At 37.1% G+C, this 72,089-nt stretch overlaps 1 non-coding gene across 1 annotated transcript; it reads right to left on the bottom strand.

The window, feature by feature from the left end:
• Positions 1–47,217: 47,217 nt before the first annotated feature.
• Positions 47,218–47,289, bottom strand: TRNAQ-UUG. Its single transcript has one exon. It is a non-coding gene; the product is annotated as a tRNA-Gln (tRNA).
• Between the last annotated feature and the right edge of the window lie 24,800 nt (positions 47,290–72,089).

The following is a 72,089-nucleotide window of genomic DNA, read 5'->3' as shown; positions in this document are numbered from 1 at the left end:
AATTGTTATTGTTCTTAAAACTTACTAAAGGCTTTCCTACTAGTTACCTTTCATATACATATCATCTATCTTTTTTCCCTTGTGTCTTTTATATAGGTAACGGATAATTCTCTTTCTATTTTGTAAATATGTATTTTTGCCTAGACTTACAAAATGATAGTATCAGTAATCTGGGAGTTGTGATCAAGTGTTCTTATAACTATCTTATCATCTGAGCAAACTATCACAGAATAACCAATTCACATCCAAAAATTTGATTGAGTTTGTAAGTATATACGTGTTTAAATAGGTTGGCATTTCATAACCATCACATAAAGACAAACATGTCAGGGAGAAACTTCCAGTGTAGATCTAGCCCCATGACCACAATTTTCTACCAGTACATTATTTTTCTCTGGATGTTAGGGATAGTTATTTTTTATTTTATAGAACTAACATGCTTTTATAGTGAAGGAGATAGTGAAGTATAGGGAAGCCTAATGTGCTGCAGTCCATGGGGTCACAAAGAATTGGACATGACTGAACAACAACAAAGCATGTTTTTCTACTATATTTATGCATATTTCTCAGTATTTTGAAAGAGCATCAGTGAAATAAATTTTTATCAGTTCCAGTGAAAATTGATAGCTTCTGGTTACATCCATCTTTTAAAATGTTTGGTTCATCCCTTAGATAATGAGTTGCCCTTGATCTTGAAAAAAGTTATATAATGCTGAATTCAACATGAAAACGTTGCAATCCACTTCTGCTCTTTTACTTAATGCCCTGTATACTCTGCTGCTGCTGCTGCTGCTAAGTCGCTTCAGTCGTGTCTGACTCTGTGTGACCCCATAGACAGCAGCCCACTAGGCTCCTCTGTCCCTGGGATTCTCCAGGCAAGAACACTGGAATGGGTTGCCATTTCCTTCTCCAATGCATGAAAGTGAAAAGTGAAAGTGAAGTCGCTCAGTCGTGCCCGACTCTTAGCGACACCATGGACTGCAGCCTACCAGGCTCCTCCATCCATGGGATTTTCCAGGCAAGAGTACTGGAGTGGGGTGCCATTGCCTTCTCTGCTATATACTCTAGATGCACACAAAGGGTCAAATCATGTAATGTATCTGATAAAACATGGATAACCATGCTACGTGATATAATGATGAGATGTTATGGTGACATTAAAACTGTAACAATGACTATCCCCTCATCATTCTCTCCAACCAAGGATCCAGATTAGCACTTCTTGATATAAATTATATTCCCAGTTTTTAGATCATTCTACTTTATTTTTATTACTTTTGACATCAAACAACTTTATAGAATATTGTAGCAATGGCTTCTCAGAGGACAATAGAAATTTGAAAATGAAATAAAACTTTGCATTTCACACAAAACTTTCTGTTGACATCATAAATCTGAGAGGAACAGAAAAAATTCATTATAATGTTTGTCATCACATAGAAGTATTTTATTTATGATTTTACTATATATAACATTTTCTATATTTCCTACATTTTCATATTTCATATAAAACTATCTAGTGTATAGATTTAACCATTGAGATTATAAATCCATTTTCTAAATGTTTCATTGTTGACATGAATTTTACATTATTCAATTTCTTAAAACCCAAACAAACCTCAGGTAGTAGCTTCACTGCATGAATTAAGTGTTCTCTGGAATAAAAGACATTCTTTTTGTTTATAACACTTTTTTCCATTATCAAGAAGGCAATGTGAAAAATGCATTCGAGGGGAAAGAAATAGCATATCTTGGCACTGTGACTTAAGTAGATTTCCTATTCATTGAACAGATAAATGAAGCCAGTACAATGTGTTACAAAGAGTGTTGTTTCAACTGCTACTGTATTACTTTGTGATATCCTCCACAGGAAATAGTCTATCACTGGTACTCACTGTCAAATCCAGTTTCCAGCTGTGACGTTGTACCCCTTCCATTCATTTAAATGGCTGTCTTTTGCTTTAGGATATTAAAAATGTCATGGAAATAGTTCTCAGGTTTCCATTTCCATGCACAGCCAGTGTTTAAAAATAAATAGACAAACCAGGGAATATTATAGGATTAACATTAGGTAAACTTAAATGCAAGTCCTAATTTCAGTTTCATAGTACACAAAATATTGCATGCATTAATGGTGGAGCCTTTCTGCTCTCTATGATTTATTTTTTGATCCTAAAATATCACTTAATCATGGATTAATTCTCTATATTCCTAATATATGCCTGGTTTTAGACAGCAGCTTAAGCAATTCCTAAAGTTGTTATTCCAAATAATATTCATTTAGCTAAATCAGTTGTCCTTCATCTATTCCTCACGCTTAGCCTTCTCTGTAGAGAAAAGTGAGGCTATCATGATTGAGTCCTTTGGTTGTTATATCATAGATCTTATACCTGCTTATAAGAGCACCCATTCCTTTCTCATTCCTTCTTTTGGAGTTTTCATTTATTCTCTCTAAGGATGACATTATGACATTTCCAGGAGGTTCCTCACCCTCAATCTCTTCCAGGCCCTACCTCTATTACTGTCCATTTTCATCTGTATATTCAAATTATTTTCAGCTACTGCCTGGTTTCCAAGCCTTTCCCCTTCTCCTGAGGGTCTATATTCTCCAGAATCATCCCATTTGTCAAAATCAGGGACATTATTTCAGGGAATGAAACCTAGACCAGCAACTAAGACATAGCGCCACCTAGTGTCTAAACTAGTGGCTGAGAAATAATGGGGGTGCGGTTCTGTACAGTTGAGCTATTTAATTAGAATGAAGCAGGTACTGGGGAACTGAAGACAAAAGCAAAGCCAGTCCAGGCTATATAAGCAATAAAGTAAGACCAGGAATATGTTTAAGTTAAGAGTATTAGTGACATGACAGAGAGAAAATCAAAGGCTTAAGGAGCCACAACTGGATAAAGAGCCAGTCAGCCATAGGACAAACCAAGATTGAATAGTACAAAAATTGTAGTATGAAACCTAGTTTAAACCAGAAAAAAAGGGACTTGAACTTGTTAATCAGTAAAAAGAAAAGCTGTTTGGCAAATAAAAAATCTAATTATCTGAAACGAGATTCTCTTTTTGTGACGGCTCAGGGATAGGAATTTGCCTTAAAGTGCACTTAAAGTCTTCTCACTCTGTGGATCTGCGATTGAAAAAAGCTGAGAGCTTTTTCTAACCTTCCTTCCTCAAAAAAAAATTGCCATTTCTTCTGTGCCATTGATGTTGCAGAGGAACTCAACTTAATTCACTGGAGGGTAGAATCACTGGTACACTGAGAGGAGACAGTTAAATAGAAAGAGGCTGTCTCTACAAAAGCCTACCACACAGGTCTACTGTACATATAAAATGATCAGTCCTGGGTGGAATTATCATATGCTATTGTGTTAGATTGTATTATTCGTTCAAATTGTTCCCCGCCTCTCTGTACAAGGTCCACCACTATCTCCCTAGGGTTTGGCCTGATGGGAAGAGTATCATTCTTACTATACTGTTCTCTGGCTTATTCATGTGACTTGCTTAGGCTAACAGAATGTGAGTGGAAGGAATATATGACCCATCCAAGAAGTGATGAGACATTGAGTGGTTCTACCATTGCTCTTTTTGCTCTGCAGCAAGACATACATGCCTCAGGAAGAGGGCTGTTCCTTCAACCTGAGACTCTGAATGACAGGATCCTAGAGCAAGCCAAAATTTACCTATAAAGGAGATGTAAGGTGAGTGAGAAATGGAAATTTTTCTTTTGTGAGGCAGTGAAAATTTTAGGGTGCTTCTCATAGTTTAATATTGTTAGCTCTCTTACTCAACTACTCAGCTCTTCCACACTACCCATTACATTCCCTAGAATCATAGACTATCAAATCTAAAAGGGTCCCCCACAGGTAATTCAACTCCAAACTGAGGCATGAATTCTATTTACGGACTTCTTAGAAAGTTATGGTGTGTGTAGCATTCACCTGGGTACCTCCAGTGGCAGTGATTACAACAATTTTTTCAGTAATAATATCACTATTGAATAGCTCTGATTCTTCACATATATTTTTCTATATGGAATATGAATCTAATCACACCTCAGTCTAGAACTGTATAGATTGTTATTTTGTGTTGAGAAGTTGGAATTGTATCCTTTGCAGTACTTTGACTCTATAGTCTCACTCTGTTGAGATCTCTGAGACACAGGATCTACCAGCCAAAATACGGTATTAATTATCTGCATTAGTCTGGGTAAGATATAGTGGCTGCTATGAAAACAATCTGTTAATGACTGAGGCTTAATATACACAAAATCTTATTTCTGGCTCATGCTACAGGTGAAAACAGGTCAAATCATGCCCCTGCATAGATGTCCTCCAAGTTGTGACTCAGGAATCCCAGTTCCTCTCATCTTGTGATGCTGCCTTCTGCAAGATGTGGCTCCCATAATGCATGCCAAAGGGGAAGAGAGAGAGCATGAATGATGATGGAGAGGAGGTAGGCCCAGCATATATATACATATTCACATTTCATTGGCCAGAACCCATTCAGACACACTGAAACCAGTTTAAAGGGAAACTGAAAAATTTTGGTCTTCCTATTTATTTTCAGGAAGTGAAAATAGGATTCATGAGCATCTAGCTACTTTATAGATTTCCTAACATTTGGCTTTAAAGCAGTAGATAGTGAGCTATGGTATACCACTAGTCACCTTGACCTAATTGATATTTGATAAGAACACATACATTGTAACATAGTCAACAATTAGACTCAGTGGTAAAGAATAAACCTGCCATTGTAGGAGTCACAGAAGATGTGGGTTCAATCCCTAGGTTGGGAAGATCCCTTGGAGAAGGAAATGGTAACTCATTCCAGTATTCTTGCCTGGAGAGTCCCATGGAATAGGGGGCTTCAGTCCATGGGGTCAGAAAGAGTTGGACATGACTGAGTGACTAACATGCACACAAATATACTTATGTCCAGTTAATATTTCTATATCTAATAAATGGCAAAATGTATGAGACTCTATTGTGTAATTATTTAAACACTAACATGCTATGTCTGCAACCTTCTTCTAATCCAACAGGTTAGTAATTAAGAATAAGTAGCCCAATTCACTGATGGAAAATAACATCACAGAAAGAGTCCATATTTTGCTCCTTCATATCCTCACATACAAAAACATTAGCAGTGATACCTGTCCCCATCTTGTCAATAGATTTGCCAGCATGGGAAGACTTATACAATTGTCTTGTAAATAGGAGCTATTTTCAACTCAAATATTAATTTATTCATACAGATACTTAATAGTGCTTTCTATGTATCTGAAGTTCTAATAGTATCTGGAGAGACAAAAAAAGGCCAAGATATAGTCTCTGCTCTCTAGGGACTCATTGCACTGAAACCAAGGAAAGAGATTGAAACAAATAACTAAGATTAAATATATTCAGTCAGCAAAAGTGATGCTGTAGGATACTCGAAAACCCATCTCAACCTAAACATAGTAGCAAAAGTCTGAGAAGCAACTTCAAATTAATCAAAATTCTGAAAACTAATTTATATAAATCAGGTGAATGCTTTTAGTTCCATTCAGTCACCCAGTCATGTCCGATTCTTTGTGACCCCATGGACTACAGCACGCCAGGCTTCTCTGTCCATCAGCATATCCCACAGCTTACTCAAACTCATGTCCATCGAGTCGGTGATGCCATCCAACCATCTCATCCTCTATCGTCCCCTTCTCCTCCTGCCCCCAATCCCTCCCAGCATCACGGTCTTTTCCAACTAGTCAACTCTTCACATGAGGTGGCCAAAGTATTGGAGCTTCAGCTTCAGCATCAGTCCTTCCAATGAATATTAGGGTTGATTTCCTTTAGGATTGACTGGTTGGATCTCCTTGCAGTCCAAGGGACTCTCAAGAGTCTTCTCCAAGACCACAGTTCAAAAACATTAATTCTTCAGCATTCAGCTTTCTTTAAAGTCCATCTCTCACATCCATACATGACTACTGGAAAAACCATAGCTTTGACTAGATGGACTTTTAATGGTAAAGTAATGTCTCTCCTTTTTAATATGATGTCTAGATGGATCATGGCTTTTCTTCCAAGGGGAAAGGGTCTTTTAATTTCATGCTGAAGTACCACCTACAGTGATTTTCAGTTCAGTTCAGTTCAGTTGCTCAGTTGTGTCCGACTTTGCGACCCCATGAATCACAGCACACCAGGCCTCCCTGTCCATCACCAACTCCCGGAGTTCACTCAAACTCGTGTCCATCAAGTCAGTGATGCCATCCAGCCATCTCATCCTCTGTCAATCCCTTCGCCTCCTGCCCCCAATCCCTCCCAGCATCAGAGTCTTCTCCAATGAGTCAACTCTTCACATGAGGTGGCCAAAGTATTGGAGTTTCAGCTTCAGCATCAGTCCTTCCAATGAACACCCAGGACTAATCTCCTTTAGGAAGGACTGGATGGATGGCCTTGCAGTCCAAGGGACTCTCAAGAGTCTTCTCCAACACCACAGTTCAAAAGCATCAATTCTTCGGTGCTCAGCCTTCTTCACAGTCCAACTCTCACATCCATACATGACCACTGGAAAAACCATAGCCTTGACTAGACGAATCTTTGTTGGCAAAGTAATAGCTCTGCTTTTGAATATGCTATTTAGGTTGGTCATAACTTTTCTTCCAAGGAGTAAGCATCTTTTAATTTCATGGTTGCAATCACCATCTGCAGTGGTTTTGGAGCCCAAAAAAATAAAGTCTGACACCGTTTCCACTGTTTCCCCATCTATTTCCCATGAAGTGACGGGACCAGATGCCATGATCTTCGTTTTCTGAATGTTGAGCTTTAAGCCAACTTTTTCACTCTCCACTTTCACTTTCATGAAGAGGCTCTTTAGTTACTCTTCACTTTCTGCCATAAGGGTGGTGCCATCTGCATATCTGAGGTTATTGATATTTCTCCCGGCAATCTTGATTCCAGCTTTGGCTTCTTCCAGCCCAGCGTTTCTCATGATATATTCTGCATAGAAGTTAAATAAGCAGGGTGACAGTATACAGCCTTGACATACTCCTTTTCCTTTTTGGAACCAGTCTGTTGTTCCATGTCCAATTCTAACTGTTGCTTCCTGACCTGTATACAGATTTCTCGAGGCAGGTCAGGTGGTCTTTTATTCCCATCTCTTTGAGAACTTTTCAGAGTTTATTGTGGTCCACACAGTCAAAGGTTTTGACATAGTCAATAAAGCAGAAGTAGATGCTTTTCTGGAACTCTCTTCCTTTTTTGATGATCCAATGTATGTTGGCAATTTGATTCTGGTTCCTCTGCCTTTTCTAAATCCAACTTGAACATCTGGAAGTTCATGGTTCACGTATTGCTGAAGCCTGGCTTGGAGAATTTTGAGCATTACTTTACTGGCATATGAGATGAGTGCCATTGTGCAGTAGGTTGAGCATTTTTTGGCATTGCCTTTCTTTGGCATTGGAATGAAAACTGACCTTTACCAGTCCTGTGGCCACTGCTGAGTTTTCCAAATTTGCTGGCATATTGAATGCAGCACTTTCACAGCATCATCTTTTAGGATTTGAAAAAGCTCAACTGGAATTCTATCACCTACACTAGCTTTGTTTGTAGTGATGCTTTCTAAGGCCCACTTGACTTTGCATTCCAGAATGTCTGGCTCTAGGTGAGTGATCACACCATCATGGTTATCTGGGTCATGAAGATCTTTTTAGTATAGTTCTTTTTTTTTCTGTGTATTCTTGCCACCTCTTCTTAATATCTTCTGCTTCTGTTAGGTCCATAGAGTTTCTGTCCTTTATTGTGCCCATCTTTGCATGAAATGTTCCCTTGGTATCTTTAATTTTCTTGGACAGGTCTCTAGTCTTTCCAATTTCATTTGTTTTCCTCTATTTCTTTGCATTGATCACATAGGAAGACTTTTTTATCTCTCCTTGCTATTCTTTGGAACTCTGCATTCGAATGGGTATATCTTTCCTTTTCTCCTTTTCCTTTCGCTTGTCCTCTTTCTCAGCTATTTGTAAGGCCTCCCCAGACAACTGTTTTGCCTTTTTGCATTTCTTTTTTGGGGGGATGTTCTTGATCACTGCCTCCTGCACAATTTCATGAACGTCTGTCCATAGTTCTTCAGGCACCTGTCTGTCAGGTCTAATCCCTTGAATCTATTTGTCATTTCCACTGTATATTCATAAGGGATTTGATTTAGGTCATACCTGAAATGTCCAGTGGTTTCCCCTTCTTTCTTCACTTAAAGTCTGAATTTGGCAATAAGGAGTTCATGATCTGAGCCACAGTCAGCTCCTGGTCTTGTTTTTGCTACTGTGTAGAGCTTCTCCAACTTTGTCTACAAAGAATATAATCATTCTGGTTTCGGTATTGAGCATCTGGTGATGTCCATGAGTAGAGTCTTCTCTTGTGTTGTTGGAAAAGTGTGTTTTCTATGACCAATACTTTGTCTTGGTAAAACTCTGTTAGTTTTTGCCCTGCTTCATTCTGTACTCCAAGGCCAAACTTCCTGTTACTTCAGGTATCTCTTGATTTCCTACTTTTGCATTCCAGTCCCCTATAATGAAAAGGACATCTTTTATGGTTATTAGTTCTAGAAGGTCTTGCAGGTCATCATAGTACTGTTCAACTTCAGCTTCTTGAGCATTACTGGTTGGGGCATAGACTAGGATTACTGCACTATTGAATGGTTTGCCTTGGAAACAAACAGAGATCATTCTGTGTTTTTTGAGATTGCATCCAAGTACTGCACTTCAGACTCTAGTTTACTCTGAGGGCTTCTACATTTCTCCTAAGGGATTCTTGCCCATAGTAGTAGATATAATGGTCTTCTGAGTTAAATTCGCCCGTTCCAGTCCATTTTAGTTCGCTGATTTCTAGAATGTCGATGTTCACTCTTGCCATCTCCTGTTTGACCACTTTCAATTTACCTTGATTCATGGACCTAACACTCCAGGTTCCTATGCAATATTGTTCTTTACAGCATTGACTTTACTTCCATCACCAGTCCCATCCACAGCTGAGTGTTGTTTTTGCTTTGGCTCTATCTCTTCATTCTTTCTGGAGCAATTTCTCCACTGTTCTCCAGTAGCATATTTGGCAGCTACTGACCTCGGGAGTTCATCTTTCAGTGTCATATCCTTTTGCCTTTTCATACTGTTCATGGGGTTCTCAAGGCCAGAATACTGAAGTGGTTTGCCATTCCCTTCTCCAGTGGACCACATTTTGTCAGAACTCTCCACCATGACATGTCCCAAGATGTACGTGTGAATGCTTTAGTTGAGTTAAAAAAATAAAACCTTGAATATTTATAAGAAAGATTTACATTTCTATTTATTCTGACTGCACCCTTTTGCTCCTAGCAGCTTTGAAGACAACATCCCCCATTACCAGTTTAGATTCCTATTATCACACAGCACAAAATGGACTTTATTCTCAAAAATTTGTGGTTTCATGTTTTGACATGTCTGTAGCTCTCTCAAGGACCAAATTTTAAAACTTGCCTATCTTTTACTTAACTAAGAACCTTCCCAGGATATATGTGTTCAAGTCACTTCAGTTGTGCTTGACCCTTTGGGACCCTATGGACTGTAGTTAGTGAGGCTCCTCTGTTCATGGGATTCTCCAGGCAAGAACACTGGAGTGGGTTGCCATGCCCTCTTCCAGGGGCTCTTTCCAACCCAGGGATTGAACTCACATTTCTTATGTTTCCTGCATTGCCAGGCAGGTTCTTTATCACTAGTGCCATCTGGGAAGTCCAGGATGGAGGCAGTTATACAAGGGGCATTTGTCAAAAACATTTCAATTGCCTGAGCCACAGACACCAGTGGTAAAGTATAATGGCTGGGGCAATCAGTAAACAAACCAAAAGGCTTGGGAAAAAAGAATGTAGAATGAGATAAAAATCTAGAAGGTAACACTCATGAACATGAGGGCTGGGCACGTGCTCAGAGTAAACCTAAGAAACACCTAAGCTCTCAACTCTGGATGATCTTTAGGGTCAGTACAAGCAGGAAGTGAAGGCTAAAGCACAGGTTTCTTTTTTCAGTTTTATTAAGATAAAATTGACATATAAAACTGTGCAAATTTAAGATGTACAATGTATGTACATACTTAAATGATGGAGTTTTAAATTGCCTGATTGAGAACTGAAGCATTACTAACCATATAATGTATGGTTACATTTATATGAATTGTCCAGAAGAGGCAAATCCATAAAGATAGAATGGAGATTACAGAGGTGTGAGGAAAGGAGAATGGGGAATGAGTACTTCATGGCTACTGGATTTCTTTTTGTAAGTACAAAAAATTCTAGAATTAGGTACTGGTGATGGTTGTATAATATTGTGAGTGTACTTAAAACTACTGAAATATACATTTTAAATTGGTGAAAACAGTGAATTTTATCTCAATAGAAAGATACACTATAGTATGTAATATTCAGATATACTCACACAGTACCACAGCAGCCCAGAGAAAGCCATCTAACTCATGTTTAGTGCTTAGGAAAAGCTTCCTGGATCAGGTAATATCTAATTGAGATTGACTTGTCCAGATAGCTGCTTACTAGTCATGAAATGGTGATAACTGAGTCTGTGTATAAGGAAGAATCTCTCCACAAAATCTGAGCTTTTTATAGAAACCTATAATTATTATAATTGGAATAGTCCTATAAAATTTTCTTAAAGAACCAGATAGTAAATATTTCAGACCATATGTCTAGTAGCAACTGCTCATCTCTGTTGTTGCATTCCATAACCAGCCATAGGCAATATGTAAATAGTCATGATGCTATTCCAATAAAATTTTGTTTACAAAAACAGGGCTGAAGGCCATTGTTTCCTGACCTTTGACAAAGAAGAATAGCTATCCAGTAACTATTGAGATAATTTTCTGAACACTGGTCAGAAGTCAAATAATTATGGACAGGTTTTTATGACCATATTTTATATTTTGAAACCAAAGAGATGCTCTATCTAAAGTGATATGTCAATAGCTAGTTCTATAATTTAACTTCTTACCCCAGATATTTCCTACTCTACTTTTCCATGGTACCTGTGGTCGATGATCTCTAAGATCCTGGTGTTCCTTGCATCCAGAAATTTTCAACTTGTCAAATTTTCTTTCCTTTGATGTTGGCTGGACTAATTGAATAGCTTGTAATAAAAACCATAGGGCAGAAGCAATGAGATGTCACTTCTGAGACTGGGTTAGGAAAGGTCTATAGCTTCAGACTTCCTCTCTGTCTCTCTCTCTCTCCTTCACTGTCTCTCTCAGAAGCAAGCTGCCATGTGGTGTGGAGCTATTTAAAAACTGGTAAGGAATTGATATCTCTGGTCAACTGAGTGTAAGGACCTGAGGCCTCCCGATAGCTGTATGAGGGATCCCCTACTCCAAACACCCTGGTTGAGCTCTCAGATAATTGCAGCCACAGAAAATGCCCTGAATAAAGCTTTGTCAGGGGCCCCAAGTTGCATGAACCAGCTAAGCTATGCCTAAGTCCCCAAAAATCTGAGAGATAATAAATATTGTTTTAAGCCACTAAATTTTGGAGTATTTTTGTTATGGAGCAACATATATTGAATACAGAGTTATTTACTTACTCCTTTTTCTTATGTTGAATCTTTAACTTAAATGTGTGTTTTCAGAGTTATATTTTTATAAATAGGATTCAAATAAATTGAAGAAATGCCAGGAGTTGGTGATGGACAGGGAGGCCTGGCGTGCTGCAGTTCATGGGGTTGCAAAGAGTCAGACACGACTGAGTGACTGAACTGAACTGGACAGATAAACTCAAGTGTAAATGCATAGATTAGACAGACCATGTATATGAAAAAAAAAAAAAAAAACCCATCTTAAGCTATGACTTAAAACTTCAAATTCCAATGTTATAAATCTTTGAGTTAAGATTGTACTAGCATCATTAGGAACTTATCATGGGAATAATAATCAGTGAGTCTCTGGTCTAAAAATGTATATTCCTTCTCACTTGAAGGACATTTGTATTGTATAACAAATCAGAAAGAGACATGATTGAAAGCTATGACCTTATGCCAGGAAACAATGCAGAAATTTGCACTAATCATGCCTTTATACTCTTGGATGAAATGATGCTCTCTTCCTTTATATCTATTTTTCACTGACTCACTTTGAAGGGTTTATTTACATGATTTAAACTTTTCTCTGAATAAGATAGATATAATTTCAGGCTGACATTTGCTAAATTAAATATGCCCATCATTTGCCTTTATCTTTTTGATATATGTATAGCAAAACTCTTAAAATGTGCTCATTCAGTCATTTCTGTCAATTATTCATTGTTAATTTGTAGAGCAGTTTTTTTTATTATTTCCTCCCTTTTATCTATATAATTGTTCATAAGAGAGGATGGTAAAACTTTTGAGTTAATTTGGGGTAGCCTATGTACCTGTAGTCTTCTTTATATTTCAAACACATCAAAAGAATTTCATTATTAAGTATATTTACTGGAGATAGAGCTCTCTCTTTCTCTCTTCAGACACACACAATCACACACACACACACACACACGTACACACACACACACAATTCTTTTCTTCTGAAATGCTAGGACAGTTCTGTTTATCTAAATGAATAAATATTATGCTTACTTTTTGTATGATTTGGGTAATAAGTACCCTCATTTGGTTTAATCCTCTTTGTATGTGAGAAATGATCACAATTGAGGAAAAATATGGCCTTTATGAGTCTCTGAGGTTATACTGAGTAGGCCAAAAAGTTTGTGTTTGTGTCTTTCTATAACATCTTATGGAAAAACCTGAATGAACTTTTTGGCTAACCCAAAAGCAGATTATATATGATGGGTGTAAAACTATCTTCCACCTTAGCTGTGGTACATGAAATCAGACATAGGAAAATAAGAAGTGTGTCTTTGAGGACTACTGGATGCCTATGTACAGTCAGTATCAAATGCTGTTTAGTAGCTAAGTCATGTCCCACTTTTCTTGTCACCCCATGGACTTTAGCCCACCAGGCTCCCCTGTCCATGGAATTTTCCAAGCAAGAATACTGGAGTGGGTTGCCATGCCTTCCTTCAGGGGATCTTCCCAACCCAGTGATTGAACCCAATCTCCTACATTGGCAGGTAGATTCTTTACTGCTGAGCCACCATGGAAGCCTCTTTCAGTCTTGAATAGAGGTATCAGATTCAGGGCCTAGGTAGGGAACAAGTGTCCTGATATAATGTTGAAATGATGTAGAGATAGAAAAGTTGAATCCACTGCTGTGCAAAAAAGCAGTAAGTACTGTAGAAAACAAGTGACAAGAAGGCCTAAATAAATCTGGAGACTATATTTGAATTCCATTGTTTTTTTACACTTTCTGTCAAGTCATCAAGCTGCGTTATATTTACCTAAAGCACAAGAGAGACAGCTGTTCACTCACTTATTCATTCCTTCAGAGAAAACATGAATTCAATACCCATTATCTTCTACCCACTCTACTGGATAATGAGGATACAGATATGAATAAGAAGCTATCACTGGAAAATAATATTTATATTTTCTGATTACTTGATATAGTATTATTCTTTCAGCATAAATTCATTCAAAATTATTTATTGCACATGTATTCCATTTATTATGTCAAGAGCTACAAACACTTTGGTTAGCGAAAATGAATATGACCCCAGCTTTTATGTTTTGTATCATGAAGCAGCATATATATATATATATATATATATATACACACACATATATATATATAAAACAAACTATTATACTAATGAATGTATAAATATAAACTGGATTTGGAAACTTAGTATTAGGAAAAAATCTCATAGAAAATTATTTAATTGAGAATATAAAGCATAAGTGGAACTGAAACAGAAAATTAAAATTAAAGGTAGTTCATAACCTGTTTTTTTTCCTCATATTCATATGCAGAAGCCCTAAACTTCAAAACTTCAGGATATGAGTGGTTGGAGATGGGGCCTTTAAAGATATGATTAAATTAAAATGAGCCCTCCTCCCCAGAGTGTGCCCTAATCCAGTCCAATTGGTGTTTTTTTTTAAACTTTTTATTTTGTTGGAGTATAGCTATTTAACAATGTTTGTGATAGTTTCAGGTGAACAGTGAAGGGACTCAGCCTTACATATACATATATCCATTCTCCCCCAAACTCCCCTCCCATCCAGGCTGGCACATAACATTGAGCAGAGTTCTCTGTGCTATACAATAGGTCCTTTTTGGTTGTATGCTTAGTCCATCAGTCGAGTCTGACTCTGCGACCCCATGGACTGTAGCTTGCCAAGTTCCTCTGTCCATTGGGATTCTCCAGGCAAGAATACTGGAGTGGGTTGCCATGCCCTCCTCCAGGGGATCTTCCCAATCCAGGGGTCAAATGTAGGTCTCCCACATTGCAGGTGGATTCTTTACTATCTGAGCCACCAGGGAAGCCCAAGAATACTGCAATGGGTTGCCTATCCCTTCTCCAGGGGAACTTCCCACCCAGAAATCAAATTGGTGTCTCCTGCATTGCAGGCAGATTCTTTCCCAGCTGAGCCCCTTTAAATATGGCAGTGTATACATGGTGCTGTTCTTATAAGAAAAGGAGATTAGGAAACATGAGAGACACCAGGGAAGTGTGTTCACAAAGGAAAGACCATATGAGGACATAATGAAAAGGTAGTCATCCACAAGCCAAGGAGAAGGGTCTCAGGGAGAATCATATTTGCAGACACCTTGATTTCTTAAACCTCCGGGCTCCAGAATTGTGAGAAATAAATTTCTGTTTTTTTAAGCTACTCAGTCTGTGGTATTTTGTTATGGCAACTCAAGCAAACTAATATATACCCTATGACAGAAAACACAGAAAATGTGACAAATTAGAAGAAGACAATAAAACTTAGTCAAACAGAGTTACATAGATGAATCTGTGGAATAAATAAGTGGCTGCACTATGCAGAGCTTTACAGGCCACATTAAGGATTTTGGTTTTCCTGTCAGAGTAATTTAGAAACCACTGAGAGTTCTAAGCAAGTGTTTGTATACCTGTTAGGATGCTTTTTGGAGAAGGAAATGGCAACCCATTCCAGTATTCTTGCCTGGGAAATCCCATGGACAGAGGAGCCTGGACAGCTACTGTCAATGGGGTCACAAAAGAGTCAGACACGACTAAGTCATTAAACAAGAAAACAACAAATATTTAAGTAAATGTAATATTTAAGTGGGCTTCCCAGGTGGTGTTAGTGGTAGGGAAACCACTTGCCAATGCAGGAGATGTAAGAGAAAGATGCAGTTCCATCCCTAAGTCAGGAAGATCCCCTGGAGTAGGAAATGGCACAATCCACTCCAGTATTCTTGCCTGGAGAATCCCATGGACAGAGGAGCCTGGTGGGGTACAGTCCACAGGGTCTCAGAGAGTCAGTCACAACTGAAGCAACTTAGCACAGGATGCTTTTAGCTATAACTAGCAGGAACTCCAAGCAATGTACATTAAGCTGTAAATATATTTAGCCATAAGAAATCAAGAGATAGAGGGATTTCAGAGTTAGTTAATTCACTGATTTAAAGTAATCAAGTATAGAGAATCCTTTGGCTTTTCACCCTTCCTATGTTTGTTGCCTTATCCTCCTAGATTAAACCCTCCAATGGTCCTAAATTACTGATATAACTCTAGGTAGCATTTGATACTGTCAATATTTGAAGGAAGAACAATAACCATTCTTGTCTCAGAATCCTTTGCAAGAGTGAGTAAAACATTCTCAGAAGATGCTCAGTGTATTCATCCTCTCATATTTCATTTGCACAGAACTGCCTTGCATTTCCATTCCTAAAAGAGTTACTTAACCAGGGAAATACAACTGTGATAACTGAGTTAGTGTAATCAAGATTCATCCACTCTTTGTGAAAAGAGGCCAAGCCTTCTCTGAAGAAAATGATCTCTCATAGAAGGGTGGATGATGTTGGGATCCATCTAGGAAGGAAGAAAGAATGGCTTCTGGTTAAGTAAAATCTATCCAAGGCTTTCTATAGTGCCTGTCCAAGGATTATATGATTACATTCGTGTTTTGAAATATCTGCCTGGCAGCAGCACAGAAAATTGTTTGAAGGTGGATGGGAGGGAACAGAATAGAAAGCAATTAGACCATTTATTTAACTATTACAGTATTCTTGGCTAGAGAAGATGGTATATTGGACCAGAATGGTGGGCATGAAGGAGAGTGAATGTATAAAGTCAGTTGAATTTGATGATGGACTAAGTTTGGGATATGCCTGAATGGGAGGTATTAAGGATGATTCCTAGTTTTCTGGTCTGTACAACTGGATGGAACACTGAAAGAACAGATTTAGTGAGGAAAATAATGAGTTTTACCTTGGTCATGTTGAGTTTGAGCTTCCATTGAGCTAGTCAATTGGATGTATCAGGCAGATGATTGGATACATGAGTCTTAAGCTCATATTGGGGATATAAACCTGGAAAATATATAAAATTATTTATATATATGGATGGACAGGTGAATAAATGAGTGTTGAACTCAAATGGGAAATTGGAATTCTCTGGTATCAAATAATCAAAAAAAGATTAGGAATTTTGTAAAGGAGATTGTGAAGAAGCAGTCAAATCTATAGGAGGAAAATAGAAATAAATAAATAAAAATGGAAAGACATGATGTCAAGAAAGACAAAGGAGTTTTTTGAGACACAGGGCATAGCTGAAGAAAATATTCCAAGTTATACTAAGAATACAGAGGAATTTGATGCTTATGAAGTGCCATTTCCAAAGAGTACAGTAAAAGGTTTTTGAAAGTAGAAGAGTACAGAGCTTGGGCAGAAATGTACAGTGCATGTTAGGTATGAAAGTGCAATAGAGGATTTATTTTTTTTGGTTGATAACACATTAAACACTGAGAACAAGAAAGTGTAGCAGAAAGATTGGATGTACTGCTGCAAACTTATAAAATTTTTACCTCTTCATACACACACAAAAGAAAATTTTAGTATATTTATTTAAGAGTGAGGGGTTAAGCAGTTAGTTTTCAGTAAACAACCTCTACTGCCACAATCTAATTTCTTTCAGGTTTAGGGTTGTTCAAATAAGTGTATGTGAGTTTAAATTATGTTTTCCACTGAACAGATATAATATACAGAAGTTAGGTGTTTTATTCAGGAGATCGCTAATTGTAAATGTTAAGAAGTCTTGAATTATGTGGTTGAATTATTAAGGTGCTTAGTCATTCTTTGATTTCTGTTATGAAATAATACTTAGCCTTCGTCGAAAAACTTCAACCCAAAGAAAACTCAAGTTACACGTTGAAAACATGAAACATTGATTTGGAAAAGCTGGATTTTTTTTTTTAATTTGCTTTGCTTAAAGATAAATATTTATGTAACACATATGTACAAAAACTTCAGTTAAACTTGAAATGTGCTTCCCATTTCTGAAGTTATAGTATTCAACTATTTTACTAAGCAAATATTTATTAAGCATCTACCCTTGTGGCTCAGCTGGTAAAGAATCTGCCTGCAATGCTGGAGACTTGGGTTCCATCCCTGGTTTGGGAAGATCCCATGGAGAAGGGAAAGGCTACCTACTCCAGTATTCTGTCCTGGAGAATTCCATGGACTGTATGGAGTTGCAAAGAGTTGGACACGACTCAGTGACTTTCACTTTCACCTTCACCATATGAAAAACACTTTTCTATGATTGCAAATAAAGTCACAATATAGTCCATGTCCACAAGTAGAACATTTGAAAAGTCATATCTATACATAAACTGTTACTTATACATAGACTGTTACAAGAAGTTGTTATGATGAAATAAGATGAAATAAATTGCCCATTTACACAAACATTTATATTTTACCTCATGCCATATATAATTTGGCATGAAAACAGTGACAGAATTTATATTCTTGGGCTCCAAAATCACTGCAGATGGTGACTGCAACAATGAAATGAAAAGACGCTTGCTCCTTGAAAGAAAAGCTATGACAAACCTAGACAGCCTATTGAAAAACAGAGACGTTACTTTGCCAACAAAGGTCTGTATAGTCAAAGCTATGGTTTTTACAGTAGTCATATATGGATGTGAGACTTGTACCATAAAGATGGCTGAGTGCAGAAGAATTGATGCTTTTGAACTGTTGTGTTGGAGAAGACTTGAGAGTCCCTTGGACTGCAAGGTGATCAAACCAGTCAATCCTAAAGGAAATAAATCCTGAATATTCATTAGAAGGACTGAAGCTGAAGCTGAAGCTCCAATACTTTGGACACCTGATGTGAAGAACTGACTCATTTGAAAAGACCCTGATGCTGGGAAAGATTGAAGGCGGGAGGAGAAGGGGACAACAGAGGATGAAATGGTTGGGCAGCATCACTGACTCAATGGATATGAGTTTGAGCAAGCTCTGGAAGATGGTGAAGGACAGGGAAGTCTGGTGTGCTGCTGTTCAGGGAGTCACAAAGAGTTGGACATGACTGAGCAACTGAACAACAGCAACATATATAATTTATTTCATGGAGGGGAGAATTTGAATTTGAATTAGTCTCTGTGATAGTTTTAGTCATCAGTAGTTAGCACCAAGCTGTTTACGTATAAGTCAACAAATATGTATTAAAAAACTCTAAGTCTCTGAATCTCTTCCTCTATGCTATGCTATGCTAAGTCACTTCAGTCGTGTCCGACTCTGTGTGACCCCAGAGATGGCAGCACACCAGGCTCCCCCACCCCTGGGATTCTCCAGGCAAAAACACTGGAGTGGGTTGCCATTTCCTTCTCCAATGCATGAAAGTGAAAAGAGAAAGTGAAGTCGCTCAGTCGTGTTCGACTCCTAGCGAGCCCATGGACTGCAGCCCACCAGGCTCATCCATCCACGGGATTTTCCAGGCAAGTGTACTGGAGTGGGGTGCCATTGCCTTCTCCGAAATCTCTTCCTCTACCTTAAACCAAAGAAGGTCAGGCATTTCCAACTCACTCATAGGCCATCTTTTGATCCCGTCAAACAAACAAACAGCTAGAGCCCTTTCTAACTCCTGGAGTTGCAGCATTCAATGCTTAGTGATCCCATATCAACAAATTCAACCTGATCCAATTTATGTTCCTTCCAACCCTATCCTACATCTCCAGTGTGGGATATCCATTGCCACACATGTTCCTGGATTTCTTTCTGCAAATATTAGAAAATTCAAGTACCTCTTTTGAAGTATCACACCTCCTCAAGGGTCACACTATGTTCCTAACCATTAGGGACCTTCTGGGACTTGAGTCTAATTATAGAGCAAAGAGGGATGGTTGGGGTAGATCCTGAGGAGAACCAGTATTGTCTTGCATGAAGTCAACTGTCTTAGAAGAGGCCATTACTATTTCCCTAGGCAATGCAGGTTTAACCCTGCATTCTACTTCCTCAGAGGGAAAGGCCATACCACTGTGGGTTGGGAAGCCACTACCCCTGGGGCTGGAGATGCCACTGCCATTTTGGATTGAGAGGATAGTTTCACCAGCAAAGAAGACTCATCAGAATTTAGGGACTCAATGTCCCCAGTTCCATCAAGGTCTTCCCACATGTCCCCATTTCAATTAATAGGGTCTCATTCTTTCCCTGGAGAAGGCAATGGCACCCCACTCCAGTAGTTTTGCCTAGAAAATCCCATGGACGGAGGAGCCTGGTAGGCTGCAGTCCATGGGGTTGCACAGAGTCGGACACGACTGAAGCGACTTAGCAGCAGCATTCTTTCCCAATCAATATTTTCACCTTAACAGTAGACACTTTACAGGACTGAGTTCAGCTTGCACTTAACTCAATCACAGGATGGGTTTTTGCATTTCATCTTCAGCAATTTCAGCTCAGCAAGCTATAGAAGATAAGGGTCTTCTTCAGGGCACACACAGATGCTATTAGATCATTTATTCAGTATTTGAGCTGGGAATTAGAATCCCTGAGCTCATTCTTTTCCTTCACCACTTTGTCCAGAGACATTAGGAGCAAACAACCAATGTCATTATATTACTTGTTTTATCAAAAATATTCAAAAGTACCATTTATAGAGTCACTTAGGTCTTTGCTTTTTCATTGATTAGGAGTATCCAATGAAGATAACTTGTGAATTTATGAACAGTGCACTCCATGGACTGTCAATGTTCTCTTTTCTATTGCAAATAGACTCGTTAGTGTTTTTCAGTCTAATCAGATTAGAGATCCAATTCCAGAAACCCCAGAGACAAATCAGAAAACTCATCCTTAAAATTCTCTTCCAGAACCAGTTTTGGTACCCAAATCTGTTTTTTCAGGGTTCTCCAGAGGAACAGAAACAGTAGGATATATAATGTATACAATTGATCTTTGAACAGCAGAGCTTTGAACTGCACAGATCCAATTATACATGGATTTTTTTTCAACAGTAAATACAGTACTACCCTATCTATGGTTAATTGAATCTGTGGATGTGAAAGTGTGGCTACAGAGGGCTGACTATGGGACCTGAATATCTGTAGATTTTGATATCCATGGTTGGTCCTGGAACCAATACCCATGGAGGGGATTTATGCACGTAAACCATTATTTATATATATTAATCACGTTCAAGTCCTCAACAGATTTTGATACCAACATTCATTGTGCTCAGTGGCTCAGTTGTGTCTGACTGTTTGTGACCCCATGGACTGTAGCCTGCCAGGCTCCTCTGTCCATGGGGATTCTCCAGGCAAGAATACTGGAGTGGGCTGCCATTCCCTTTCACATTCATTGCTGAGGGCAATTTTCTTTATTCAGTCTACTGATTTAAATGCCAACTCTTCCAGAAACATCTTCATGGACACACTGAGCAGTTAAGTTCTATTAGCTTTTTAGGAATCCCTTAGTCCAGGCAAGTTGATGCATAAAATTAACTATCTTCTTCTACTCTCTGCCTGGGATCTATATCATCAGCAACCTGGTTCTTAGGCCTTTGGACTAGGACTGAATTAAACCACTGGCTTTTCTGGGTCTCCAGATTGCAGGTGACAGATTGCAGGATTTCTCAAACTCCCTAATTGTGTGAGCCAATTCCTCATAATAAATCTCCTTTGATATCTTATTGTTTCTGTTTCTCTAGAAAACCCTGACTAATATATTGATCGTTTTTCCTTTGTTACTAATGCATTTGGTGTCATATTTAAGAATCCATTGCCCAATCTGAGATCAAGAAGACTTATTGTATGTTTACATCTAAGAATTTTATAGTTTCATAATGTTTTATGAGATCAAGAAGACTTATTATATATTTTTCATCTAAGAATTTTATAGTTTCATATTGGTGTGTATGTATTTTTTCAGATAGTTTAGGTTTCATATTGTTGACTGAAAAGCACAACCCCAAAGTTGATAATTATGTTTTATTTGACAGATTTACTGAAGACTTAAGCCTGCGGTAAAGGCTGTCAGACAGCTCTGAGGGACTGTTCTGCAGAGGTAATGGAAGGGACAAGGGTATCTGTTAAAAAAAAAAAAAAAAACACACAAAAAACAGGTGGTCGGAACATCAAAGGATCACTGTTAATTAAAGAAAGCCGGACATCTCAAGTTAATGAATTTGCTGCTTTTCTAAGTATAGGAAGATGCAAAATTTGGGCTTATTAAAATTATTCCTTTGATGTGCACCTTAACTATCTAGGGCCAGCATCCTGCTTTTGTTTTGTTTTTCTATTCTGAATCCCCTTGGGGTACATGGTTGCTGATGGCTGCAGAGGTTGACTGGTGGCTGGCAACATTTTTTTGTTCATCCTGGAATTTCTCTGAGGATTCAGCATCAGGGCAGCTGCAGTGGCTGGCAGCCTGACAACCACAACATCTTTTGTTATTGAAATGGAAGACAGCCCTCTTTGTCCACAATATTTAGGTCGTCTGTTCAATTTTAGCTAAGTTTTGTAAGTGGTGTGAGGTAATGGTCCAAATTCATTCTTTACCATGTGGTCATTTGTCAAAGTACCATTTGTTGAAAATTCCACTCTTTCTGAAGAGGGAATTCATAGGGCTGGGACTCCATCGTAGGCCTGTTCATGCTGATCATGCTCGGCCACCTCTCCAATGGACTCTGAACTCTGTGTTTAGTGCCCATGGAAACAACAACAGAAGGACAAGACTCCCTCCGGACAGGGGAACCTTGAAGATCCTATCCTGGTTACTCATCACCTAAGAGAAAACATACACTAATCCCACCCCCCTCCACCTCCAGACAGGCCATAAATTTTTCTGTACCTATCGGAGTGTAACCTCGGGCTTATTGATTATTGGCCAGTTGTTTAACTGTTTGAGCACATAATACGTGAATGTTGGGGTTATTGGGATTGTATTTACCCTTCCTTTGTTTTGTAAGTCTCAAGGAATTTGGAGTTTTGTGTTCAGACACGTACACACGGGGTATAAAAGATTTTCACAAATGCTGGTCGGGGTCCTTGGCTAAGAGGAGACTCTGCCTTGGGCCCACCAGTGTAATAAACTGCACTTCACTATCTGCACTGTCCTTCTGAGTGAGTTTGTTTTCTGGAATGTGTGGCTACATTTCCCCACTGAATGGTCTTGGCACCATTATTGAAAGACAGTTGGCACAGACATGGGATTTTAATACTGGACTATCAATTATTTTCCATTAATCTATCAGTTCAGTCACTCAGTAGTGTATGACTCTTTGCAACCCCATGGCTTGCAGCATGTCAGGCTTCCTTGTCCATCACCAACTCCCAGAGCTTGCTAAAACTCATGTCCATTGAGTCAGTGATGCCATCCAACCATCTCATTCTCTATTGTCCCCTTCTCTTCCTGCCTTCAATCTTAACCAGCATCAGGATCTTTCCCAGTGAGTCAGTTCTTCTCATAATCTATATGTCTACATTTATACCATAAACATAGTCTCCTCATCAATCTCAATGTCTATGTTTATACCAGGACCACATTGTCTTGATTACTGTTTCTTTGTAGCATGTGTTGAAATTGGGTAGTGTGAGTCCTCCAAGTTTGTTCTTTTTTAGGATTGTTTTACCTATTTTGACCCCCTGCATTTCCATATGAATTTACAATAATTTTGTCAATTTTTACAAAGTTCTTTCATATTTGTGACTTGTATCAGATTTTGTTCCTTTTTATTACCATGTAGTACACCAGTGCTGGCTTCCCTAATGGCTCAGCGGTAAAGAATCTGCCTACAATGCAGGAGACATGAGAGACACGAGTTTGATCCCTCTTTTAGGAAGAACCCCTGAAAAAGGAAATGGCAATGCACTCCAGTATTCTTGCCTGAAAAATCCCATGGACAGAGGAGCCTGGCAGACTACAGTCCTGAATATTCATTGGAAGGACTGATGCTGAAGCTGAAATTCCAGTACTTGGGCTACCTGATGTGAAGAACTGACTCATTGATGGACGGGGAAGCCTGGCATACTGCCATCCATGGGGTCACAAAGAGTTGGGCACGACTGAGTGACTGAACTGAACTGAACTGACTTCATAGCTTTCTGTACTTTTTAAAGAAATTTTCTTTAGTTCTTTAGATGTACTTATAGTGGTACTTTAAAGTATTTGTTAAATCTGACATCATATTCCTCACATAGACAGTGTTTGTCACTTCTTTTCTTCCCCCTACATATGGATCACACATTCCTATTTCTTTTCATGTCTCATAATTTTTAAGAGTGGACATACAGGGTAATATGCTGTATTAATTCTGTATACTGATATCACACCCCCTCCCACCAACTGCATGTATGCTAAGTCACTTCAGTCATGTCCGACTCTTTGCTTCCCTATGGACTGTAGCCTGCCAGGCTCCTCTGTCCATGGTATTCTCCAGGCAAGAATACTTGAGTGGATTGCCATTTCCTTCTCCTGCCCACCAACTATGGATCCTTTAAAAATATATATATATTTGCTTGATTGCTTTTTTTTCCCACATGGATAGACTACTTTTGTGAAATCATTTTTTCTTCAGTATGAGGCCTTTGGTGTTGTTCCTCAGCCTTGGTTTTGTGCAGTCAAGCTGAATAACAGTGGATTTCCTAGGGCTCTCTTTGATTGTCCGTTTCTGTGACCAAACCAAGCTATTAAGGCTGGCTGATTTCACTATTGTTTTCAACAATACCCTGGGGCATAAACTGCTGAGCAGACCCATCAATTCAAATTCAATCTCTTTGGAAGTGACAATTCCTGAAGCCAGCATTTGAGATATGTTCTGACCTCAGGACGGCTCTTGACAGCTGTCTCCTAGGTTTCCTCCTGCAATCTAGTTGGCCTATATTTCCAATGCGTCTACCAACATCCTTCCAATTACCTTTCACTAAAACCCACAACTGTTTTTTGAAAATGTCCCTCAGGCTTCTCCATACTCTGTTGCAAATGAAGTCATTTCCTTCAAGAAAAGACTGGAGTTCTCTGTCTTATCTGCTTTCCCAGATAAAATCTCTTGATTGGCTCTGGAGATGAGCTTGGGGACAATGATGCTCTTCTCTCTGAGTGACACCTCCAAATTAAGAGCACTAATTGGAGAGTGACAGTAGCAGGAACTAAGTCAGGGATGATCTTGTATTCCCAGTATTCCCAGTGGTGTTGTTGAAGAGCTTCCAGTGCATAAATAGGGGCTGAGTAAAAGAAGGGAGCTCATCTCTCTCAATCACACTCACCAATTAGACTAAGCCACAGGTATCTGGGGGCAGATGAGAAATGCTGGCTTCCTACCCTTCCTGGGAAAGTAGCCCTCTGGGAATGAAGGATAGAGGCAGCCCTGTGTTCCTGGCTGCATTAATCTGGAGTGAAGTTTTCATCTCAAAGCATAGAAGATGGGGAGGAAAGGGACATTTCTCAGTTCAAATATCATAGAATACTTCCTTGGTGAGCTAAGCTTGAGGCTTACAATATGACTTGTCTTAAGCACAACTGTCTTTCTGGGAAGAAGAAAACACAGAACTTTGGGTAGTTGTAAGAGCTAGCATGACAATATAAAACCAAGATAAGAACAAAATATTAAAATATTTCATTTAAAAATATTCAGTATTCAACCACTGGGTCATTTCTGAGTGTTACAACAGCACAGGACACTAGGCGAGGCGTGTCATTGAAAAAGCAGAAGGTATCTCAAAGAGTCTTGAAGTGTTTGGAAGATAGAGTCCTGATGGAAGTAGAAGCTTGCAAAGATACATCATATGTCAGATATCACCACTGAGATTATTGAAACTGGACATGGATTGAGCCTAATTAAAGCTGGTTTCTTGTCCTTATCCAGGTCAGACCTTGATTTCATTGACATAATCTGCAACTCAGTTTTTTTTGCCTAACAAATGAAAGAGTGAACTCTCTGGGAGAGTGCCAATCTCTACAATTCTTTTATACACACAAACATAATGAAAAATTATGAGAAGTTTGAGTGCAGGAAAATGCAGCAAATACTCAAGATAAACAGTGGAAAATAAAATTTTTAAATCCTGCAGTAGATTCAGATATTGAAGTTAACAGACAATGACTAAATTAATTGCTCTTATGTCAAAGAAAATAAATGAAAGATTAACAAAATGGATGAAAATATGAACATTATCATTAGATACTGGGATCTAAAAAAAAAAGTCAAAGGGACATTTTTAGTTCAGTTCAGTTCAGTTCAGTCACTCAGTTGTTTCCGACTCCTTGTGACCCCATGAATCGCAGCACACCAGGCCTCCCTGTCCATCACCAACTCCTGAAGTTTACCCAAACTCATGTCCATGGAGTCAGTGATGCCATCCAGCCATCTTAGAAGTTAACAAAACAATATTGGTAATCTGAGCCACCAGGTAAGCCAATTAAAAACTTAGATGGTTAAATAGTAGATTGGTCAAAAATGAAAATAGAATTAGTTATCTCAAAGAAAGGTGAATAGAATGTCTCCCCAAAAAATTATATACAGAGAAACAAATAGAAAGACAGAACAGAGCATAAGAAATTGGTGGGACACCGCTAAATGGCACAATGTGCAGGTAATTAGAAGTGATAGAATGGGAGGAGAGACAGCATGGGCCAGAAGCAATATTGAGATACATACTGGTGGAAAATTTGCAAAACTCATTAAACATATCAAAACACAAATTCTAGAAACTCCATGGACCCAAAGAAAGATGAATTCATAGAAAACCACACCAAGTTTAAAGTGCTGGAAAGCACAAAAATGTTAAAAACAGGAATAAAAAAGAACAACTACCTTGATAGAAGCAATAATAGGATTGATGCCTGACTTCTGAAAAGAAACTATAGAATCAGAAAACAATGGAATTGCATATCTACATTGCTAAAAAGATTTTTGAAAATTTCAACCTAAAATTCTTTATTCATATAAAATTTTCTTGAAAAATAAGAGCAAACTAATAATACAAACAAAAACTGGAACCAGAAAAACTGCATCATATGATAGACTACAGGCAGATTTGCAGGCTGAAGAAAAATGATCTAAGTTGGAAGGAATTTTGAAAGTGATGAAAACAGCTTAAAAAGATTAAAAAAAAAGTTTTCCATCAACATCACTTCTATACAACATTGTACTGAAATTCATAGTAGTAAGGAAGACCAGGAAGAAAAATGAAGGGAGTGAAGATTAAAATGAATGGAAGAAAACTATCATTATTCATAGATACTATGATTTCATATGTACACAAATAATGAGAATTTAGAAACGGATCTAGTAAAGTTTCTGGTAAAATAATGTCTCTGCTTTTAAATATGCTGTCTAGGTTGGTCATAACTTTTCTTCCAAGGAGCAAGTGACTTTTAATTCCATGGCTGCAGTCACCATCTGCAGTGATTTTAGAGCCCCCCAAAATAAAGTCTGTCACTGTTTCCACTGTTTCCCCATCTATTTGCTATGAAGTAATGGGACTGGATGCTATGATCTTAGTTTTCTGAATATTGAATTTTAAGCCAACTTTTTCACTCTCCTCTTTCACATTCATCAAGAGGCTCTTTAGTTCTTCTTTGCTTTCTGCCATAAGGGTGGTGTCATCTGCATATCTGAGGTTATTGATATTTCTCCCTGCAGTCTTGATTCCAGCTTCATCCAGCCCAGTGTTCCTCATGATGTACTATGCATATAAGTTAAACAAGGAGGATGACAATATATAGCCCTGATGTACTCCTTTCCCTATTTGGAACCAGTCTGTTGTTCCATGTATGGAAAAACAAAAGATCTAAGCAAAACAAGAACAAAATTAGAGGTTGATTGAATGAACTCACATAATAAATATAATCTCTATTAAAGGATACTATTTTTTTTTGTTTTTCTACTTTAAGCTTACTATCAATGTGATAAAAATCAGAACACTATATACACTTCATCAAGTACTGAATATGAAGGCTCTGAGGAAACTTTTTGGAGTGCTTAGGATGTTCTATAATTTGATTTGGGTAGTTGTTTGTTTCCTGTATTTATACATATGAAAAAATAATGAAGCTTTCCTATTAAAATTAGCATTCTTTGCCTAATGTATGCTATATTTGAATAAAAATATGAAAAACAAATCTGATATCAGTTAATGCATATTCATTGGAATTTGATATTATGTTAAGTGTGTGTGTGTGTGTGTGTGTGTGTGTGTGTGTGCATGCTCAGTCACTCAGTCAAGTCTGACTCTTTGCAACCCCATGAACTATAGCCCACAGGCCCCTCTGTCCATGGGATTTTCCAGACAAGAATATGGGAGTGAGTTGCTATTTCTTTCTGCAAGGGATCTTTCCATCCAGCGATCAGACTTGCAAACCTGCATCTCCTGAATTGGTAGGCAGATTCTTTACTACAGCACCACCTGTGCTACAAATGTTATACAATAGAATTTATGTTCTAGCCTAAGTTTTTTTTATATATAATTACAAGAAAAAATTGAAAGAAAAATGCCTAAAAATTACCTGAAGTGATTCAAATTTATTATCCCTTGGGTTAAATTTACTAGAAAACACTACTTTGAATGATATATTCTTCTCTCCTAAAATTTCCCTGATTAGTACAGGAGTTTTTAACTCTCCTTAGGGAATTTAATTTCTCATTAGAAAAATCTTTAGGTTACAATGGCGTTTATAATTATTCATGAATCAAGAGCAATATTTTTTGAGAAAGTTCACCAATCATTAGCCTCTTTTTGCTAATGTCTCTACAGAACTGACTAATACAGTTCTCTAGACAAGAGAGACTAATAGTATTCTCCAGACAAGAATACTGGAGTGGGTTGCCATTTCCCACGTGCAAAAAATATTTACTGATTGCCAATCATATGCCAGATAAAACGTTAGATGTTGGGTATATAATGGTGAATAAAGGAGACCTGTGTCTTTGCCTTCATAGTGCTGATACTCTAGTAAGAAGAGGGGAGAATTAATAAGACAAGTGAATAAAATGATTGATATTCTAGAAGATACCACAGTCTAGTGGAAGAAATAGATGAACAAGTAATAATTTTCATACATTTGAGAAGTTGTTATAATTATTATATCCCCATAGTACTGCAGCAATAGGAACAACAAATAATTCTATCGTGGATGGGAGAGGTGAGAGAAGGGGATGGATATTTACTTATTTTGGTAACTTTGCCACTAGCTATACCTATCAGGTTTCATTTCCCTGTTGATCCTGATAATAATTTTATTAAAACTTTCTCTCATCTATTATGTTTATTCTCATTTCTAATGCTATTTTTCCTTATATTGCTAACTTTCAAGTGCTTCCTCCCCTAGAAGGTTATAAGAATTAAGGCAGAGAAGTCGGTTAAGAGATATGATGAGGGTCTGAACTAAGACAGTAAGGTCAGAGAGAAGACAATTTTAACTGATATTTAGAAGAATACATTAATGACTAAAACAGGAATGTGAGAGGTAAAGGTAAAGAAGAGGTCAAAGCTAACTATCACGTTTTAGCATTAGCATATTTTGGGACTCACAAGTCCTTTTGAGAATTTTATGAAACTTGTAGAGCTTTTCTCCCAAGAAAGGAAAATAGATATACACAGTTAGAATTTCACAAGCAATATAAAAAAGTTTAGATTTCTCTGCTCTAGTAGGCATAATGGGATCAGTGGTTTGAGTGTATGGAACTGTTTTGGTATCCTGATAAATCTTGATTGAATTTATAAGCTGTCCGGTCTGACCACTTCATGGGAAATAGATGGGGAAACAGTGGAAACAGTGTCAGACTTTATTTTTCTGGGCTCCAAAATCACTACAGATGGTGACTGCAGCCATGAAATTAAAAGACGCTTACTCCTTGGAAGGAAAGTTATGACCAACCTAGACAGCATATTCAAAAGCAGAGACATTACTTTGCCAACAAAGGTTTGTCTAGTCAAGGCTATGGTTTTTCCTGTGGTCATGTATGGATGTGAGAGTTGGACTATAAGGAAAGCTGAGCGCCGAAGAATTGATGCTTTTGAACTGTGGTGTTGGAGAAGACTCTTGAGAGTCCCTTGGACTGCAAGGAGATCCAATCAGTCCATTCTGAAGATCAGCCCTGGGATTTCTTTGGAAGGAATGATGCTAAAGCTGAAACTCCAGTACTTTGGCCACCTCATGTGAAGAGTTGACTCATTGGAAAAGACTCTGATGCTGGGAGGGATTGGGGGCAGGAGGAGAAGGGGACGACAGAGGATGAGATGGCTGGATTGCATCACTGACTCGATGGATGTGAGTCTGAGTGAACTCTGGGAGTTGGTGATGGACAGGAAGGCCTGGCATGCTGCGATTCATGGGGTCGCAAAGAGTCGGACACGACTGAGTGACTGATCTGATCTGATCTGATATAATTAAAAATTATGAAACAGCCAATAAATTGTTTTAAATATATATATACACACACACATACACACACACACACACATTAAAATGGTTGTCTTCAAATCATATATACTTAGGGGTCAATAATTATGATTATGTTAAATTTGAATGAAGAAAAAACCTTAGCCATTCTAACATTTTGGTTTACATTTTATACAGAGACAGAGAAATTAAATATTTTTCTTATACCTAACTAATATTTACTCTTTATTGAATTTCTATTTGCTATTGATTATAGTCCAAGCTATATTACATACAACTTCTCAGGAGCACAATGATTAGTAATAGATATAATAAAAAGCACACAAATAAGTAGAAAATAAAGGTCAATATGGTAAATATTATACAAGTGTGGCAAGCATAGTTGTTCTGGGAATGGGGCTTCCCTCGTAGCCCAGTTAGCAAAGAACCTGCTTGCAATGCAGGAGACCTGGGTTTGATTTCTGGGTTGGGAAGATCTCCTGGAAAAGGAAATGGCAGCCCACTCCAGTATTTTTGGCTGGAGAATTCCATGGACAGAGGAGCCCGGCAGGCTACAGTCCATGGCATCGCAAGAGTCAGACATCACTTAGCAACCAAACCACCAACCACCAAGAGAAAGAATCACATATCTGTTTAGTGTCTTAACACTTTTATGTAAGGCCTCAAATGAATGTGTAAGGCCATTCTGCATGTTTTAAATGACAGGTTTTTAGAGGGCAGAGACACTTTAGATTACTTCATGTAAATGTGTAATAAAATAGATAATTTTGGAAATGGTAGAAAGGTTCTTTTTAAAATCTCAAATGTAAGACTCTACATAGAGGTGTGAGATTCAGAATTAACTTTTATTCTATATGTTCCTTGCCTGAGGCATCTACACAAGAAATAAAATTTGTGAGAGTGTTTAATTAAAAATGCACATAAAGGGCTTCCTTGGTGGCTCAGTGGTAAAGAATCTGCCTGCCAATGCAGGAGATATGGGTTGGATCCCTGATTCAGGAAGATCCCACATGCCACAGAGCAACTAAGCCTGTGTGTCACAACCATTGAGCCTGTGCTCTAGAGCCTGGGAGCCGCAACTACCAAAGCCCAAACGTGCTAGAGCCCATGCTCGCAGCAAGAGAAGGCACCACAATGAAGAAGCCTGCATACTGCAACCAAAGGTAGACTTTGCTTGCCATGACCAGAAATAAAGCCCACACAGAAACAAAAACCCAGCACAGCCAAAAATAATGTAAATAAAATAATTTTTTAAATGTACATAAAATAATTATTAGCATAATTTTAAAAAGTAGAAAGCAAAGAGAGTTTCCCTAAAAAGGTAAAATGAATATGTTTATGTAAACATATCTGTGATGACATTAAGGAAGATATGACGTATTCAAAAAATAAATCCCCTTCATTTAAGCTATCTCACTGTCAGGCTCTTCCTTCCATATAATATGATCATTCTTTTCAATAACCAGAATTTGTGTTTTTTCTCTGTCCTGGTACTTAAGGCATGAGAATATCAGTTGGGTGAATGATAAACAGACAAGCATGAGGAACTGAAAGCACACAACACTTCTAAATATATATTATAATAAATAGTCTTTGTAAATCACGTAAACTTGGTTTTATTCCATGTTTTCTATTTTTATCTTTAAATGAGAATAGTGACATTTTACTCATTTAACAATGATTCTTTACAGAAGCGGAATTCAGATGACTCTATTATTGGGTCACAATAAGCAACCAAGTGATGAATACTGTCTTGATTTTCCAGAACACATGTGAGTTTCACTAGATTATAATTAATATTTTAGAAATAGCAATTTATAATTACTTTATAAATTATAATTTATAATTATAATTTATACATTTATAATTAATATTTAAAAAGAGTAATATTTTGCATTATGCATGATGCATTTCATATATGTTTATTTTTTAATATTTTACCTCTGCAGAAAATAGTAATTAACAGCATGAAACAATATGAGCTTGAGAGCTTTGTTGTCCCTACAACAATATATGTCACCCTGGGCTGGTCACAAAATGCATTTATACTTTTGTACCTAACGTGGGGTCAAATTTAGAGGCTTTGTAAGTAGATGTAGAAATGGAAAAGGAAAATCAGGTTATAAAAACAAAATTGGTATGATTTGACAGATCACTTGAAATGAAGTGAAGTCTCTCAGTCATGTATGACTCTTTGTAACCCCATGGACTGTAGCTTACAAGGTTCCTTTGTCCATGGAATTTTCAGGCAAGAGTACTGGAGCGGGTTGCCATTTCCTTCTCCAGGGGATCTTCCCAACCCAGGGATCGAACCCAGGTCTCTCACATTGCAGGCAGACACTTTACCGCCTGAGCCACCAGGGAAGTCTCATGATTTGACAGGACATGAGACATAATGAATGAAGCAGAGTCATATGTCAATAAGCTCTCCCCAACCCAACTTATGTCTACACCTAACTTCTTTAAGATGCATATCAGTCCCCTGGTAGCTCAGCTGGTAAAGAATCTGCCTGCAATGCAGGAGACCCTGATTCAATTCCTGGGTCAGGAAGTTGCCCTGGAGAAGGGATAGGCTACCTACTCCAGCATTCTTGGTCTTCCCTGGTGGGTCAGACGGTAAAGAATCTGCCTGCAATGTGGACCTGGGTTCGATCCTTGCATTGGAAAGATCCCCTGGAGGAGGGCATGGCAACCCACTCCAGTGTTCTTGCCTGGAGAACCCCCATGGACAGAGGAGCCTGGCAGGCTACAGTCCATGGGGTCACAAAGAGTCAGACACAACTGAGTGACTAAGCACAGAGCAGTCAGAATACACTAGACTATGCTGTAACAGCAATACCTAATTCTCAGTTACTTAACACTAAACTAGTTTATTTCTGGGCTTCCCTGGTGGCTCAGAGGTTAAAGCCTCTGCCTGCAATGCGGGAGACCTGGGTTCAATCCCTGGTCAGGAAGATCCCCTGGAGAAGAAAATGGCAATCCACTCCAGTATTCTCGCCTGGAGAATCCCATGGATGGAGGAGCCTGGTGGGCTACAGTCCATGGGGTCACAAAGAGTTGGACATGACTGAATTTATTTCTACTCATGCAAATTCTGCTCCAGCTCCCCATGATTTTTCAGGCAAATATTCTCCCTGTGGTGGTTAAGTATTTCAGGCTGATTCTCTGTATTTTATGGAATCATCATTTCAACATGCTGCTTCAGCGTCCATTTTGGCAGGTGAAGACAGCATGGCACACTGGTTCTTAACTGTGTCAGGCCTGAAATGATACATATTACTACCAGTCACAATCAATTAACCAGCATTAGTCATGTGGCCTTGACCAATTTTTAAGGCTGGGAAATAGAGTCTTCTATATGACTAGTTAAGCACAGAGAACTGGAAATAATGGTGAGCATTAGTAATGTTTAGCTAGAATATTAGGAATTTGGTGGTTCCAACCAAGTACTTGAGTGACATAATTACTTCAAAGGGGAAAAAGACTAAACAACAGATGAAAACAAAATACAAAAGATGTGTAAGTAGATAAAATGTGGGATAATATATTTTAATAATTCAAACTAATGAACATTATTATGACACAAAATTTTCTAAGAAAAATATATACTGATAATTTTTAGTCTAGTCACTGAAAATGCCACATTATCTTAAGTTGATGCCTTTAGGCACAATAATCTTTAAAATTCTTTTGTAAATGTCACTGTGCTTAATAAATATTTTTTCATGTAAAAATATCAATATGATTATTCTGACTGTTGCATGATATATTAGCTATATTAGAAATGGAATAGAGCAACTATTGGATAAACCCAGTAATAGTCATCAGATATCAAAATGAACTCAAACTTTCTGCTCCCTAGTGTCTTCCTCTCAACATTTGTCTGACTATTGCAATTCAAAGAATTATGTGAATATATTCAAATAAACTTTCAAATGTGAAATTAACATTCATGAAAGAGGACATTTACAAAGTATTTTGAGTTAGTCAAGCTAAATAATTGCCAATCAACTACATTTTTAAACTTAAAAAACTAAATGAATTATATACCAGAGCAAAAAGAAATACTTGATTCTTTATTTACACTTTCTTAATTAAAAATTGTCCACCACTTAAATATACAACTTTTTGTGTACCACCCAACAATATCAATAAATAATTTTCTCAACAAAGCTAACAACTGCTTTGTCAGAGATAAGGTAATTGGAGCTAAATAAGAGAGCTGTGTTTGTCTTACTTCAATTTAAAGTACTGCATTGTATATTCCTTAACATAAACGTGAAAAATATGAGACCAAAGTGGAAACACAATACTAATTTATTATACCCTCACACAGATTTTGCATTTATGATAATTCTCATTTATTCCTCTTTCTTCTTTCATTTGCATAAAACAAAACATCATCATCAACCCATATGGGAGCACTGGAAACTTCAGAAGCAAAAAAAGGTAAAATTGAAAAGCATAGTGGAAAGAACAAGCTAAAGGAAGAGACATAATAGGACAAAAATAATGATAATTTCATTAAAGGAAAAATAACAGAAAAATAGTACCAAAATAGGATAAATGAAAAGACAAATAATAAAATATATTTAACCTCAGATATATAAATATTTACCTTGGAAATGAATGCACTCTCTGTCCAAGGGAAAATAATCCTCGATGGAATGACTAAACTGCTGAAAAGTATTAAAAGTACCAAAAAAGAATAAATAGGTAGTATATAAATTATATAAACCATTGAAAGGGACAAAATCAAAGTCTTGTGGGGTTTATAACATATAGAGAAGAAAATTATGTAACAACAATAGCACAATGAGCATTAAATGGATCCAAACAATTTTAAGCTTTTTATTGTTTATTAAGAGGTAATCATTTAAGGTCAGTCAGTTCAGTTCAGAAGCTTGGTAGTGTCCAACTCTTTGTGACTCCATGGACTGCAACACGCCAGGCTTCCCTGTCCATCACCAACTTCCAGAGCCTGTTCAAACTCATGTCCATTGACTCAGTGATGCCATCCAACCATCTCATCCTCTGTCATCCCCTTCTCTTCCTGCCTTCAATCTTTCCCAGCATCAGGATCTTTTCAAATGAGTCAGTTCTTCACATCAGGTGGCCAAAGAATTGGAGTTTCAGCTTCAACATCAGTCCTTCCAATGACCAGGACTGATTTCCTTTACGATTGACGGGTTTGATCACCTTGCAGTCCAAGAGACTCTCAAGAGTCTGCTCCAACACCACAGTTCAAAAGCATCAATTCTTTGGCACTCAGCTTTCTTTATAGTCCAACCCTCACATTCATACATAACTACTGAGAAAACCATAGCTTTGACTAGACGGACCTTTGTTGACAAAGTAATGTCTCTGCTTTTTAATATGCTGTCTAGGTTGGTCATAGCTTTTCTTCCAAGGAGCAAGTGTTTTTTAATTTCATGGTTGCAGTCACCATCTGCAGTGATTTTGGAGCCCAAGTAAATAAAGTCTGTCACTGTTTCCATTGTTTCCCCATCTACTTGCCATGAAGTGATGGGACCGGATGGACTTCCCTGATAGCCCAGTTGGTAAAGAATCTGCCTGCAATGCAGGAGACCCCAGTTAGATTCCTGGGTTGGGAAGATCCCCTGGAGAAAGGAAAGGCTACCCACTCCAGTATTCTGGCCTGGAGAATTCCATGGACTCTATAGTCTATGGGGTCACAAAGGGTCAGAAATGACTGAGCAACTTAAAAAAAAAATCATTTTAGGTAAGCTATAATAAGTTAAGTATGTATATTGTCATCTCTATATTAACCACTAAAACTATTCTATATATAATTATATAGCTAAAAATCTAATAGAGTAGGAAAAACAGAATAAATTAAAATAATTGAGTAATCCCCTCCCCCCACAAAAAGATAGGCAAATTGAAACAACAGGACTAAGAGTAGATAGGAAATTTACAAAGGAATAGCATGATGGTAGATGTAAATAGCATACACAGATGTAAATATAATTATAATAATACTTGCACTGAATATAAGTTAGCTAAACAACAACTATCTGACTGAATTTTAAAAATGACTATACACTATTCACAAAAGAAATATTTTAATATAAAGATGAACAGGTTAAACGTAAAAAGATGGAGGTATTTAATTCCACTTATGAAGGAGTTTTACAGGAATTGTCTTCCAACTGTAAATAATGTGAGACTTAGGTAAAATATGTGAAAAATTTGTTTTTGATGTTTGACCACAGGGAGAGCAAACAGTGACCTCTAGGAGAAGGGAAACAAAGAAGTAGAGCAGTATAATTTCCCTGATTAACTTCCTGGAGGCAAATTTCAAGTTGAAGTACAAGCAGTTGAAACCAAAACAGGGCCCTGAAGTCTTTCTGAGTGAACAAAACAGATCAGAACACGGAGGACTGCAAGACAGAATTTGTAAAGCACATATTAGAAGAGGGAGCTCCATAGAGAGAAAAAGAGAGTTCTGAAGATATACATAGGGGTTCCCAAAAATCTTTGGCTGAATACTGGTTTAGCCTTTTATGTGTTGGATCTCCATAAGGATGAGGAAACAATCAGTGAAGTGTAGATTGCATATTTTCTGAAGATCAGACAAAGCCTGGAAGTAGTTTGTGTTCCCACAAGCCAGAGTAGTGAGGCCTCATACACAGGGTATCAGGTAGAGTTCTCAGAAAGTTATTGCCTTACAGTGGGGATAAATTAGCTCTATATTAAAGGTAACCCTGGGTATTTCCTAAACAGTATACAAATAAGCCTTGAAAATGTAAAATTTCCTGACAAATATAACTGCTTTCCAGAATAAAAACCAATGTTTTATAGAGGAATATAACAAAATTCAGAACCAACAATGTTAAAATCATATTTGGCATCTAATTCAAAAAATGCCAGGCATTCAAGAAAGAAAAAATATAATCAAAGAATAATCAATGGAAACAGTGCCAACACTACTATTGGTGTAGTAGACAAAAAGCTATTGGAAATGTTCTTTATATATTCAAGGATGTTGAAGAAAATGCAAATATAATGAATATAGAAATTGAAGATTTTTGAAAACCAAAATGAAACTTTTAAATACAGTATCTAAAGTAAGTAATATAAGTAAGTAATATAAGACAAAAAAGTTACAAAAAGGAAAAAAAAGCAAGCAGAGCATCCATCAGTGACTTGTGGGATGATATTAGGTGGTTTGATAGTCATGTAATTGAAGCCTCAGGAAGACACGTGTGTAGGAAAGGAGGTTGCAAAAAAAAAAAAAAAAAAACTGAAGAAAAAAGTACAAAGGTTTTTTACAAATATGATTAAAATAATAAGCCAAATATCCAAGTTTCTTAGTGAACTTCATGTAGACTAAATATAAAGATGATCACCAATGCATATGATAATTCAATTGCTAAAAAGGCAGAAAAAAATAAAATCTTAAAGGTAGCTAATTAAAAAAAAATACATGGAGGATAACAATGATAAAAATAATAGCAAACTTCTCATAAAAAACTCAGCAAGGCAGAAGACAATGGAGAAACATAATCATAAATTGAAAGAAAAAAGTCCACCTAAATTCATAAAACTATCAAAATATATATTAAAATATGAAGGAAAATATAGACTTTTCAGACAAACGCAGAGATAATTAATTGCCAATAGATGCCACTATAAGAACCCATTTGAATGCAAAGTTCAAAAGAATAGCAAGGAGGGATAAGAAAGCCTTCCCTCCGCGATCAATGCAAAGAAATAGAAGAAAACAATAGAATGGGAAAGACTAGAGATCTCTTCAAGAAAATTATAGATACCAAGGGAACATTTCCTGCAAAGATAAATAAAGACAGAAATGGTATGGACCTAACAGAGGCAGAAGATATTAAGAAGAGGTGGCAAGAATACACAAAAGAACTGTACAAAAAAGATCTTCAGGACCCAGATAATCACGATGGTGTAATCACTGACCTAGAGTCAGACATCCTGGAATGTGAAGTCAAGTGGGCCTGAGGAAGCATCACTACGAACAAAGCTAGTGGAGGTGATGGAATTCCAGTTGAGCTATTTCAAATCCTGAAAGAAGCTGCTGTGAAAGTGCTGCACTCAGTATGCCAGCAAATTTGGAAAACTCATCAGTGGCCACAGGACTGGAAAAGGTCAGTTTAAATTCCAATCCCATATAAAGGCAATGCCAAAGAATGCTCAAACTACCGCACAATTGCAATCATCTCACACGCTAGTAAAGTAATGCTCAAAATTCTCCAAACCAGGCTTCAACAGTATGTGAACCATGAACTTCCAGATGTTCAAGCTGGATTTAGAAAAGGCAGACCAACCAGAGACCAAATTACCAATAAATACTGGATCATCGAAAAAGCAAGAGAGTTCCAGAAAAACATCTACTTTTTCTTTATTGAATATGTCAAACTTTGACTGTGTGGATCACAGTAAACTGTGGAAAATTCTGAAAGAGATGGGAATACCAGAACACCTGACCTACCTCCTGAGAAATCTGTATGCAGGTCAAGAAGCAACAGTTAGAACTGGACATGGAACAAAAGGGAAAGGCTGTATATTGTCACCCTGCTTGTTTAACTTATATGCAGAGTACATGATGCAAAATCCTGGGCTGGAAGAAGCACAAGCTGGAATGAAGATTTCCGGGAGAAATATCAATAATCTCAGACACACAGATGACACCACCCTAATGGCAGAAAACAAAGAAGAACTAAAGAGCCTCTTGATGAAAGTGAAAGAGGAGAGTAAAAAAGTTGGCTTAAAACTCAACATTCAACAAACTAAGATCCGGTCCCATCACTTCATGGCAAACAGTTGGGGAAACAATGGAAAACAGTGACAGACTTTATTTTCTTGGGCTCCATAATCATTGCAGATGGTGACTGCAGCCATGAAATTAAAAGACGTTTGTTCCTTGGAAGAAAAGCTATGACCAACCTAGACAGTATTGAAAAGAAGAGACATTACTTTGCCAACAAGGTCCATCTACTCAAAGCTATGGTTTTTCCAGTAGTCATGTATGGATGTGAGAGTTGGACTATAAAGAAAGCTGAACACTGAAGAACTGATGCTTTTGAACTGTGATTTTGGGGAAGACTCCTGAGAGTCCCTTGGACTGCAAGATCCAACCAGTCCATCCTAAAGGAAAGTGGTCCTGAATATTCATTGGAAGGACTGATGCTGAAGCTAAAACTCCAATACTTTGGCCACCTGATGCAAAGAACTGACTCATTGGAAAAGACCCTGATGCTGGAAAAGATTGAAGGTGGGAGGAGAATGGGATGATATAGGATGAGATGGTTGGATGGTATCACTGACACAATGGACATGAATTTGAGTAAGTTCCAGGAGTTGCTGATGGACAGGGAAGCCTGGGGTGCTGCAGTCCATGGGGTCTCAAAGAGTCAGACATGACTGAGCGACTAAATTGAACTGAACTGAATGCTAAAATAACATGTAAATAGTAAAAATGTCTCAAAATATATGAAGAAAACATATAAATGAAATGGTAAATAGAAATATCCTCAATTATAGTTAAAAATTTTATGTCAATCTTAGTATTTGATAGAAAAATTAGATTTGTACAACACTACTAAGAGACTTTTCTAACTGATATTTTTAGAATATATCACTCAACATCAGCAGCATACACACATGTTTTTCAAGTACAAATATAATATTCTGTAAGACAGGTCATATTCTGGGACATTAAGTTTAACTTGACTTTAAAATAATTAAAATTATATAAGTAATATTTTCTGATCATAACTGGACAAAATAAGGTAATTACAAGGGAAGGAAAATTCCTAAGTATACAATTTATCAAAATTTCTGAAATGCCATATGCAGAAATAAATTAATAGCATTTACAGCTCCTATCAAAACAAGAATAAAATAATAAATCAATTACTAAAGTTTTCACCTTAAGAAACTAGAAAGAGAAAAAAATGAAACCATATAATACAGATGTGAAGAAAAAAATATAATACAGAACTAAATAAAATAGTAAATGGACATACAATAGGGGAAATCAGTGAATCAAAAAACTGATTCTTAAAAAAGATCAATAAATGTCATCAACTTATAGCCAGAATTATGAAGAAAAGCAATACATATCACCAATATCTGTTTGAAAGATGGGATATTAATATAGACATGGTAGGGATGAAAAGGAATATTAGGAAACATAAGGAAAATTTTACAACAATAAGTACAACTTAGGTGAAACATATTCTTTGAAATATACAAATTAAAAGATCATTTAGATAAAATAGAAAAATAAATTTATATATATAATTAATAGAATACATCATAAAAATAAATTTCCACAAATTATACTCCAGATTATTATGTTACACTAGTAGTCTATTGAACATTTAAGGAAGAAATAACACTTACTCTGTACAAAGTCTTCTGGAAATTACAAAAGAAGGGAAAGGATCTCAACTCATTTTATGAAGCTAGCAATAACCTAGTGTCAAACCTAGGTATTGCATTACAAGAAAAAAATAAAAGCTATAAACAATATTCCTTTTAAACAGATTCAAAATTATTTAGTAAAACTAGTAGACTGAATCTACCATTCTATAACAGGGGCAATGCATCATAACTCATGAGAAATTGTGTCACAAATTCAAGGTTATTGTTGACTTACTAAAAATTCAAGATTATTTTTCAAATTTTAATCAATTTAATTCTCCAAATTAAAAGAATTGAGAAAATCAAATGATCATCAAAGTATATGGAGAAAAGTTATATGAACGCTTCAACATCAATACATGGTTTAAACTGTTTACATTAAATTAGGAATACAAGATAATTTGTTCAACCTCATAAAAGACACTTATGAAAAATGTACAGGCTTTATATATGTTGTTGAAAGAATTTATGCTTTTACTCTAAGTTAAAGAACAAGTGAGGGATATCTGATCTTATCAACTCTTTACAATATTTTGTCTGTCCTATTCATTTGAATAGGAAAAAAATTAATAAGATATAGTCAAAGCTATGGTTTTTCCAGTAGTCATATAAAGATGTGAGAGCTGGACCATTAAGAAGGCTGAGTACCAAAGAATTGATGCTTTCAAATTTTGCTGCTGGAGAAGACTCTTGAGAGTCCCTTGGACTACAAGATCAGGAGATCAGTTAATCCTAAAGAAAATCAACCCTGAATATTCATTGGAAGGACTGATACTCCAATACTTTGGCCACGTGATGCAAAGAACTGACTCATTAGAAAAGACCCTGAGGCTGGGAAAGATTGAAGACAAAAGGAGAAGGGGTGGCAGAGGATAAGATAGTTAGATAGCATTACCTATTCAATGGACATGAATTTGATCAAACTCCGAGAGACAGTCGAGGACAGAGGAGCCTGGTGTGCTGGAGTCCACGGGGTGGCAAAGAGTCAGACATAACTTAGCAACAAGTCAGATATTCAGACTGGAAAAGGCACAAAACTCTCTATCACCATTTGACATACCTACATCAAAATCTTAAGGAATCTACAACAATGGTACTGGGGAAAATTAATGTTTAGCACAGTCACAAGATAAAAAGAATGCAGAAATGAATTCTCTTTCTATATACTAGCAACTAATGATTAGGAAGTAAAACTTTAAAATACACCATTTATAATACCATTGAAAAGCATACAATACTAGGAATGAATAAATACAAGACCTCTGTGCTAGAAGATATAAATTATTGTTAACAGAAATTAAAGTAGACCTAAATAAATGGAGGATATACTATGCTTATGAATGAAAAGATTCAAAGTTATTAAGATATCAATCATTCTCAAGTTAAATCTATAGATTTAACACAATTCTAATGAGAATTAGAATAGAAAAGAGAACATGGTGAACATATTCTACAATTTGATGGAAATATAAAGGACCTGGAAGGGTAAAACACAAAAAGAATTTACACTTTCTGATTTCAAGACTTATTATCAAGCTTCAGGAATCAAGACAGCATAGAATTGGTGTAAATATAGACATATAGATCAATGGAACAGAATACCAAGTCTAGAAATAGAACCACTATATATTATCAATTGATTTTTTTTTTTACAAATGTGATAGATAATTCAAAGGAGAAAGGACAATTTTTTCAGCAAATGATGCTGGAACAATTGTTTACTGTGTCATAAAAAAATGGACATCAACCTTTATCTTTCATCATGAACAAAAATTAACTCAAAATGGATGGTAGACCCAAACACGGGAGTCAGAAATATAAAAATTCTAGAAGTAAGTGAAAAAGAATATACTTGTGGCTTTAGGTTAGGAAAATATCAAATAAGACACTAAAGTATAAAACAGCAAGTATTTAAAAAAGCAAACTTGTTTCAATATATTTTCAACTTTTGTTCTTCAAAAAACACTTTAAAAAATGAAAATGCAAGTCACAGATTGGGAGAAAATATTTGCAAAGCATAGCTGATACAGGATTTAAATCCAGGCAAGACCACTGACATAATTTGTGGGTCCAAGTGCAAAATGGAAATGTGGAGCCCCTTAATCAAAAAGCAAGAGAAATATGCTATTAAAAGTACAAATATATAAAGTGTTTTCCTTTAAAAATATCTTATTAGCTATTAAATATAATAGGGACAATTAATTATAATTTTAAATGATAATTTTAAATTATAAGAACAAATTTTGTAATTTATAATTCATCTTTATATTATGCAATACCAATTTTATTTATTGCTTGTTTTGTTTGGTGCCAAAACTCAGGATTAAAGCAATGCTACTTTTATTTTTTTTTTATTGTAATCCTTTTTTTTTTAATTTTATTTTATTTTTAAACTTTACAATATTGTATTAGTTTTGCCAAACATTGAAATGAATCCGCCACAGGTATACCCGTGCTCCCCATCCTGAACCCTCCTCTCTCCTCCCTCCCCATACCCTCCCTCTGGGTCGTCCCAGTGCACCAGCCCCAAGCATCCAGTATCGTGCATCGAACCTGGACTGGTGACTCGTTTCATACATGATATTTTACATGTTTCAATGCCATTCTCCCAAATCATCCCACCCTCTCCCTCTCTCACAGAGTCCAAAAGACTGTTCTATACCTCAGTGTCTCTTTTGCTGTCTCGTACACAGGGTTATTGTTACCATCTTTCTAAATTCCATATATATGTGTTAGTATACTGTATTGGTGTTTTTCTTTCTGGCTTACTTCACTCTGTATAATAGGTTCCAGTTAAAAACAATGCTACTTTTAAGTGCAAATATAAGAGCATGACTTTTGTATATGCAGTCACTGATATTTTATAGCTTATACATGTATACATATTTGTTTTTATCACAACAGTAGAAACACTGTCTAAATTTAAGAGTTTTCATTGTACTTATTGACAGGTGGATGTTCTACCAACACTCTGCCTAAAAGAGATGTTCTCAATAATTATTATAAAAAATAACAAGTTTAACTCAATTAAACTATGAGGAAAAAAAAAGATTACACCAAAATAAAAATAGGAGAGAAATTTAAAATTGAGATGAACATAGTCAAAGGCTTTTCCTTTTTAAAAAAGCTATTAAAGTATATAGAATATGAGACTAATCAAGATAATACGGAGAAGGCACACATAACCAATAGCACAAATACAAAAGGGGACTTTACTACAAATCTCATAGTTACTAAAAAATCATAATGTAATGTTGTGGATAGCTTCATGCTGATATTTAAAACATTTACAAGAGATGGACTGATTATCAGGCAATACATTATAAAATGGATGCAACAATAAAGAGGAATTATAAATGTTCTCATATATATTAAAAGAATTGCTCTATAGTTTGAAATTTTTCCCACAAAAAATTCCAGTTCTAGATGAATGACATGATGAAATTTATCAAATATTTAAGGAAAATTTATTTTAATCTTACACAAATTTTTATGAGGAATAAAAAATTAAGAATATCTTTCCCAATTTGTTACATATTATGCCAGAATCATCTTGGTAACAAAATATGACAGGCAGATTACAAGTAAGGATGAATTATATACTTCTGTCACTCATATATATTAATGCAAAAATTCTAAACAACATTTAACAAAATAAATTCAGTAATATAAAAAAAGAAACATTGCACCTCATAACCAAATTGCTTTCTTCCAGGAATCTTATGTAATGTACCACAATAACACTTTAAAGGAGAAAAATCACATAAACATCTTAATGAATGTTGAAAATATTTGACAAAATATTACACTTATTTGTAGTCTAAAAAAAATTATTGAACCAGAAAATGAGTAGAACTTCTTTAATCTTATAAAGGGAAGCTTTCAAAACTAACAGCAAACATTATACTTAAAACTGAGATGATTAAGGTTTACCTTTGTGATCTAAAAAATACAAGCATGCCTGTAACAATTATTACTGCTTTTTTTTTAAGATGGATATTCCAAAATACATGAAATTAAAGTAAAAAAAAATAAAGTAAATGAAGGCATTTTTAATATACAATTAAAATATTAGGACTCAGCTCCCAGAGCATGTGCTTTAGTCAACTAAGTCAACTATTACCAATCTTGAATATTGAAGTGAATGTCCTTACCAATGTAATAAGGAAAGGAAAAGACATAATATTAAGTAACTGGAAAGGAAGAAATAAAATTCTCATGCCCTCTGCTAACAATAAATATGTGGTAAATGCAAACTAATCCATAAATCAATCATTGGAAGCATACTTATAGTTTCTGCATATAACTCAATTTTTAAAAATCAGTTCTATATAAAACAACAAAACAAAATCTTTTTATAGAGATATTAGAGAGATGATTATCATTGTAGAGATTATCATTAATGATTTATCATTACATGAAAAAGTATCAAATATCTTGGGGGAAAGAAACATTGAAGATTGTGGAAGACTTCTATGCAGCAATCCATAAAATGTTATGAAGATAAATCAAAGAAAACCTAAGTATATAGAGGGATATTCTTTGCTCATAAATTGGAAGATGCAATATTTCAAAGATGCTAGTTCTTCCTGTATTGATCTATAGATTCAATGTATTTTCAAAGAAAATCTCAATTAGGAAGATTGTGGAAATCAACATTTTCTAAAATTCAAATAGATATGTAAAAGACCAAGAACAGCCAAAGACCAATCAAAAAAGAAAATCAAGTTTGAAGAATTTGCACTACAATATAATGAGATTTACTAAAAGCTGCATCAATTACAATTTTGTAGTATTGTTGCAAGGAGAGACAAACAGGCCAATGGAACAGAGTGGAGCCTAAAACTAGACCTGAATATATATGAACAATTGATTTATGACAAAACTGATATTACTGATAAAGGGAAATCTTTTAAACAAATGTGTGTGCATGCATGCTCAGTAGCTCAGTCGTGTCTGACTCTTGCAACCCCATGAAGTTCAACCTGCCAGGATCCTCTGCCCAAAGAATTTTCCAGGCAAGAATACTGGAGCCAGTTGCCATTTCCTACTCCAGGGGATCATCCCTAACCCAGGGATCAAACCCATCTTGCATCTTGCATCTCCTGCACTTGTAGGCAGATTTTTTTTTACCACTGTGCCATCAGAGAAGCCCTTTAAACAAATGGTGCTGTGTTAATAAGATATTCATATGGAAAAAAGTGCAATTTGACATCCAAACCTCAAACTACAGACAAAACTCAATACCAAATGGATTGTATATCTAAATGTGAAAGACAAACAAGAAACTTCTAGAAGATAACAGGAGAAAATATCTTCAGGTATTGAGATAAGGTAATATTTTCAATTCATACATACATACACACAAGAATATACATAAAAAGAACAATCCTTTGGTGCACAAACATTTACAATTTATACATAGTCAAATGTTATTTTTTGTTTTATTGCCTATTCCTTTGGTGGCAGATCCAAGAAATCATTGCCAAATCCAATGTCATAAAGCTTTCCCCTGTAGTCTTCTAAGACGGTTACAGTTTGAGCACTAATGTCTCTCCTTTTCAGTATGCTATCTAGGTTGGTCATAACTTTTCTTCCAAGGAGTAAGCGTCTTTTAATTTCATGGCTGCAGTCACCATCTGCAGTGATTTTGGAGCCCCAAAAAATAAAGTCTGACACTGTTTCCACTGTTTCCCCATCTATTTCCCATGAAGTGATGGGACCGGATGCCATGATCTTCGTTTGCTGAATGTTGTGCTTTAAGCCAAATTTTTCACTCTCCACTTTCACTTTCATCAAGAGGCTTTTGAGTTCCTCTTCACTTTCTGCCATTAAGGGTGGTGTCATCTGCATATCTGAGGTTATTGATTTTTCTCCCGGAAATCTTGATTCCAGCTTGTGCTTCTTCCAGCCCAGCGCTTCTCATGATGTACTCTGCATAGAAGGTAAATAAGCAGGGTGACAATATACAGCCTTGACGTACTCCTTTTCCTATTTGGAACCAGTCTGTTGTTCCATGTCCAGTTCTAACTGTTGCTTCCTGACCTGCATACAAATTTCTCAATACTCATCCATTAAAAAGAATTCATTTGAATCAGTTCTAATGAGGTGGATGAAACCGGAGTCTATTATACAGAGTGAAGTAAGCCAGAAAGAAAAGCATTAATACAGTATACTAACTCATATATATGGAATTTATAAAGATAGTAATGATTACCCTATATGTGAGACAGCGAAAGAGACACAGATATATAGAACAGTCTTTTTGACTCTCTGGGAGAGGGCAGGGGTGGGATGATTTGGGAGAATGGTATTGAAACATGTATATTAGCATATGTGAAATGGATCTCCAGTCCAGGTCCGATGCATGGGACAGGGTGCTCAGGGCTGTTGCACTGGGGTGAACCAGAGGGATGGGATGGGGAGGGAAGTGTCAGGGGGGGTCAGGATGGGGAACACATGTACCACCGTGGCTGATTCATGGCAATGTATGGCAAAATCACTACAATATTGTAAAGTTATTAGCCTCCAATTAAAATGAATAAATTAAAAAAAATTTTTTTTGCTAGAACATAAACTCTACTGTATAGCATTTGTAGCTCAGGTGGCACAGTGGTAAAGAATCCACTTGCCAAGGCAGGAGACAAGGGTTCACAGGTTCAGTCCCAGATGAATCTTTGAGACTCATGTGAAAGGCTTGCCAAAGAGTAGGACAAACACTTGTACTCTGAACTGACTTTATAGCTACTATCCACTAAAGTCAAGACAGACAGAACATTAATTTCAACCTAACTGGATTGACTCTTTCCTAAAACAAGCAAAAAACCAACATCATACAAAAGATTTTAATATAGCCTATATTCTCACAACATAATTTTTAAAATGCTCAAGATGCAATCTAAAATTATTCAATATACAAAGAACCAGGAAAATGTAACCAATTCTCAAGGTAAAATATGGATGCCAATCCCAAGATAACTAAGATATTGGAATTACCAAAGACTTTATTTAATTTTTGGCTGTGCCATGCAGCTTGAAAGATCTTAGTTTCCCTGACCAGGGATTGAACTTGGACCCCAGCAGTCAAAGCACTGAGTCCTAACCATTGGACCACCAGGGAATTTTGAGAATGACCAAAAACTTTAAAACAGCTGCTCTAGTCATCTTTCAGGAAATTGATATGATGCTCTTAAAATAATTACAAAAAGTTTTCAGCAAACATGTAGAAATTATTTTTAAAAAGAGAACTGAAGGTAAATATTGGAGCTGACAAATACAATATCAAGAGATAATGGCAAAACCAATACAATATTGTAAAGTAATTAGCCTCTAATTAAAATAAATAAATTTAAATTTTTAAAAAAAGAAAGATAATGGGTTAAAGGATAAATAAACAGAGACTCAGGGACTGCAAGGTAATAATAAAACACTGGATACTTGTTTCTAAAGTAGGTAAGAAGAAGGTTAATACAGAAAAAACATTTGAAGAAAAAAAGGCAGACAATAACCCAAATCTGAGATTTTCCTATTGTCTGCATTCTACTTTCCTTCAGGATTATTTTTGAAGTTTCCTATCAGAAAAATACACTTCTTCTCTGCCTAGTAGACAATTTTTTACTTATTATGTACACTGAAGTGAAAGTGAAGATTGTTCAGTTGCATCTTACTCTTTGCGACCCCTTGGACAGTTCATGGAATTCTCCAGGCCAGAATACTGGAGTGGGTAGCCTTTACATTCTCCAGGGCATCTTCCCAACCTGGGGATTGAACCCAGATCTCCCGTATTGCAGGCTGATTCTTTACCAGCTGAGCCACAAGGGAAGACCATGTACACTAACCTCATTTTTACAATTATTTATATTTAAACAAACAAACAAAAAAACTAAATTGGAAGTTTCCTGTTTATATTTCAGAAATGAAAAATGTGGAACTTTTGGAAAAGGCCTTAGAGACACAGACTTAGGTGAGTCCATAATAATTTCAAACTTTCTCTAAAGTTATGTTTAGTTCTTCTTCTACTTCTATCTCTATTTTTCACATCACTGAATATGCCAGCAAATTTGGAAAACTCAGCAGTGGCCACAGGACTGGAAAAGGTCAGTTTTCATTCCAATCCCAAGGAAAGGCAATGCCAAAGAATGCTCAAACTACCACACAATTGCACTCATCTCACACGCTAGTAAAGTAAAGCTCAAAAATCTCCAAGCCAGGCTTCAGCAATATGTGAACCATGAACTTCCTGATGTTCAAGCTGGTTTTAGAAAAGGCAGAGGAACCAGAGATCAAATTGCCAACATCTGCTGGATCATGGAAAAAGCAAGAGAGTTCCAGAAAAACATCTATTTCTGCTTTATTGACTAGGCCAAAGCCTTTGACTGTGTGGATCACAATCAACTGTGGAAAATTCTGAAAGAAATGGGAATACCAGACCACCTGACCTGCCTCTTGAGAAATCTGCATGCAGGTCAAGAAGCAACATTTAGAACTGGACATGGAACAACAGACTGGTTCCAAATAGGAAAAGGAGTACATCAAGGCTGTATATTGTCACCCTGCTTATTTAACTTATATGCAGAGTACATCATGAGAAACGCTGGACTAGAAGAAACACAAGCTGGAATCAAGATTTCCGGGAGAAAAATCAATAACCTCAGATATGCAGATGACACCACCCTTATGGCAGAAGGTGAAGAGGAACTAAAAACCTCTTGATGAAAGTGAAAGTGGAGAGTGAAAAAGTTGGCTTAAAGCTCAACATTCAGAAAACGAAGATCATGGCATCTGGTCCCATCACTTCATGGGAAATAGATGGGGAAACAGTGGAAACAGTGTCAGACTGTATTTTTTTGGGCTCCAAAATCACTGCAGATGGTGACTGCAGCCATGAAATTAAAAGACGCTTACACCTTGGAAGGAAAGTTATGTCCAACCTAGATAGCATATTCAAAAGCAGAGACATTACTTTGCCAACAAAGGTCTGTCTAGTCAAGGCTATGGTTTTTCCTGTGGTCATTTATGGATGTGAGAGTTGGACTGTGAAGAAGGTCGAGCGCCAAAGAATTGATGCTTTTGAACTGTGGTGTTGGAGAAGACTCCTGAGAGTCCCTTGGACTGCAAGGAGATCCAACCAGTCCATTCTGAAGGAGATTAGCCTTGGTATTTCTTTGGAAGGAATGATGCTAAAGCTGAAACTCCAGTACTTTGGCCACCTCATGTGAAGAGTTGACTCATTGGAAAAGATTCTGATGCTGGGAGGAATTGGGGGCAGGGGGATAAGGGGACGACAGAGGATGAGATGGCTGGATGGCATCACTCACTCGTGGACGTGAGTCTGGGTGAACTCCAGGAGTTGGTGATGGACAGGGAGGCCTGGCATGCTGCGATTCATGGGGTCACAAAGAGTCGGACACGACTGAGCAACTGAACTGAACTGTCAGGGCATTAACACACATAACTTGATTTGGAGTGTACACATGTCTGAGCAATAAGATAAAAATACATTGATTTTATATTTTCCGTAAAACAAATTCTCATAACTCATGGAGTGAGCTATGGAGAGCCAGGTAACAGAACTAGGCTTTAGAAGAAATGGGCTTAGGTTACCATAGAACCTAAATTTTGCACTAAAGTTTTAATACATTTATATTGCAAGCTAGATAAATTTATAATAAAGCAATCAATTCAGCCTTCCAATTTGTTCAAAGCAGTGGATACCAATCACAAATTACTTAGCTATGCTTGGGGACAATGATCATCAAGGTCAGAAAAGAGAACTGACATAAATATGACACAATGATCACACAAGTTAACAACAGTACATGTATGGTGAGAGTCAAGGCAGTAATTCCTACTTAAGAGGCTTTCTATTCCAAGGAAGACAATGACATACAAATAGGTAACACAACTGCATAGCTCACAAATCAGAGGTTGGCTTGATTAGGGTACAAAACTTCCACAAAAGTAAACAAAAGCTTTATAAACGTGGCAAGATCTCTGTTTCCAATATTTTTTGTTGTCCCTAGATGGAGCATAAAAGCTTGCAACTACAGAGCAAATGGTTTGGGTTGTTGGTATAGCAATCTTCTAATGAGTGCCTAATCATATTTTAGGGAGTGACTATGTTAGCACAGTGACTCCAGGGAAATTGATTTGATTAATTCTGGTTTGGCAAATTGGGGAGAGCTTTAGCAGGGAGTTGACATTTGCGCTGAGCCTTGAAATACAGGAAAGGATTTCAAGAGTGGTGTCCCAAGCAAACAGCTTATCTTGAGAAAAGACAGAGTTGGAAAACTGTGAGCATGTTCAGGAGAAGAATGTGACTAGAAGTGTGTCTTCAGGGGTTATTTTTGAAGGAATATAAAGGGTGGAGGAATAAATTAAAATCAATGCAACTACTGTTTTTAGGTATCAAACATTCTAAACAATCTATAATATTTTCATTGAGCTTTTAACATATATCTACAGATGATAGATAAGTGTCAAGAAGTAGGGATTTTAGCATTCCTATAATCTTGAGATTGACCTAGTAATGGTCATAGAGAAATAGTCTTTTTATACAAAATTTTCTTTGGTGTCATGTCACAAGATTAAATGAACTTTGCCTAAGATGTTATTTTTATTCAAACAAATGTTTGCTGGGCCATGCAGAGACAATGGGACACAGGGGGATTTTAACAAACAGAGTTTGCTAGGCTCCTCCTTGTCTACCACACCTAGTTCATAGTAGAGTTACTTATGGTGATAGCTCCCTTTCTGGAAGAGGTCCTCTGTCTACATTCTTTCAGGCAGTTAGGGGGAAGGTCAAAGGTTCTTCCTGAGTATTCAGGGCCTTGATTGTTTTTAGCTCAAAATAATCCATATGCTAAAGAGATATTTTGGTGTGGCAAATTTTTTTCCTCTGTACAGGTGTAGAAAACTGAGTAGGTATTTTTCAGAAAAGAAAGTGATATGATATATCTTACACTACCTAATAAAAATTGAATATATCCAGGCTGGTGGAATGATGTATTGAATAATAATGGTGTCAAGGTTGGTCAGATCTGTGATGAGTAGTTTATAGTTGTGGCTTCTTAGCTATCAGCAACTATGCCCTATTATTCACGCTGAATGTTATACCTCAAGAATATCTCTAACCAGCACCTTTAGCATTACCTTTCACATTGCCTTTGTAGACTGTCTCAAGTGCCAGAACTCATATAAGTAAGAAACCTATGGAGGGATCCAATGGAACGGAGTTATCAAGTGTGTTTGGAGGACTAGAGGAAAAGTAAATATGGAAGTTCATATAACATATACCTAGATATTTAAAATATATTAATCAATATATTAAAATTTCAAATTAAATAAAATATGTTGCACACCCCTATGTTGACAAATACACTTGCATAAAGATCTGGAAGAACAGGCTGAAACTGAGAGTTTTGGGAATCCTTGGAGTTCCACGAAAAAATGTGTTGGTGTGGGTGAAAAGTTTTCAGGTTCATCGTTTCACTACCAGCTATATCCAGCACTTGAGGGTCCTCATTTGTGAGAGTTTAAATACACAGACAGAGAATGGCCAGATGATACATGACAGCAGAATACTAATCCACAGCCTCTGCAACAATCATCCCAGAATGGTCAGTACTTGATTAATAACTGCCAGCTTCCCTAAGTTTTGTCTCCATTTCCTATTCAGAATCAATTGTTGTCATTGTTCAGTTGCTAAGTTGTGTCCAACTTTTTGCAACCCTGGGGACTGAAGTACACCAGTACACCAGGCTCCTCTGTCCTTCACTTTCCCCCAGACTTTGCTCAAATTCATGTCCATTCAGTCAGTGATGCTATCCAACCATCGTATCCTCTGCTGCCCTCTTCTCCTTTTGCCCTCAATCTTTCCAATCATCAGGGTCTTTTCCAATTAGTCGGCTCTTCACAGCATTTATACTCTTTTGTAAATTGTGTTTTCTGCCTTATATATCTTTAGGGTAGACATCTTATTCATCTTTGTGCCCTGAGGTCTAACAAAAAGTTGGAATTCAATGAAGTACTATTTGTTTATGAAAAACTATTAACTATATGTAAAAACACAATAATTTTTCCTCCCACAATTCAAAGAATGGGATGGCTAAATATTTACTTAGCTTTACTAGGTTCAAAGCCTTACTCCCTATGTTGGAGAGAAACTGGAAATTTTAACGGACTCCTTTCATCTCAGTTCAGTCAATCAGTTGTGTCCGACTCTTTGCGACCCCATGAATTGCAGCACGCCAGGCATCCCTATCCATCACCCACTCTCGGAGTTCACTCAAACTCATGTCCATCAAGTTGGTGATGCCATCCAGCCATCTCATCCTCTGCCGTCCCCTTCTCCTCCTGCCCCCAATCCCTCCCAGCATCAGAGTCTTTTCCAATGAGTCAACCCTTCGCATGAGGTGGCCAAAGTATTGGAGTTTCAGCTTTAGCATCAGTCCTTCCAAAGAACACCCAGGACTGGTCTCCTTTAGAATGGACTGGTTGGATCTCCTTTCAGTCCAAGGGACTCTCAAGAGTCTTCTCCAACACCACAGTTCAAAAGCATCAATTCTTTGGTGCTCAGCTTTCTTCACAGTCCAACTCTCACATCCATACATGACCACCGGACTCCTTTACTGCCATCAATTTTAATATTCAAAGCTTGTTGCAAAATATGTTTGTGTTTTGAGGGGAGAAATGTTTCCCATTGCTTTTCTGTGGAGAGTTAGGAGAAAGTCTGAGACTTTTGAAAAGGGTAATATAATCACAGCTCTGAGGATTTTTACTTTAGCTGTTGGTCTTAAATTGCGTTTTTATATTGTAAGGCACCTAGGGAAGCATTGGCCTGATAGGTGCAATATAAATGAGAAATATTTAAAAAATACAGCTCTGGAGCCTGATAACAGGATTACTACTATTTCATTGTTTTGTTTTGCATTATTTTCTTGTTCTCATTGTTTCCAGTAGGGTTATCTTCAAGACAATTTAAATCTAATTTTTCTTGAGGCACTAAGTATACCAAAGCTCTTCTGTCGACCCATTGATTAAAAGTCAATTTTACATTTTTCTAGAAATTAAGGCAGGTACCTCCTAAGAAATAGTAGTCTTTCACTTTAATCACTTGTGAGCACCTCCCGTGGTTTCATTTGGAATTTTATGGAGAATTACAAAAGTCCTGGCAATTATATTCCCATGGGAAGAGAGAAAGATGAAACCACTCTTGGAAATTTTGAATCCTGACTGGAGCAAAGACATTAGCATTTGGAATCAATGGTATAGCATGAAGGTGAAAAAATGCCTGATAATCAGCTTCCCATTATTCCAGAATTACTGTGAACAGAAAGTACAGTAATATTCAATTGAATGAATTGGAATGCTCTTGCATGAGGAATATTTCTGTGGGTTATTTGCTTTTCCAAAAGGTGTAAAAAATGTATCTGGACCTTGTTGCTTAGGAAAGAACTTCCACAGAAAGACATCTTCTTTATGTTCTGTAAAATATGCATGGTAGGTCTTCATTTTGGAAAATAAATCTCCTCTTAACTGGTACAGAAATAATGGGTTCCCATCCTTATTGAACTCCCTGAATTGAAACTAAGCCCAGCTATCTACAACTATAATATATAACCTCAAAAGGTCATAAAGGATAATTGTAACTTCATGGAAATAGCTATTTGCTAAGTTGTATATTAAGAGATCACAGAAATGCTTACTAAAAGGAAAAGATTTCTTAATCTCTCTCTTCCCCAGTATCTCACCCTTTCTAAAGCTAAAATATCTGTCAAAAAATGCTTACTCCTTGGAAGGAAAGTTATGAGCAACCTAGATAGCATATTGAAAAGCAGAGACATTACTTTGCCAACAAAGGTCCATCTAGTCAAGGCTATGGTTTTTCCTGTGGTCCTGTATGGATGTGAGAGTTGGATTGTGAAGAAAACTGAGTGCCAAAGAATTGATGCTTTTGAACTGTGGTGTTGGAGAAGACTCTTGAGAGTCCCTTGGACTGCAAGGAGATCCAACCAGTCCATTCTGAGGGAGATCAGCCCTGGGATTTCTTTGGAAGGAATGATGCTAAAGCTGAAACTCCAGTACTTTGGCCACCTCATGCGAAGAGTTGACTCATTGGAAAAGACTCTGATGCTGGGAGGGATTGGGGGCAGGAGGATAAGGGGACGACAGAGGATGAGATGGCTGGATGGCATCACTGACTCAATGGACATGCGTCTGAGTGAACTCCGGGAGTTGGTGATAGACAGGGAGGCCTGGTGTGCTGTGATTCATGGGGTCGCAAAGAGTAGGACAAGACTGAGTGACTGATCTGATCTGATCTGATCTGAGTGACTTTCACTTTCATAATTTTCCTCAAAGGACAATCCTCCAGATATGAATCCCATATAGGAACCAATACTCTTCATGTATATCATGAAATCTCCTAACTCACATCTCTCTCTCTCTTTTTTTTTTTGTTTTAGAATTTTTAGGTCCTGTCAAATGAGTCAAATTCTTTATTTATTTATTTTAATTGAAGACTAATTAATTTACAATATTGTAGTTGTTTTTGCCATACATTGACATGAATCAGCCATAGGTGTACATGTGTTCCCCATCCTGAACCCCCCTCCCACATCACTCCATATCCCATCCCTCTGGGTCATCCCAGTGCACCACCCTGAGCACCCTGTCTCATACATTGAACCTGGACCAGTGATCTGTTTCACATATGATAATATACTTGTTTCAATTCTCAAATCATCCCACACTCGCCTTCTCCCACAGAGTCCAAAAGACTATTCTTTACATCTGTGTTTCTTTTGTTGTCTCTCATATAGGGTCATTGTTACCATCTTTCTAAATTCCATATATATGCGTTAGTATACTGTATTGGTGTTTTTCTTTCTGGCTTACTTCATTCTGTATAATAGGCTCCAGTTTCATCCACCTCATTAGAACTGATTCATATGTATTCTTTTAAATGGCTGAGTAATTACCGTTGTGTATATGTACCACAGCTTTCTTATCCATTCATATGCTGATGGATATCTAGGTTGCTTGCATGTCCTGGCTATTATAAACAGTGCTGCGATGAACATTGGGGTACATGTGTCTCTTTCAGTTCTGGTTTCCTCAGTGTGTATGCCCAGCAGTGGGATTGCTGGGTCATATGGCAGTTCCTTTTCCAGTTTTTTAAGGAATCTCCACACTGTTCTCCATAGTGGCTGTACTAGTTTGCATTCCCACCAACAGTGTAAGAGGGTTCCCTTTTCTCCACACCCTCTCCAGCATTTATTGCTTGTAGACTTTTGGAGAGCAGCCATTCTCACAGGTGTGAGATGGTACCTCATTGTGGTTTTGATTTGCATTTCTCTGATTATGAGTGATGTTAAGCATCTTTTCATGTGTTTGTTAGCCATCTGTATGTCTTCTTTGGAGAAATGTCTGTTTAGTTCTTTGGCCCATTTTTTGATTGGTTCATATATTTTTCTGGAATTGAGCTGCAGGAGTTGCTTGTATATTTTTGAGATTAATTCTTTGTCCATTGCTTCATTTGCTATTATTTTCTCCCAGTCTGAAGGCTGTCTTGTCACCTTGCTTATAGTTTCTTTCATTGTGCAAAAGCTTTTAATTTTAGTTAGGTCCCATTTGTTTATTTTTGCTTTTATTTCCATTACTCTGGGAAGTGGGTCATAGAGGATCCTGCTGTGATTTATGTTGGAGAGTGTTTTGCCTATCTGTGTTTACCTCTAAGAGTTTTATGGTTTCTGGTCTTATGTTTAGATTTTAATCCATTTTGAATTTACTTTTGTGTATGGTGTTAGAAAGTGTTCTAGTTTTGTTCTTTTACAAGTGGTTGATCAGTTTTCTCAGCACCACTTGTTAAAGAGATTGTCTTTTCTTGATTGTATACTCTTGCCTCCTTTGTCAAAGATAAGGTGTCCATAGGTGTGTGGATTTATCTTTGGGCTTTCTATTTTGTTCCCTTGATCTATATTTCTGTCTTTGTGCCAGTACCATACTGTCTGGATGACTGTAGCTTTGTAGTAGAGCCTGAAGTCAGGCAGGTTGATTCCTCCAGTTCCATTCTTCTTTCTCAAGATTGCTTTGGCTATTCAAGGTTTTTTTTTTTGTATTTCCATACAAATTGGGAAATTATTTGTTCTAGTTCTGTGAAAAATACCGTTGGTAGCTTGATAGCTTGTATATTGTTTTGGGTAGTATACTGATTTTCATATATTGATTCTTCCAATCCATGAACACGGTATATTTCTCCATCTATTTGTGTCCTCTTTGATTTCTTTCATCAGTGTTTTATAGTTTTCTATATATAGGTCTTTTGTTTCTTTAGGTAGATATATTCCTAAGTATTTTATTCTTTTCATTGCAATGGTGAATGGAATTGTTTTCTTCTCTTTCTGTTTTCTCATTGTTAGTGTATAGGAATGCAAGAGATTTCTGTGTGTTAATTTTATATCCTGCAACTTTACTGTATTCGTTGATTAGCTCTAGTAATTTTCTGGTGGAGTCTTTAGGGTTTTCTATGTAGAGGATCATGTCATCTGCAAACAATGAGAGTTTTACTTCTTCTTTTCCAATCTGGATTCCTTTTATTTCTTTTTCTGCTCTGATTGCTGTGGCCAAAACTTCCAAAACTATGTTGAATAGTAGTGGTGAAAGTGGGCACCCTTGTCTTCTTCCTGACTTTAGAGGAAATGCTTTCAATTTTTTACCATTGAGGATAATGGTTGCTGTGGGTTTGTCATAGATAGCTTTTAATTTGTTGAGGTATGTTCCCTCTATACCTGCTTTCTGGAGGGTTTTTATCATAAATGGATGTTGTTTTTGTCAAAGGCTTTCTCTGCATCTATTGAGATAATCACATGGTTTTTATCTTTCAGTTTGTTAATGTGGTGTATACATTAATTGATTTGTGTATATTAAAGAATCCTTACATCCCTCAGATAAAGCCCACTTGGTCATGATGTATGATCTTTTTAATATGTTGTTCGATTCTGTGTGCTAGAATTTTGTTAAGGATTTTTGCATCTATGTTCATCATGATATTGGCATGTAGTTTTCCTTTTTGGTGGTATCTTTGTCTGGTTTTGGGATTAGGGTGATGGTGGCCTCATAGAATGAGTTAGGAAGTTTACCTTCCTCTGCAATTTTCTGGAGGAATTTGAGTAGGATAGGTATTAGCTCTTCTCTAAATTTTTGGTAGAATTCAGCTGTGAAGCCATCTGATCCTGGGCTTTTGTTTGTTGGATGATTTCCGATTACCGTTTTGATTTTTGTGCTTGTGATGGGTCTGTTAAGATTTTCTATTTCTTCCTGGTTCAGTTTTGGAAAGTTGTACTTTTCTAAGAATTTGTCCATTTCTTCCAAGTTGTCCATTTTATTGGCATATAATTGCTGATAGTTGTCTCTTATGATCCTTTGTATTTCTGTGTTGTCTGTTGTGATTTCTCCATTTTCATTTCTAATTTTGTTGATTTGATTCTTCTCCCTTTGTTTCTTGATGAGTCTGGCTAATGGTTTGTCTATTATATTAATCTTCTCAAAGAACCATCTTTTGGCTTTGTTGATTTTTTCTCTGGTCTCTTTTGTTTCTTTTGCATTTATTTCTGCCCTAATTTTAAAGATTTATTTCCTTCTACTAACCCTGGGGTTCTTCATTTCTTCCTTTTCAAGTTGCTTTAGGTGTACAGTTAGGTTATTTATTCGACTTTTCTTGTTTCTTGAGGTAAGCCTGTATTGCTATGAATCTTCCCCTTAGCACTGCTTTTACAGTGTCCCATAGGTTTTGGGTTGTTCTGTTTTCATTTTCATTGGTTTCTATGCATATTTTGATTTCTTTTTTGATTTCTTCTGTGATTTGTTGGTTATTCAGAAGTGTGTTGTTCAGCCTCCATGTGTTTGAATTTTTAATAGTTTTTCTCCTCTAATTGAGATCTAATCTTACTGCATTGTGGTCAGAAAAGATGCTTGGAATTATTTCAATTTTTTTGAATTTACCAAGGCTAGATTTATGGCCCAGGATATGATATATCCTGGGGAAGGTTCCAGGTGCACTTGAAAAAAAGGTGAATTTCATTGGTTTGGGGTGAAATGTCCTATAGATATCCATTATGTCTAACTGGTCCATTGTATCATTTAAAGTTTGTTTTTCCTTGATAATTTTCTGTTTAGTTGATCTATCCATAGGTGTGAGTGGGGTATTAAGTCTCCCACTATTAATGTGTTACTGTTAATTTCCCCTTTCATACTTGTTAGCATTTGCCTTACACTTTGCCATGCTCTTATGTTGGGTGGATATATATTTATAATAGTTATACCTTCTGGATTGATCCTTTGATCATTATGTAGTGTTCTTCTTTGTCTCTTTTCACAGCCTTTATTTCAGTCTATTTTTTCTGATATGAGTATTGCTACTCCTGCTTTCTTTTGGTCTCCATTTACTTAAAATATCTTTTTCCAGCCCTTGACTTTCAGCCTGTATGTGTCCTTTGTTTTGAGGTGGGTCTCTTGTAAACAACATATATAGGGGGTCTTGTTTTTGTATCCATTCTGCCAGTCTTTGTCTTCTGGTTGAGGCATTCAACCCATTTATGTTTAAGGTAATTATTGATAAGTATGATCCTGTTGCCATTTACTTTATTGTTTTGGGTTTGAGTTTATACACCCTTTTTGTGTTTCCTGTCTAGAGAAGATCCTTTAGCATTTGTTGGAGAGCTGGTTTGGTGGTGCTGAATTCTCTCAACTTTTGCTTGTCTGTAAAGCTTTTGATTTCTCCTTCATATTTGAATGAGATCCTTGCTGGGTACAGTAATCTGGGCTGTAGGTTATTTTCTTTCATCACTTTAAGTATGTCCTGCCATTCCCTTCTGGCCTGAAGAGTTTCTATTGAAAGATCAGCTGTTATCCTTATGGGAACCCCCTTGTGTGTTATTTGTTGTTTTTCCCTTGCTGCTTTTAATATTTGTTCTTTGTGTTTGATCTTTGTTAATTTGATTAATATGTGTCATGGGGTGTTTCACCTTGGGTTTATCCTGTTTTGGACTCTCTGGGTTTCTTGGTCTTGGGTGGCTATTTCCTTCTCCATTTTAGGGAAAATTTCAACTATTATCTCCTCAAGTATTTTCTTATGGCCTTTCTTTTTGTCTTCTTCTTCTGGGACTCCTATGATTCGAATGCTGTGGCATTTGATGTTCTCCCAGAGATCTCTGAGGTTGTCCTCATTTCTTTTAATTCTTTTTTTCTTTTTTCTTCTCTGCTTCACTTATTTCCACCATTCTATCTTTTACCTCACTTATATTTTGCCTTAGTTATTTTACTGTTGGTTCCCTCCAGAGTGTTTTTTTTTTATCTCACTTGTTGCATTATTCATTATATATTGACTCTTTTTTATTTCTTCTAGGTCCTTGTTAAACATTTCTTGCATCTTCTCAATCCTTGTCTCCAGGCTATTTATTTGTAAGTCCATTTTGTTTTCAAGATTTTATATAATTCTTACTATTATTATTATGAATTATTTTTCAGGTAGACTCCCTATCTCCTTGTCTTTTGTTTGTTTTTGTGGGCATTTATCATGTTCCTTTACCTGCTGAATATTTCTCTGCCTTTTCATCTTGTTTAGATTGCTGTGTTTGGGATGGCTTTTCTGTATTCTGGCAGTTGGTGGTTCCTCTGTATTGTGGAGGTTTCTCCTTGTGGATGGGGTTGGATGAGTGTTGTCAAGGTTTCCTGGTTAGGGAAGCTTGCATTGGTGTTCTGGTGGGTGGAGCTGTATTTCTTCTCTCTGGGGTGCAATGAAGTGTCCAGTAGTGAGGTTTGAGATGTCTATGGGCTTGGTGTGGCTTTGGGCAGCCTGTATATTACAGTTCAGAGCTATGTTCCTTTATTGCTGGAGAATTTGCATGGCATGTCTTTCTCTGGAACTTGCTGGCTCTTGGATGGAGCTTGGTTTCAGTGTAGCTATGGAGGCTTTTGGATGAGCTCTTATCGATTAATGTTCCCTGGAGTTAGGGGTTCTCTGGTGTTCTCAGGTTTTGGATTTAAGCCTCTTGCCCCTGGTTTTCAGTCTTATTCTTTCTCTAGCCTCAAGACTTCTCCATCGATGCAGCACCAATGATGAAAATCTAGGTTAATTGGGGAAAAGATTCTCCACAGTGAGGGACACCCAGAAAGGTTTGTTGAGTTACATGGAGAATAGAAGAGGGAGGAGGGAGATAAAGGTGACCAGGAGGTGGAGAGGGGGAATCAAAAGGAGAGTTAGCAATCTAGCCAGTACAGCCTGGAACACCCACAGAGGTTCATGGAGTTACATAGAGAAGAGAAGAGGGAGGAAGGAGATAGAGGTAACCAGGAGGAGAAGAGGGGGTGGTCAAAAGGAGAGAGATAGATCTAGCCAGTAATCAACTCCCTAAGTGTTCTCCACAGCCTGGAATACCCAAAGAGATTCACAGAGTTGCATAGAGAAGACAAGGGGGAGGGAGGAGATAGAAGTGATCTAGGGGAGAAAAAGGAGAGTCAAAAGGGGGAGAGGGTAATCAAGCCAGTAATCACACTCTTAAGTAAGAATTGGTGCTGATGATTATATTATTAAAGGTATAATATTGATAACAAATACCAGAAAGAGGTTAGAATAGAAGCTAGACTCTTAAAAATATAATATTAAAAAAAAATCACAAAAATTATTAAAAAATATATATGAAATTTGCTTTAAAAATAGGGTATTTTCCTGCAAGGTAATAGTGGGTTATAAAAATGAAAATTAAAGAGTAATGAGGGACTTAATTTTTTAAAAAAAATTAAAAAATAAAAAAACGTGATAATAGTAAAAATATATCTAGGAATTTCTCTGGAGCTGTTGTGGGCAGTGTGGGGTCAGTTCAGTTTCAGATAGTTCCTTGTTCCAGCTTATACTTCTCAAGGTCTATAGGCTCCTTCCAATGTAGCCGGTGGTAACTACAGGGTTTTAATCTGTTGCACCTGTCAATTCCAAAGCGCTTCCTTCTTTATTTTGGCTTCTTCTGTTTGCAAGTCTCTTCAGTGTCTAATTTCCACCCTGACACAAGGGGGCGAAGGTGGTCACTTATTCAGGCTCACTTGTTCAGTCGTGCTGTGGGGAGGGAGGGACGCTGCAAACAAATACCTCTGACGTGTGTGGGGAGTGCTTGTAGTGTCTCGGCCACACTGGGTTTGCCCTTGCTCATGGCGTGTGTGCTTTCCCAGTCTACACTGCTCAGGCTCCAAGTTGCTCTGCAGCGTAACTGTCTAAAGCGGACCCTGGGTTGTGTGCACTTCCCAGGTTTAAGCCACTCAGGTTTAGGTTCTCAGGTACTCCACAAAGGCACAGACTCGGTTGGGCTTGTGTTTTGTGCCCTTCCCAGGTCTGAGCAGCTCAGGTGACCAGGTGCTTGGTGAGCACACTCTCCCAATGTGGGGTGGGGCATCTTATCACCTCTCTCGTCCCATCCGCTTGGTTTTCTGGGTGTGCAGCAGGAGTGCCAGCTCAGGTGTGCCGTGTGTCTCCTCTGGAGAGCTGATCTCTGGTTGTGACCCTCCTGGCGGATGTCAACCGTCCAGGATCCCAGGAAGACTTTAACAACTGGGAGCTGGCTCGCAGTCTGGTAGAGGATGCCGTCTTTGGGGCCAAGATTGCCCATTTCTGGCTTTGTCTGTCACCCGCCTGCCTCTCTGCCTCCAGCAGGGGATGGGCTGGTCCACAGTCTGCTAGCTCTCCTCTGGTATTTGCTCAGTCCTTTGTTCTGTGAGTGGGCCTGGCAGTGCCTTAGGTTAGAGCTTTTCGTGGGAAAATTCTCTGTCTCTCTTTTTCTCTCTCTCTGGCTATCCCACTGTTTGGGTTGCTATCTCATGTTAGCTCCCTTAGATTGTCCTCAGGGCATTCAGGCCCAGCCCCTACCCTAAGCAATGCAGCCCACACCTCCCTGTTAAGCCCCAACTTGGTACTGGCGGATGCAAGCATCTGGGCTACTTATCTGCTGGGAGTTGCCATTAGGCATGTAATCTGTGTGGTTTTATTTATTTATTTATTTATTTTTCCTCCTGGTTATGTTGCCCTCTGAGATTCCCAAACTCCCCACAGACCCACTGGTGAGAGGGTTTCCTGGTGTTTGAAAACTTCTTCTCTTTTATGACTCCCTCCCCGGGATGGGACTCCATCCCTAACTCTTCTGTCTCTCTTTTTATGTTTTATACTTTGTCCTACCTCCTTTTGAAGACAATGGACTGCCTTTATGGGTGCCTGGTGTCTTCTGCCAGAGTTCAGAAGTTGTTTTGTGGAATTTGCTCAGTGTTCAAATGATCTTTCGATGAATCTGTGGGGGAGAAAGTGGTCTCCCCATCCTATTCCTCCACCATCTTAGGACTGATCCCCTAACTCACGTCTCTTTAACTCCACACTTCTATGCATTGTAATTCCATTCAATTTCTAGGTAATAAACAACTATTATTTGCAAAACAATGTGATGGTCAGGATGTTATACCAGGATCAGTTCAGTTCAGTCGCTCAGTCATGTCCGACTCTTTGCAACCCCATGAATCGCAGCACGCCAGGCCTCCCTGTCCATCACCAACTCCCGGAGTTCACTCAGACTCACATCCATCGAGTCAGTGATGCCATCCTGCCATCTCATCCTCTGTCGTCCCCTTCTCCTCCTGCCCCAATCCCTCCCAGCATCAGAGTCTTTTCCAGTGAGTCAACTCTTTGCATGAGGTGGCCAAATATTGTTGTGTTTTTCTTCAAAATGCAGCTGAAATCCTGATTCATTATGTCTATGACAACTTCTTTATCTGCTAATCTAAAAATAATGGCATATTTAGTTGTGCTTACAAGATCCTAAATTCTATCACTTGAAAATCTTGGATCTTCAGTTAAGTATTGCTATCAACATATGCCACATTTCATATAGCATGTGCACTGAGGACAGAAGATACATAATATAATAAAGCTTAATTGATAGAGGTATTTTGACGTTTATTTTCCATGTCAGAATCATGACACTCTTGTGAAAGAATTTTTAAAAATGTCAGTAGGGCTCAGAAAGTAAAGTATAAGAATAAAGATGAACAATCATTTAACATATTGAATTGTCTAGGATCTGCCCTGAGTAGTATAGCATCAACCCAAAAGGAAGAATATGAATAACAGCTGTCCATTGAGGAGCAGTCCTTTGCTGAAAACAGACTTCTAAATGTAATAGAGTCCATTAGAATATTTGATCCAATTTATCTCAAAGGATGGATATTTCAGAAAGCTTCCTCTATGTTCTGCTTTTCAGAAGAGTAAAGGCTATCCTTTGAAATGTTGGACCTTTGTGTTTTGTATAGGCTTTATGGCATGGTCTTAGTTATATATTCTTCTTCTTTTTTTAAATTTAATGTTACCTAAGCAGTAGTGCAGGTTTTATAGTGAAAGAAAATAGTGAATGGTTTTAGAAAGTGCTAGGGATTAGAGAAGAAATTATATTAAAGAGGAAGCTGTCTATTTCAATAGAGCTTACCACTTCAGTTTAGATATAATGTTTAAAATATTTGTCAATTAGCTGACAATAAAATAGAATAGAGAATGTTCCAGAATTTATAGGTGATGAAAAGAACCAAACTTTATCTTTCTCACCTTCCACCTAAAAACCTAGTTTAGCCCTTTGCTATTCCTAATTAGTTTTATGGTTGAAAAACAGAAACCAAAACTGTTGTAGCAGCAGAAAACTTACTTTTATGCTTGAATGGTCACCGCTAATAACTATGCAAATAAAATGACAAATCTGCCATTTTTGTTACTCTGGCTATACATTGAATCTGCAGAATTGTTTCCCAGATGAGTTTAATGCCAACTCAGATTACACCCACTTTCCTTGTAGTATGTAAGAAAGGAATCCTATATTGGGAAGTATGAAACCTAGGTTCTGCCTCCTCAGTCTGTAAGGTCATGACTCTGAAGATATTTAAACAAAGACCTCACCAGAGATCATTCTTCGCCTGGCTGAATGCAATAAAGAGCCTCCACCTGAAAACTCTAAAGACTTCCAATATCTATGTTGAAAATACTTTTGAGGGACTCCCCTGGTGGCACAGTACATAGGAATCCACCTGCCAATGCAGGGGACATGGGTTTGATCCCTGATATGAGAAGATTCCATATGCCTCAGAGCAACTAAGCCTGTAGCCACAACTCTGAGCCTATGTGCTGCAACCACTGAAGTCTGCAAACCTAGAGCCAGTGGTCTGCAACAAGAGAAGCCACTGCCGTGAGAAGCCTGCATACCACAACGAAGAGTAGCCCCTACTCACTGCAATAAAGAAAGCCTGTGTGCAGCAACAAAGACCCAGTGCAACCAAAACTAACCAAATAATTTTTTTAATTAAAAAGAAAAAAAACACAAGATAATGTTGACACTTAAGTCTAACTTACTCTTTAAAAATGAAATAATTATTATAACAAATGCGCTCTATTGAAAATATATGTGAAATAATGCTAAGATTTATATGTGCAATATAAATATATATGTTATATGAAATATAAATATATATATGTTAAAATATATGTGAAATAATGCAGTGCTTAGTATGTCAAGCTATGTGTTAAACACATATATATTATAATATGTACATGTATTAGCTCTTCTAATTCTCACAATAGTTCTATAATCATTCCCTTATCACAGATAAGGCATGTGAGACAAAAAAGTTATTCAAGGTGCCTAGAATCACATAGTCTGTGTCAGTCAGACTATAAATCATGGCAAAACTGACTATGGAGCCTATGTTTTAAAACCACTAAACTATATTGTCTCTTGATGAGTGACCTAGAAAAAGATTAGCCTTCATTAAAATCAACCACTAAAATATGGTTAACTATTATGCTACAAGTTATAGCATAATAGCTACTGGGAATAGAATTGGAAATTTCTGCAGGTTGTTGAAAGGTGGTTGTCACAGGAAAACTGATTTTTTGTATGTTTTCTGTTCTGACAGTGAAATTTGTATGTGTTTGCCTTGGCTTTATTCATATATACAATGTTACTTGGCTTCTTTCTATATAAAAGCCATGCCACTGAAGATGTTTCATACATTTCATATGTTTAGAAGGAAGCCAAGTGATATAAAATCTTACTGGAGAAGGCCAGGTCAACTAATCAAGTTCTTGACTACATAAAGAGAAGGCAGCAACTCAATTAATATAAAATAAAAATTGTTAGGACTGATGTTTAATGTATATGCATGACTGTGGAGAAATTGGCTGATTTCTTCAGAATACATTATTGATAATAGTTGTATTTTCAGAAAGATCATGTCTGTGCATAGGCATTCTGTTTCTTTGAAATTTCTTATATGTCTGTGCTTATCTACTTTTTAAATTGAAATATATTTGACATACAACATCATGTAAGCGTAAAGTGTACAACATGTTGATTTTATACATTTATATATTGCAATATGATTGTCATTGTAGTGTTGGCTAACACTCTTATGTTACATAATTGTCATTTCTTTTTTTGTGATGGGAATAATTAAGATCTGGTCTCTTAGCAAGTTTGATGTTTGTAGGGCAATATGTATTGTTCTCTATGCTGTGCATTAGATTTCCAGAACTTATTTATCTACTAGTTGCAGGTTTGTACCCTTAAACATCTTTCCTATTCTTCCACCTCCAGGCACTGATAACCACCATTCTTACTCTCTGGTTTTATAAGATTGGCTTTTTTAGGTTCTACACACAAGTGAAAGTAAAAGTGTTAGTTGCTTAGTCATGTCTGACTCTTTGCAACCCTATGGATAATAGTCCACTAGGCTCAGGCTCCTCTGTCCACAGAATTCTCCAGGCAAGAATATTGGATTGGGTAGCCATGCCCTTCTCTAGGGAATCTTCTCAACCCAGGGATTGAACCCAGGTCTCCTGCATTGCAGGCAGATTCTTTATGGTCTAAGCCATCAGGGAAGCCTCAAGAAATTAAGTTCCAACTGGAGGTGCCATGGAGAACACGGGGCCTCATGCAATCATATAAAATTTGTCTTTCTCTGGCAGGAGGAGAAGGGGACGACAGAGGATGAGATGGCTGGATGGCATCACCCACTCAATGGACATGAGTTTGAGTGAACTCCCGGAGTTGGTAATGGATAGGGAGGCCTGGCATGCTGCAATTCATGGGGTCGCAAAGAGTCGGACATGACTGAGCAACTGAACTGAACTCACTGAACTGACATCTCATTTCTTATTAAGCATAGTTATAGATCTTAGAGAAAAAGTCAAGTTGGTAAGACTAGATTTCATATCTCTGAAAAATTAGTTTCTATTCAACTCCTGACTGGCAGAAATTTCCAGCTGTAGTCATAGTGTTCAGAGATGAAAGAATCAAATTCTAGGGAGCATAGAGCGCAAAGCCCACCCATTTCAATGACAACAAATATCACGCTAAGATGAATCAACATATTTCAACAGAATATGACTGATTTACCAAAGTTTCAAATCCTATGAAACACTGTGACAGGTCTGAATGTATTTGAAATGTTTCATTTTAGTTTCAGGTTAATTATTTTCCTCTGCTACTGTCCCCATTCAGCTTACTTCTAGAGTTATTTAGATAATTAGTGTCTTATCTCCTTTTAATCATAGTTTTTCAATAGACATTGTTAAGATTCTATTTCAAAGGTATTTTGAAAACCATACTTTATTGTATTGATTGAAAATGAAGTACAAATGTTAATAAAATGTCCTTTCTTTACTATTAAATTAAGGAGATGGACAATGAGCAGAACATATTTAATTTGAAGATGATCATTTAGTACACATTCTACATCTATGAAAAAGCTAGACTGGCTGGTTGTACTCTTTGACACACACACACACACAATAAAATAATTTAGCAAAAGGAGAAAAAGAAGGAAAAAAATAACCATAGAAGACTACAGTTCACCACTGATTACCTAAACTGTGTAAAGTAATGCCTCAAAAGCAATTTAAAGGATATCTTTATAGATGGGTAAAATCACTCTGATACAGGAAAAAGAAGGAAACAAAATTAACAACTTTCAAGCTTTGGTTGACAGAGTCTGTCATTTTTGTTTTCTATTATAGATAAATGGTATCCTAACAAAGAGAATCACTTTCACCAGGTTATGAAAGTAGTCCTAGGAGGTAGAAGATCTTCAAAATGCCAATTGAATTTAAATCCTATTTCCTGTTACTATATTGGTTATACTCACATGAAAGTTAACATTTAAGATAAAATAATTTATTGGGTTACATATTCCAATTCAGAGACATAAAATGAAATTTCCATGAGTACATATTCTAATTCACCAAGTTTGAAACTGTGATGAACCATGCCTAGAAGTTCTAGGAATGTTTGACCTGAGTTTTATTTGTCTTAATATTAATGAATTTATCTTTTAACAGAAAATGTACACTCTAATATGTAAGACACTACATTTTAACTTCTTGTTGAGACCCTTATCCTGTTTACTCACGTTCAAATTACCATATTTTTCTGTGGATCTGGGAAGAAAACAGCTCCTGACATTTCTAGAACATACTTGAGAATTTTGTAAGTGTGCCATTGATTAAGCTTACAGTGCTAAACTGGTCTTTAAAATACTCAATCCATGATTATGAAAGTAAGTTGTATAAGCCAATCTATAACTATAGTGTATCCAAGCCACACTCAATTATATGTCTGGCAAGGCATAGAAACATCTGCTCAGCACATTTGATTCAACAGTAATTTCGATAGTCAAAAAGGAAGAAAAAAAAAACAACTATGATATCATATTGGTTTTAGTACTTACTGAAAATGGTTTTTCTTTCTTGTCTAATTTAAATGATTATGACAAGAAACCAAATCAGTTGGAATTGATACTTGAGACTGCAAGGTAAGTTGTTTAAAAAAAGGCTGTTCTCATGTTATCATTTCATCTTCTTAGATGAGTAAATCAGAATTTCTGTTTTTAACCTCCCAAATAAAGAGAAAGCCAAAATTTTAGATGCTGAGGCATGAGAATAGCTTAATTACTCTCACCTAATATATTTATAATCAGTTATACTAATTATATACTAATATATATACTTTTACATTTTATTTATATTTTTGTTTTTAACTATGTGTGTGTGTGTATATATATATATATTTTTTTTTTTTTTACTTTGCAGATCACTGTAACATTTAATTTGAAAAAAGGCCCCCCCTCACAAGTATTTATAAAGCCCTTACTTTAATTAAAATAAAACTGGAATTGAAGTTTATTTATCAGATGCTAAGAAGGACAGGGAAGCCTGGCATGATATAGTTCATGGGGTTGCAAAGAGCTGGACATGACTTAGTGACTGAACAATAACAAAAAGAAGGAGAAACAGCAACAACATATTTATGTTTCTCCATATACCCAATAAAAAGAGAGAGAAAAGCTAGATAACAGAACTAAATAACTATGAACAGCACTTACAACTGAATATAAGCAGGTGATAAAATTAGTTGATACCAAATCTGAATGATATTAGGAAAGCAATAAGGGTGATGTCCAATCAACTTGAGATTGGAGAATCTGAAATAGCTAAGAGATATACACTAGAAAGCACAGATGGCCAACTGGATAACAGCAGCTGAAAATAGAAGGGATTTTTCCCTCTCCAATAGCAAATGCATGTAAGCAGTCCATGATAAGAAGAATTGAAGCTGGTCTATTAGTCTAACTCCTATGAACATTAACATATGCTCACATATGCTCACGTCTAGAACAAGTCCTATGATGAGGAGAAACTTCTGGAAATGGAATAAAAATTGAGCAAGACAGGGACAATAGAGAAAGAGAAGCTATTCAAGGTGGGACAAGAAAATAGAGGTAGGAAATTCAGGACAGCAAATAGCAATATTTTGGAACACTATAAGAAAACAACAGGAGAAGGAAATCTATTAAGTACAAGAACATTCTTTTTTTTTATGTGTATTTATTTTACTTTACAATATTGTATTGGTTTTGCCATACATTAACTTGAATCCGCCATAGGTGTACATATTTTCCCCATCCTGAATCCCCCTCTCACCTCCCTCCCCATCCCATCCCTCTGGGTCATCCCAGTGCACCAGGCCCGAGCACCCTGTATCATGCATCGAACCTGGACTAGTGATTCATTTCACATATGATAATTTACATGTTTCAATGCCCTTATCCCATATCATCCCGCCCTCACCCTCTCCCACAGAGTCCAAAAGACTGTTCAACACATCTGTGTCTCTTTTGCTGTCTCGCATACAGGGTTATCATTACCATCTTTCTACATATATGTGTTAGTATACTGTATTGGTGTTTTTCCATATATATATTTGTATACTAACACATATATTTCCATATATATATATATTTCCATATATATATATAAAAACATATATATATGTTTCCATCTGTATATGTTTCCATGTATATATATATATATACTGCTGCTGCTGCTGCTAAGTCGCTTCAGTCGTGTCCAACTCTGTGCGACCCCAGAGACAGCAGCCCACCAGGCTCCCCCGTCCCTGGGATTCTCCAGGCAAGAACACTGGAGTGGGTTGCCATTTCCTTCTCCAATGCATGAAAGTGAAAAGTGAAAGTGAAGTCACTCAGTCGTGTCCGACTCTTAGCGACCCCATGGACTGCAGCCTACCAGGCTCCACAGTCCATGGGATTTTCCAGTCAAGAGTACTGGAGTGGGGTGCCATTGCCTTCTTTGATATATATATACACACACATATATATATATATATGTGTGTATATATATATGTGTTTCCATATATATATATTTATATAAACTAACATACATATTTATGTAAACTAATTATTTATATATATATTTATATAAACTAACACATATATATTTCCATATATATGTGTTAGTATACTGTATTGATGTTTTTCTTTCTGGCTTACTTCACTCTGTATAATCAGCTTCAGTTTCATCCACCTCATTAGAACTGATTCATATGTATTATTTTTAATGGCTGAGTAATATTCCATTGTGTATATGTACCACAGCTTTCTTATCCATTCATATGGTTGCTTCCATGTCCTGGCTATTATAAACAGTGCTGCGATGAACATTGGGGTATATGTGTCTCTTTCAGTTTTGGTTTCCTTGGTGTGTATGCCCAGCAGTGGGATTGCTGGGTCATATGGCAGTTTCTTTTCCAGTTTTTTAAGGAATCTCTACACTATTCTCCATAGTGGCTGTACTAGTTTGCATTCCCACCAACAGTGTAAGAGGGTTCCCTTTTCTCCACACCATCTCCAGCATTTATTGCTTGTTGACTTTTGGATAGCAGCCATTCTGACTGGCGTGAAATGGTACCCCATTGTGGTTTGATTTGCATTTCTCTGATAATGAGTGATGCTGAGCATCTTTTCATGTGTTTGTTAGTCATCTGTATGTCTTCTTTGGAGAAATGTCTGTTTAGCTCTTTGGCCCACTTTTTGATTAGGTCTTTTATTTTTCTGGAATTGAGCTGCAGGAGTTGCTTGTATATTTTTGAGATTAATTCTTTGTCAGTTGCTTCATTTGCTATTATTTTCTCCCATTCTGAAGGCTGTCTTTTCACCTTGCTTATAGTTTCCTTTGTTGTGCAGAAGCTTTTGATTTTAATTAGGTCCCATTTGTATATTTTTGCTTTTATTTCCAATATTCTGGGAGGTGGGTCATAGAGGATCCTGCTGTGGTTTATGTTGGAGAGTGTGTTGCCTATGTTTTACTCTAGGAGTTTAATAGGTTCTGGTCTTACATTTAGATCTTTCATCCATTTTGAGTTTATTTTTGTGTATGGTGTTAGAAAGTATTCTAGTTTCATTCTTTTACAAGTGGTTGATCAGTTTTCCCAGCACCACTTGTTAAAAGATTGTCTTTTCTCCATTGTATATTTTTTTATTTTATTTTATTTAACTTTACAATATTGTATTGGTTTTGCCATATATCAAAATGAATCTGCCACAGGTATACATGTGTTCCCCATCTTGAACCCTCCTCCCTCCTTCCTCCCCATACCATCCCTCTGGGTCGTCCCAGTGCACCAGCCCCAAGCATCCAGTATCGTGCATCGAACCTGGACTAGCGACTCATTTCATACATGATATTATACTTGTTTCAATGCCATTCTTCCAAATCGTCCCACCCTCTCCCTCTCCCACAGAGTCCAAAAGACTCTTCTATACATCAGTGTCTCTTTTGCTGTCTCGTATACAAGGTTATTGTTACCATCTTTCTAAATTCCATATATATGCGTTAATATACTGTATTGGTGTTTTTCTTTCTGGCTTACTTCACTCTGTATGATAGGCTCTAGTTTCACCCACCTCATTAGAACTGATTCAAATGTATTCTTTTTAATGGCTGAGTAATACTCCATTGTGTATATGTACCACAGCTTTCTTATCCATTCATCTGCTGATGGACATCTAGGTTGCTTCCATGTCCTGGCTATTATAAACTGCTGCGATGAACATTGGGGTACACGTGTCTCTTTCATTTCTGGTTTCCTCAGTGTGTATGCCCAGCAGTGGGATTGCTGGATCATAAGGCAGTTCTATTTCCAGTTTTTTAAGGAATCTCCACACTGTTCTCCATAGTGGCTGTACTAGTTTGCATTCCCACCAACAGTGTAAGAGGGTTCCCTTTTCTCCACACCATCTCCAACATTTATTGCTTGTAGACTTTTGGATCGCGGCCATTCTGACTGGCATGAAATGGTACCTCATAGTGGTTTTGATTTGCATTTCTCTGATAATCAGTGATGTTGAGCATCTTTTCATGTGTTTGTTAGCCATCTGTATGTCTTCTTTGGAGAAATGTATATTTAGTTCTTTGGCCCATTTTTTTGATTGGGTCATTTATTTTTCTGGAATTGAGCTGTAGGAGTTGCTTGTATATTTTTGAGATTAGTTGTT

This window comes from Bubalus bubalis, chromosome X, assembly GCF_019923935.1.
Source record: "Bubalus bubalis isolate 160015118507 breed Murrah chromosome X, NDDB_SH_1, whole genome shotgun sequence".
Classification (NCBI taxonomy): Eukaryota; Metazoa; Chordata; class Mammalia; order Artiodactyla; family Bovidae; genus Bubalus; species Bubalus bubalis.
The sequence above is the reverse complement of the archived record's forward strand: the minus strand, read 5'-3'. Positions and strand labels throughout refer to the sequence as shown.